Raw genomic sequence first — 61,771 nt, forward strand, 5'->3', positions numbered from 1 at the left:
ACTCATAACATATTTAGAGAATTTTGTGTTTACGTTTTGTGGGTTCTTTGGTTTTGGGTTTTCGGGGTTTAGTTTTTATCTCCATCTTTTTTACTCTTCGTTCTTTTGCCATTATAGTAAAATTATCTTTGCCCGTAGTTTTTTATCCTCTTTGAAGGGGTTTTTCCACATTAAATTTGTGTGTTCAATTTCTCAATTTATTCTGCTATTTTCTTGTTCGTTGCTTAATCGGGTTGAAATCCTAACAACTCTTTTGTAAACATTAATAATTTTGAAAACTAAGTTTAATTTTATTAATAACTTATTTTTCAGAAACGCAGCGGGAAAATATTTTATTGATAGACACTATTTTAAAAACTGAGTTTCAAGCAAAATCTTATCAAATACTAATTTATGCAGTTTTTAAAACTTAATGTCATGTAAGCAATTTGTGCAAATCAGAATGAAAAATCCCGAAAATAAAGTCTCATGCCACAGTCCATTCTCAAAGTTATTACAAAGCCAAAATATCAAAATAAAATTTAATTACTTTAATTTAAAAAGACTTCCAAGAAACTCCTCCAAATATCGTCACTGAATCCTAACCTCGGGATTATCTGTAAAATCAGAAAACTAAAAGGGTGAGCTATAAAGCTCAATATGAGATTAACATAAACACAATCACATACATATAAACATATACATTATGCAATCATAATAATCATATCAATTTCAATAGCATAATATTTCACACTTATACCATGCATGATCATGTCAATGCACATTTAGTAAAATAATGCAGATTTTATGAAAAAGGTCCTACCCACCTCCACTACACACCAAAATCGAGTTCCTCATAACTCGTCCATCCAATAAAACATCAATATTGTGGACAAGCCACCAAAATCACAAATAAACTGCCAATAACTTCCACTTTTCACATATCCTAACCCATGCGTGTGATATGGCCAAAATCACTCAAATTCATGTCAGCATGTTTAACATGCAAATCATACATGTACACATGGTACCAAAATTTCACATTTTATAATCATGCGAATATCACATATGACATGTGATTATGTATCATGAGAATGAGCTTTACATATTTTTCATACCAGTATTAATCATCAATATCACACAACATGCTTTTCACAATATATCTACGGTTTGGAAAACACTTACTTGACATAGTCCATAATGATAGGTTTATCTCTCTTTATGGATACATAATGTATCCTTATCAAACAACATAATTTGAATAATAACATTATTATCCTTATAAAACAAAGAATTAATTTAGTTTAGTGTTAAAACCCACATCTGATCGTAGTAATTCCAATGCGGAAACTCCTTCTAATGCCAACTTCCGAATTTAATTAGATCTATCTTGGATCTAAACATAAAAAAAATAATCCATCATTAAACACCCTTAATAAATCTTCGATAAACGATTATGCTTTGGCTTCTATGACAATACTTACTCTTCGTTAATCCAGTATGATTACATTCTTTGAATCATAGGAAATTACACGCTTAAAATCTATCCTTCAAACAAGAAGCACCAAGTTAGGAAGATTCCATTTGGTTATTATATAGGGATTAAGTAGTTCTGAATAAAGTAAGTTTTCCAAATACTTACGATCTCACTGATTGGGAATCGATACAGAAGAGAAGATGACTGAGATTTGGGAGCAATAGCCATAATATCTAAGATATCCAATACTAAGAAGAATTAATAGACAATAATAAATAACCTTACTATGATAAATAATAAAATCAATATAGAGAGGAAGGGAAAACGCTATTATTTTGTAGTCAACCTTCCCTCATTAAGCCCCCTTTTCACTCTAATGATCCCCTTTTTGCTCATTTTTCCTTTCTACATGCCTATTTTTTTTCAAACCTTACGTTGTGTGAAATACATTGAACTTGGACAAGGTGAATGACACATTGTCCATCTTTTATTTTCCTATTCATTTTTTTCGCCCCCTCTTTTACTCCTCCCTATTTTCTCCCTTTTTCTTTTGTTTCAGCCATCAACCACCATTTGTATTATTTTCATCCTCTACTCCACTACTCCTTTGCCTTGAACCACCATCGTCACCATCAAACATCCACCTTGTCGCCACTTTTTCCTCTATTTTCTTCATCGCCACCTTTAGCACTGCCCTACTCCACCGTGACAACCTCCTTGCACTACTAATTTCAATACTCATTTTTCTTCTCCTCCTTCTCTTTTCTCCTCTTTTTCACAAGTGTCAAAACCTCTTCTTTTTTTCACTGTCCGTCGCTGTGATCACTACTGTCCGCCACCACTGTCGTACACATAAGGAAATAATCTTTCCCCATGCATGGTAACTAGGTTGGACGGCTAGGAGTGTTCACATTAGCTAAAGTTGTCAAAAAAATTAAATAAAAATTTGGGAGTATAAGAAACTGAACATAGAACCTTTAGGAAACATATTAAACACTTAACCACTTGGCCAGTTTTCCTTATGATCATTTTAACATAAAGTATTTAAAAACATGGGTGGACCTTTGCTAAGGGTTTAAAACAAATTTGCACCAAATAGAAATTAGCGAGAGGGAAGGGATTCGAACACAGATCATTGAGTACATCTCTACCACTACTTGATCACTAGACTTGATACTTATTTATTATCAAATGAGCAAAATATCATCTAAAAAAAATTCAGGCATGACCACTCTGACTCATTAACCAAATTTGTATTAACTTAATTTTTGGGATGTGACACCACACGTATGAATGGAAGTAAGTCGATTGGGGAATTACTCCTTCAACATCTGCATAATTAATAACATGCGTAAAATAATTAACTAAATAATTACATAACATGAATATAATTTTATTTTGAAAAATTACCTTCCCCCTAGTGTATGCCTCAATTATTTGTCTGTAAAAAATGATGGTTTCATGTAATACCCCTAACCCGTATCCATCGCTAGAATAGGGTTATGAAGCATTACCATACAAATGGAACATTTAAACATAAATTTCATACATTATCATAATCATATCATAAACCAACCATTCACATACATATAGTCTTTAAATCGAGCCCTTGAGGCCTTAGAAATAACTTAGAAACAATTCGAGACTAAATTGAAAACATTTGGAAAGTCTAACAAAAATTTGACTACAGGGTCACATGGTCGTGTGACCAGGCCATATGCCTCACACGGCTGAGACACAGGCCTATTTCTCAGGCCATGTAACCCTCGAACTAGGGACACACGGCTGTGTCCCAACCCATGTCCTTACCTGTGTAACTTTCTGAGTAGGGTCACATGGTCGTGTTATACACCCATGTGCCAAGCCATGTAACTCTCAGAGTTGCCCCACATGCCCGTCTGCCAGGCAATGTGCTAGGCCATGTAACTCACTAACTTGCATACAAAGGAATCTTCAGGGGATACATGATCGTGTCACCAGGCTGTGTGTCACACATGGCTGAGTCACACTCCCATGTCTTAGGCCATGTGGACATAAAATTCACCCAAAACAAGCCATTCCTAGCACCAATTCGTACAAAATCATTTGAACCATATGTGCACACCTACAGTGCATCAAACAATGCCTAAACATGCATATATTTGCCATTCCATAAGCCCTAATTCAACTAACCAATATGCCATTCCAAGGCACCTCAAATGCTTTCATCAAAACTTACCTAAACATGCATAAATTTCTACATTTCAACCATCAACTACTAGTTCAATAAGTTTCAAAACATGCCATAACTTAACCATATTCAAGCTACCTCAAAACATACCACATAAGTCATTCCAAAACATGTATCATAAGATAGCTATAACAACATAATTTGGCAACCATCAAATGGTATCAACCAAGACAACTTATACATACCAAATCATCAATTAAACATTCAAGTAAATACTATTACAAGTCCACCTGCACATGCCATTATAATCTGGGCCAAAACATTCAAAAACTACTGATATTTGGATAGTGTAATAGATCTCTGATGAGCTTCCAAACTAGTCGAGCTTCTGATAATCTATAAAACATAGGAAAGAAACTGTGTAAGCACTTAATGCTTAGTAAGTTCATAGAAAATGAAACATAACATATCATTTCATTTACATAACAATAAGTATAAGCATAATGTAACTCAAATCACAAGCTTGGCACAAGCCTAAACATTATCATCAATACACAAGTTAGTTCATTTATACATAGTTCATTTAGATTAACCACATGATAAGCCATTTCCATAAGAAAACACATCATTTGAATTAGTCATCCTTTCCATGAATATAGCATATTTCCATTTGGAAACTTACCATTTCCTTTCCTTTTTATACCTATTGAACCATCTAGAATATCATCAGATACTCGGGAAATCTTACACGAAGTATGCTTAAACTTATAATGGTAACATTTCCTTTACATCATTGCTCACACGAGCTATGAAATGGGCCTGCTCACACGAGCTGTGGGTCGAAATGTAAGCTACATGATGCTACTCACACGAGCTGTGGAGTATCTGCAACAAATGAAGGACCTTAGCCATTGGTAGGACATTCAAGACCAGCACCTGAAACATGAAATCCCTAATAACATGTCATTTATATCCTACAAATTACTAAGGTTCAACCAGGTCTTGATAACCATCATCGCATTGATTTGGATATACATTATTCAATTTCACTATGAATACATCATAACATACATTTGAATAACAATAGCATAATAACAACCGCTCATATGAACTTACCTCGACAATTAGGGATGTAAAGATAAACGAGCTATTCTGAAGCTTTAGCTTTCCCTCGATCTAAGTTCGTGTGTGGTCTATTCTGATCTAAGTAGACAATTTCAATCCATTTAATACTTCTTTTATTCAATTCAGTCCACATTTCATAATTATGCAAAATTACTATTTTCCCCTAACATTTTAACTTTTTACAATTTAGTCCTTCAGCTCATAAATTGAAATCTAAGCATTTTAATCCCCCATTCAAGCTAATCGAATTCTTTAAGTACTTAAACCAACCAATACCAATCATCTTTTCATAAATTTAACATGAACTTTTACTATTTTTACAATTTAATTCCTATATGTAAATTTCATCAAAAATCACACTACAAAACTTGTTTATTTATCAATAATGATCCATAATCTACCATTTAACATCAAGAGTCATACAAAAATATTCTTGGCATAACCCTCAATCTTTAACAATTTACAAATTGACCCTCGGGCTACCTAAATTAAGCTAAAATGACTTCAAAAACATAAAAAAAAATTAAAAACGGGACTTAGAATCATACCATGCAAGGTAAAACTAGAAATCAAATGCTCCCTCCTTTCAAAAATGGTGAATCAGTCAAACAATGGAAAAATGGGAAAGATGATACCAGTTTCCTTAATTAATTTTGAATTTATTTACCAACCATTTAACCCTTTAAAAATAATCAAAATTACATTAATACCTTACCCATAAATGTCCACTAACCCTTTAATTGGTCTATTTACCACTCAAGTCATTTAGTTTAAGATTTCAAAGCTATTGGACCCTTTTAGCACTCCACTTTTACACTTTTTACAATTTAGTCTTTTTCAATTAATTAATTATGCAAACATTAAAATTTCTTTAACTTTAATACGACCTTACTACTATTCCATAGAATTAAAATAATAATAAAATAAAATTTAATTATCGAATTTGTGGTCCTGAAACCACTGTTCTAATTTCACTAAAAATGGGTTGTTACATTTCAAACCTCCCGATCCCCAGACAAGTATACCATCAAAAAAGAAAGCAAACTTCTTAGATAACATTTTCATAAAAAATTATTCTTATTCGATGTTTTAACTTTTTTTTACCTATTTACAGAGAAAACATATTTTTGGTGGCTCAATGATGCCAGAAATGGCATCCTATGCAGTGCCCAAGATTGCAGCAGTACCAGGCACCCACTTATCTTATGTATCGTGCTATGCTGCTCGACAAAGCTCACAGTACAATATTGCTAATATCGTTGAACCGTAACTGTACGAACGAGCAACTTGAAAATCATCCAATAGAGGCAAGTACATCAAATGGACTTTATTGTTACATATGTTCGATATGAGTATTGTAACACCCCAAACCCGGCCTAGACGTTATGACCAATTTTAGAGAAGTTACATCAACTCATTTGAAAAACTAAAATCCAGCTTAGAAATTGTGTGATATGAAATCTTAATTTAGCTAAGCTCATACAAGTTTCAGGAAATTCTCAAGTTTGAAAACACATATTTCACAGCATGATCTTTAAAACATTTCCTTGTAAAAACAATGGACACTTTTAGAAATTTCACTCTAACTTTAGTAATCATGTGATTTGAAAGTATTATTTTTTTACTAAACTCTTACATTGTTATTTAGAAAAACTCATGTGCACAACTTACTCATTTTACAGAAAAGCATTTATTTTGATACTTAATTTTACAGCGGATATATTCAGAGTTTTTAAGTTTTGAAAATCGAATTCCAATTTGTTAAATTCATATGATTTTTCTGATTTACATTTAAGATCACCCAAAAACTGATGAACAAATCAAAAAAACCAAAAACAAAACCAAATTTGAAAACCTAGTTCAAAAATCAAAAGTCCAGGTATCTTAATTAAAATAATTCAAACCATCTTATATGGAAAACCAATAAGAGCTCCCACATGCCATCTGGTCCTAAACTTGCTGGTTACCTAAGAGGATAACAAACAAAGAGTGAGCTTTATGAGCTCAATGTATGACATATCCTAAGAAACAAATCAGATATACATAAATACACAAATAAGTTTTTAGATACAGATTCAAACATATTCTTGTATACAAATTTAGATGTATTTTCATAATCAGATACAAATGTGTATTCGAATTCAGATACATATGCAGACACAGATCCTACCCCCATCTACTACTCCGTCCAACCAATCACACCAATTAGGGCTACAAGATTCCATCCATCTCATCACATCGGGTCGTGGTGGTATACCAGTCATAAAGGTGCAGCTGAGTTGCCAGACAGATATTGCGGTTTAACTGCCAAAATTGCAGTAATACAGTTAAAATATACTTATTCGATCACAAATCAAACTCACCCCTACCCACATGCATAAATAAACTAACACATATATTCCATAAATAGATGACATGCATGCTTTTCATACGTAATCATGCTTTCGGATTTATCAGAACACAAATTGTACATATATTTTTCACGTACCTTACCTATATCATATACAGACACAAATCAACAGATGTTATATTTCAAGTCTTATTTAAGCTAAACGGACCCCTAGAAGATCTAATTACGAATTTCAAAGTCAAACGAACCTAGGAGGAAGTTTTCAAAAAAAGGGCACACATGCTTGTGTGACACACACACACCTATGTGACTCACACAGGCTACCACACAACCGTGTGACCCACATGATCTACCACACGGCCTGGCACATGATTGTATGACATCGACATAATACTTTTCAACATAACGCCATTCTCTATTTTTCATGTTTTTCATTACACCTAATCATTTTTTGATCCAGACACAACAGTAGCAATTCTAGCGCCTAAAACTACACCCACAAAGCAAATTAATGACAAAAATGAGAACCAATTAAAAAGAAAACAACACTCGATTCCTACAATTTCTACCAATACAATAGGGTATTCGACCCTAACAACCCAAAACAGTCCCAAAATCGAACATTCAAATACTTACCCTTGCTAACGCAGTTCCCGAAGCACTTGAAAATGCTGGAGGGTTAACCATTCCTAACTCCTTACCTAACAGAACACATAATAAAAAACAATTGACCCGAAAGAGCAACTTAATCCCAAACCAACAAGAACACAACCTTACCAACAAGTAGAAGATCTTATCGAAAGTCTGAGGTGCACCCGGTCACCATAACGAGAATTAAAGAGTTAAGAACAAAAATTTAACAAATAATCTTAAGAGAAAAAATGGAATCGCATTTTCGTTGCTTTACAATAGCCAAAAGAGAAAGAAAACAAGAGAAGGGAATTTTTTTGGAAAGAAAGATGAAAGAGGAAAAATAAAAAATAAAAAAAGTTATGAAAACCTAAATTGACAAAATAGTGGAGACATGAAACATGAAAGGGAGAGATTTTAGGAAACAAACTTTTAAAAATTAAAACTAAACTAAAATAAAATAAAACCAATCTCAACTTATCAGATTTTCTGTTAACTTATCAATTGACTAGAGTTTAAAATAAAAATAATCCTATTTGCTCACCCAGGGATTCAAACACAGAACCAAGGGGTAAGCTAAAGCCTTACCACCAAACCAGTAGGCTCATCCTTACCAGCAGTTAAGCACAAATAGTTCTTGAACCAAATACTCAAAGATAGGAGTTCAGAACAAATTAACAAAAATTCAATGGAAGGGACTTGAACACAAGATCTTAGGCACATAAACAAAACTCTTAACCACTGAACCAGATCAATTCACTTTGATAAAATTTTCACAATCTTAAATCAAAAACTAGATGTGACCACTCTTGGCTCCACTAACTTGATTTCTACTAACTCAGTTATTGGGATGAGATAAGTACCCCCTTATCAGCTTTAGTATACACCCAAGAGGCACACATCTTCTACCACTCAATGGCACTACTCAATAAAGTTTCAAAATTTTGCTTTAACTAGGAAAAAATTTCAAACTTGTAAACTTAGCACCACCATCACTCGATAATCATCCAAGAAATTGATAGCAAAATGATGCAGCTTCAATCAATTTACTTGAACCCATGACTGCAGCACCGTCAATTAGGAGCCCGGGTTATAATGCAACATCTTCTAAGGTGATGGTGCACTCTCCACACGGCAATTAAAATGTGTAGGTCTCCGGGCTTCAGTGCTCAACTAAGGCAGTTATCAAGTCAGCCCTTAGCTCAAACATCCTAATAAATGTCATTGTTCCTATTCTTAAAGCATCCAAATATGGGAAAATATGTTTATCCGATGGTAGCTCGGACTATGGACAAATGCTCTCAAGACAAGATACTCATTGCGGCGCCCTAAACCCTATCGGAATGGTCTAACCCAAATTCGAAACATCACATTAGTCTCTTACGCGACCACACCACAAACCACCATTCACACCATAATATGATCATGCATAACTATCAATCAAACAACTAAGGTTAATCAAATGAAGCCTAATAGCATGCCTTTCTAACAAAATCATTTAATTGACATTCAAGGCCAAAATCAACATTTCACTATAACAAAAGAGAATATCCATAAAAAAAATTAGATATACATTTTCGTTTTAAGTTTCGATTAAAATCATAATTTGAAGATCCATTTAAACTGATTAATATTTCATATCGAATGCTAAAACAAGGATCTTAAAGACTAAATGGAATGAAATTCATAATATAAAAAATAACCATTTTCAAAATTAGATGTGGTTTTATGAAATTACAAATCTAAAACTCAATCATGTGAATTTTCAAAACATTTTATTGCATTTCAAACCTCTAATTACATTACATAAAACTTAAGACTAAATTACAAATCTGGAGAAACACTTCAAAATAAACAATGTGTGATGTCTTGATAACGCGATCCCCACGTCACAACGTGAGCTAGAAGAGGAACATCGTCACGGTGATGCAAAAAAGGGCATCCCATTGTTGATTCCTTTTTGCAACGTCATTCGAGCATCATTCAACGTCGACACATATTCTACAATAGCAGCCTAGAAATCCATAGTTTCATGTTTTGGTCACTACAAAACATACCACTTCGTGCATTTAAGCGTATTTCATAATTCTAACAAGTCATATTACATACATACATACATCATTTAAATTATGCTCAAATACACTATAACATCCAATATTAAATTTGAGCCTTAAAGTAGATGATCATGCTATCATACAAGTGATAACTTCTAAGTCGTTTATTATACATATGAAATTAGCCTATCATGTATTTCTAAATTTCCTATATGTTAATATTGAACCATTTGGTCATTTTAAGCATGCCACAACTTCCAGAATATAATTTAAACATTCAAAACACTTAGATATTAAGCTTCATGCAATTCTAACACTTAGGATTCAACCAAGACATGTCATGCATCAACATCATTATTCACAATCATCAAAACATCACAAACCAATGTTCAAAGTCTATAACAACAGTCCATAGAGTCCATTTTAAAATACCAAAATGAATAGTCTATTCCCATAAAATCGGACCATATTGTATTTTTCAAAAGAGTTCAAAAACCTCAACATATACTCAAACACAATGCCCTGTATAGATCACCCTTTTTACCTATTTCCCTCACCCCTAGATCGTTATTTTTCTATAAAATATTGAAACACGAATGTGACCTTTACAAAGCTCAGTGAGTGCTCAAGGATTTCACGATAAAACACAATATCCGAGGTTAAAGGAAATTATACTAAGGCAAAAAATCATGGCACTCTTAAGTATAATTCAATCAATTCACAATTAATATATTATCTACTTGTGATTTGAAAAAAACATATATGCAAACATGTCTCATTGGATAAATGGATATCCAACACACTAATGACTCAGGAGTCTAACATGTCCCACATAAGTGTAGCATAAAGCTAACACTCTCCAACACACCAACATGTCCCATTGAATGGAGACAAAGCTCAAGTTTTCCTTGCTCTCCAACATATCCCGGGGCCTTAATGCCCATAATCAAAACACATGTATAAGTACTCAAATCCTATGGCGTGCCAACTATATCCAATGATTTAAAGAGATCACAAGGCCAACATATCCACTTATCCACAATTATTTATTGTTTTATACACATTTTCATATCCCGAGGCCTCAAATGCCCCTAATTAAAACACATGTGTAAGTACTCAAAACACTATCACATTCACTTTTAATGCACATTCAAGTGCCAACACAATGCTCAATGAGCCATAATCACTACAAATATCATATGTGTTCATAAACTAACAAATCTCACATCACATTCTGACATAAACACATCTCACTTGCTATAATAGCTCATCATGTATCACATATCACATCACATATGCATTATTCACAAAATAAGATAAAACGAGTAGGAAAGCTTAAACTCAAACTTCAGATATATGTTTAGGCTAACCTATGTTCCCAATTAACTCAAGTAATAGTGCTACTAGTAGTATTCTAGTCCACTCACAGCTTAGCTTTCGCTTGATTGTCGAAAGCTTAAACAAGCTTCTCCTTGCCTTTCACCTTACTCGTAGAGGGCTCCGATGGATCCAGAATTTTGAAAACACATTAAACAAAATGTAATCTGATCACTAACAATTAGAAACACATCAAAACATCAACAAAAGTACTAATCCATCCACTCCCCTCTCAAACCAAAAATATGACGAGTTTACCAAAATAATCAATTTCCTTAATCAATTATTGTTTCTATTACTTAAATATGCTTATAAATATCTTATATATCAATTTAGAATATATCTAAATAATTTTAAATAGCTACAAACTCATATCTCAATTTTCTGGAAAAATCATCATACATAGGCATTCAAATAGAAAAAATCATCAATTCCTTTAAATCATTCAATGATCTACTAAATTGAGTTTAAAAAAGCTTTTAACCACATCAAAACAAGTTTAAAATCGTTTAGAAACAATAATTTAACGTAGAAATTCAAATTTCACCATTTTCAATCTCAATTTTGACTTAAAACTTTAAATCGATCAGAAACTCATTATAAGTGATCAAATATTGATTTGAAAAAGCAACAAGCTTGAAAACATCCTCAAGAATCAGATTCTAACCTTGATTGAAGAAAGAAATGAGTTAAATGTTGAATTCCTTGAATCCTTTGAAGAAGAATGAGAAAAATGATGAAGAAATTGAATATTTTCTTAGAAATTGAGAGAAAATTGAGTGTTTAGGAGGTGAGAAAATCTAAAATGGTTTAGTTGTTGGAGAGAATGTAACATCCTGAAATAGGACATAGTCGAAACAGTGGTTTCGGGACCACAAATCCAACATTGAAATATTTATTTTATGGTTATTATGAGGTATAGAATATGATAATATACATTTGGTAAAGTTTCATGAAGAAATTTTATGAGTAAGGTGTCCAATTGGAAAATAAGGACCAAATCGAATAAATTGTAAAACTTGGATTCTAGAAACAATTTGTATGAAATTTGTTTAGATTATTAATTAGAAGGTCTTAAAGAGCAATTTTCCCAATTTCTAAGTTTTTGGACAAAAATGGGCATGTATAGATGAAATTTTAAAGAAATGGCTTAAGGGCATTTTGGTCATTTATCTAATTAATGAAATAAAATGGGAAAATGAAGACAAAAATCAGCCATTCTTCTCCCTCATCTAGCCGAAATTCTCAAGCCCTCTATATCTAGGGTTTTCTATTTTCAAGCTCAAAAGTAACTACTCCCAAGCCCCGTTTTTAATGTTCTTTGTATTTTTGAAATCCCAGTAGCTTACTCTCTCCATTTCTACCTATATTTTGAGTTAGGGTTCATGTTTGCAAAATGACCCATGTGTGACATATTTATTCTTTGATGTTTTATGGAGGAATATGAGAGTTGGATGTGTGTTAAACATCTTTTCTTAGGTGATTTTCATGAAAAACCCCTAAAAGGACCTTTTTGCAAAAGGTGTAAAATATGTGATAGAAATGTGAAATAATAGAAAGATGTGGGTTTCCATAAGGGAAAAAACATTCGACTAGGCTTGGGTAAGGTGGAAATTGCATGCATTACATTATACGAGCCAGGGACTAAATCGTAAAAATATGAAAGGTCAGGGTTTGTCCGGGGGTGAAATTTAGACTCGAAAGGAATAATGTGAGGTATTAATGATTCATTTTTATTGTTATAGACCCCAACAAACAAATTCAGGAGGTCAATCGAGGGAAATGAAAGGTTTCGGAATAACCAAAATGCAAAACCAAGAAGAATACTAGGTAAGTTCAAATAACTTAAAGTAAACTCATAATATATCTAATTGCATATTTTATGAATGTATGAATATTGTATTTGATGATGGCATGAAAGTCTATGAAATGTGTTATTAATAATGACATTATGATAAATGTCCCGGTTGAGGTTAAAAAGGAAGTCTGATGGGTAAACCATGATTTACATGTGACTTGAGATCCTGCCTGTATTACAGAAAGGAATTAGCCCGGACGGGTAATCTGATTAGGGTATGGATTTAGCTTGGACTAGTAATTCAGATTCAAGCTCATTAAGGGTGTTTTTCGCTATAAGGGATTTAGCCTAGACTGGTAATCCCGACATCACCTTATGAGTTGATATTACGTGGGATTTAGCCTGGACTGGTAATCTCGCCATAAGATGCGAGGTTCGCGAGAGTGCGTACATGAGATGATCGCTCTTATGACTTGATGGTAAATGGATAATCCATTGAGATTTCTAGGAAACTCAACGAGATTAGCATGGGATATAAAAAATGAAAACATTGGATGATGAGCTCATCTAAGACAAATTACATGGTGCATTATTATGAGACTAACTTATTGATTGAGTGCATGTGATAGGGAAACTATTTCATGCTTGTTGGTTTTATTACCTAATATGGATGCATGCTAATTAATCAGTATGTTTACTTTCCAGTTATTCGGGCTTACTAAGCATGTAAATGCTTACCTCTCTCTTTTCCCTGTCTTACAGAGCTCGTGGACTCGCGAAGATTGGGAGACGGTTGGAGAGTCAACACACTATCATCTTGTCTAGCTTTGGTATATAGATACTCTTATTTTGTTCAATGGCATGTATAGGCCTTTTGTTAGTTTGTTATATGTGTCATTGATTAGCCAATATGAAGGCTTATAAAAGTATACATATTCATTTGTATATGGCCATGGAAATTGGCTCATTTTGGTGTAAGTTATGACCTACCAAATTGTGCATGTTATGTTCTAATGTTCTTGTGATGATTATATATAGTGTATTACAATTAGTCATATGTAGCATGACCAAATCACATGGGGTGGTTAGGCCACAATTTTGGCAATGAGTTAAGATAACGAGCCAATCTTAATTAAGTTACAAGTCATGGAAATCCTTAATATAAAGGGGACAACCTAGCATGTATAAAAATCGATGAGATGAGGTTTACATGCAATAAGGTATATTAAGGCCATTTAAGAGTATAATTAGACCATGTTAAATGTTATTGAAAACTATAAGTGGATATGGTTATTAGAGGGTGACCTAAGGCTTGAAAAATAGCCTAACAAGGTCCACACGGGTGGACACACGGGCGTGTGTCTAGGCCATGTGTCACACATGGACCACCCCATGGGCGTGTGAAATGGCTGTGTGTCCCCTGCACCTAAAAATATTAAAACAGAATGCATGGTAGTAAACACACAGGTAGAGACACGACTATGTGTCTCAACTGTGTGGAGGGCACGGCCTAGCACACGAGCGTGTGTCTTGGCTGTGTGCTCCTAAATGCATGTTAACATTACAAACAGAATGCTCGAGTTTTTGGACACAGACGACCACACGGACATGTCTAGGCCGTATGAAGGACACAGGCTAGGGACACGAGCATGTGCTTGGTCGTGTGAAAACCCTTGTAGGTTCGAAATAAAAAATAAATTCAATTAATTTCACACGGGTAGGGGACACGGGCGTGTCCGAAAGCACAGGACGTGTGTATTGCCTCTACACAAGCGTGTGAAGCTTAACTTAGAAAATTTTTCAAGGACTTCTTAGGTCTGAGAAGGTCCTCAGTTTAGTCTCAGACCTTTCTCAATGTATGTTTTAGGCCCTGTAAGCCCATACTAGGGACACTAAGATGTTGTTTGATTGGGTTCAAATTGGAACGAATTTTATAACCTGTATTTCCTGAAAATGTTCGAGTACATGTCTGGTAACGCCTCTTACTTGGTCCCGGTCTCGGGTACAGGTAAGGGGTGTTACATTTAGTGGTATCAGAGCTACGGTTTAGTTGGTTCTAGGACTACTGTAAAATGTATAGAGTTTAGCTATACATTTCATTATACGAACGTTGATAGTGTGATATCTCCTAACTGTTTAATTGTCTTTGAATATAGTAAATGTCTTCCAATCATGCACAAGATGAGTCTGAGGGAGCCGAGAGCTATGCTCCAGCTTCCGTACAACGAGCTGTTTCTACTAGTAGCAGAAGGCCTATGTCTGAAGGCGAGGAAGAGGCCAGATCCGCCTTCTTTGACATGATGGATGAATGGTTTGGGGATTATTTGAGGAATCGCCCCAACATACCACGACCTCCCCCACCCCTTAGCTGACCTAATGAGGAAGGGCCACGAGGTATGGCACCTGTAAGAGTTTGTAAAGCCCTTGTGGACAAACTTAGAAAGTATAGGGCTGAAGAATCTAGAGCTAAGATTGATGATGATACTGAACGAGTTGAGTTCTGGCTCGAGAACACTATACGAGTATTGGACGAATTATCGTGCACACCTTAGGAGTGCTTAAAGTGTACCGTGTCACTCCTAAAGGATACTACATACCTGTGACAGCCCAAAATTGACCCTAGTCGGGAAGTGGTTTCGGGACCGCTAAACCGAGTCACCAAAATGTTTAAACGTAGTATTTATTGTCTAAAATATGTGATTATGAATATGTGAAAGTTTTAAGTTTCGATTTAGTAAATTTCATGTGAATTTAGTCAATAGGACTTGTGTGACACTTTTGAAATGTGATAAGCTAATCTATAAGGATCTAATAGTGCATGTAATCAAAAAGGAGGGCTTGCATGTCAAATTTCCCTAAATCCAAGTCTAGTGGCCGGCCATGACAAAGAAATATGGGCAAAACATGTCATAGACATGTTTTGTTGGTGCATCGTGGGTGAAAAAAATAAATTAATGAGCATGGGTAATAAAGAAATGGAAAAAGAAAAAAATGGTCTCATGCATGCCCCCATTGCCGTGTATTGAAGAAAAGAAAAGAAAAAAATTTGTTCATCCATTTCATTCTCTCTTGACCAAATACTAAAGAGGAAGGAAGGAATTTTTGCTTCATGTTTGGTTTGGAAGAGGATTAGGAAGAGGTTTGGCTATACTTGCATCAAGATTAAGGTATGTTTGAGGTTGTGCCATGAGATTCATGCATGTTTTTAGTTGCTAGCTTGATGTTCTTATTAGCCCATGGTTCAAATCTTTGCTATGTCATGGGAATGATATTCGGTCAAAGTGGATGTGGTGTTAATGCCATTGCATGCTAAATATCAAGCTTGATAATGATACATGTGATGGGGGATTGAGGACTCTTAGATTTTCTTTTAGCATTTTGAATGAGATACTAAGTTCTTTGTTTAACCATGACCAAATTGAAACGTTATGGTGTTGTGGTGTATTCGCCATGGTATATCCATAAGTATGATTCATGCATGTTGCATGGTAGGTAAGATTTGGGCTTTGGATATGTGTTTATATTTGGATATAAGCAACTTGAGATTCGGCCCTTGCACCTACATGAATATATGTTTGCACATGATGTATTGGTATGATATATATGCTATTTCAAGGTGTATATTTGCTTATGATGATGTTTCGGTTATAAAGTAAATGAGAGATGTGTATTGAGCTACAATATGTAATGCGTTAGTTAGTAAAATGTATGCTGTTTTTGTGTGGTATTAAGTGTATAATTGGCCTCAACATGGACATGCATATTCGGCCACATGAGGGGAGTTGGTGTGCATGCATTCGGTTAGAGGCAAGCATATTGATGCCTATTCTTGGCTTGGAAAATTCGGCTAAGGAGAGTACTAACTAATGTGTTGAATTCGATTCGTGATTTCATACACATGTGACTCTAATGTCTAATGTATATAAGGGCTAAGTACCTTGAGCTTCACTTTGATGATTGAATGAATTGTATTGAATTGCTTGTTGTGATTAAAATTGTGCATGACCATTGTGTATTTGAGCTAAAGGATGGCCATATGACCATTTAAATTCCTTGTTATATTCGCCATAAGCTATCATAATAAGATTTTAATAAGTTAAATTTGTGTGAATTAGCTCAAGAGCTTAGAGGACCACCGTTGGATAAGGAAAGGAAAAAGTGATCGAATAGTCAGTCGAAATCGTTCGACAACACCCGAGGTAAGTCTTGAGTAATGACCCTACTTGAATTATATTGAAATCATGCTCCTTGTGTGTGGCTATTGAGCGAAATTGTAAAGGTTTGATAAATATTTTGTGTTTGAGCCTTAGTAACGAAAATGAAATATGGATGTGTCGTGATTATTGATATATGTGTACATGAGCATTTGAATGATACCCTGCTAAGTCCCAAGGCATTTATGCTAGTGATTATATCCGGCTAAGACCAAAGGCATTCGTATGAAGTTGTTATATCCGGGCTAAGACCAAGGCAATTGTGCAAGTTACCAAATCCGGGTTAAGACCAAGGCAATTGTGCTTGTGGTTAAATCTGGTTAAATCCAAAGTACGTGATTCGAAATGAGCAATCTTGCTGTAAAAAATTCAGTTTATACACTTGTGAAAATTCCGAAATGAGGTATGTTCGTATGTGCTTGAATTAGTTGATTCCTTACAAGTAAGTATTCGCCGAGTTGATAAGCGAGCTACCGCCTTTGGCTAAGTTGTTCTTTTGTGTATAAACATAAAGGTCGGTAATGTGAAGTAAGTATGATTATGAGAATGCGTATTAATAAAGTGATTCATTTGGTTATGTAAATGTAATACTTTAGTCAAAGCTGATTTCATTACTTGAGACATACTAAGCATTAAAATGCTTACCCGTTGCTTTGGCTCTCTTTTTATAGATTTTGCTCGTTAGCTATCGGATTCGGGATCATCAAGTCGAAGTCATCCACACTATCAAAGCCCCCATTTTGGTACAATTTTGGTTGAACTTTGAAATGGCATGTATAGGACTATCCTTTTGTTGTAGGTCATGTACCTTTCGGTTTTGTGTAAACTTGGATAGCCATGCGAAAATGGCTTATATATGCTTAGCATAGTACTATAATCATTTGTATGTTGATCATTATGAGGTATGGAATTGTTTTGAAACGATTAGCCATTGGAATGGTTAATCATGATCACACTTTGTGCTATGTATGCAAAAAGGGCCAATTGAATCATGGAAATCATGAAATAGGTAAAGCCTATCTTAAAGGCGAATCTTGACAAAGAAGAATGATGTGGATGTGAAAATCACTAAAAATATTAGGATTGGTATTAAATGGTGAATAAATTATGTAAATGAACCTTGATTAATCTACTTTCATATGGAAGAAACGAAACGGTCATATGAGTTATATGTTAAGAGATAATAAAGTTCTCGTGAAACAGGGCTAGAACGGTTTCTGGATCCCCTGTTCCGACTTTGGAAATTCATTGTAAATTAAACAGAGATAATTAGGAGTCATGCCATATATGTATAGATTCCTCTCTGAGTCTAGTTTCTATAGAAACAAACGGCATCAGTATTGAAGCCCTGTACAAGGATATATCCAATTCGTAACACAAGAAGGTTAGTGTAGTTGAACCCTGGAATAGGGGAGACTTTAACTAATAAACTGTACTAATTGGCTCGACCAAAAATTCTAGAAAAAATCTGTAGATGGACATATGAGTCTAGTTTCAGGGAAAAATTACGAAACTAATTTTCGAGCTTTGAAACTCAAGATATGATTTTTAAAGGCGACAAAGGACGCAATAAATCAACTTTTGTCTGGAAATTTCTAAATGGATTGTGAAAATAGTTAAGTCTGTGTGCACCTTGTGTCCGATTCCGATAACGGACTCAGCACGGGTGTTACAATTTTATTGGTATCAGAGCTACGGTTTAGTCGATTCTAGGACTACCGTAATACGTTTGGGTCTAGCTATACATGCCATTATGTGATTAATTGATAGTGTGGTGATTTCGACATTTGAATTTGTGTTTATTTATAGTAATGGATCCGATCCCAACCGAGCGATAGGCGATGATGTGGAGAGTGTGGCGCTGCTCCCGCACAAGGGACAATGGCGTGAACTCTCAACCTATTGCTAGCAATCCGAATGATGAGGCTAGGCAAGCCTTTTATAGCGTGATGAATGATTGGTTCAACCAATACATTCGAACTAATACTGTTGTTCCACAACCTCCATTCCCGACTAATACAACCCCCGCACCTACAATGCCTCCGAATCGACCAAATAAGGTCCAATAAGCCCCAGTTGATGAATCCAAAAACATAGGGCTACTGAATTTAAAGCTACGGATAGCGGCGATGCCGAGAGCAAGCTGAATTTTGGTTAGACAACACTATCCGGTACTCGATGAGCTATCTTGTACACCGATGAATGCCTAAAGTGTACTATCTCCTTGCTACGTGATTACGCCTACTATTGGTGGTGTACTCTGACTTCTGTTGTGCCCCGAGAGCAAGTAACTTGGGAGTTTTTCCAAACTGAGTTTCGGAAAAAGTATATCAGTCAGAGATTTATGGATCAAAAGCGGAAGGAATTTCTTGAACTTAAACAAGGTTCCATGTCGGTTACCGACTATGAACGAAAATTTGTGAGGCTTAGCCGGTACGTGCGAGAATGCATTTCTTCAGAAGCTGTGATGTGTAAACGCTTCAAAGATGGACCGAATGATGATATAAAGTCGTATGTTGGCATTTTGGAAATCCGAGTTTGTGGCTCTTGTCGAGCGAAAGTGCAAAGCCGAGGAGCTCAAGATGGAGAAAAGAAAAGTGAAGTGGGAGCAAGGGAGTTTCAGTAAGAGGTCTTGGGAAGCCCTTCCCACGATCATCAAAGAAATTTAGAGATGGCTTAGGCGGTCTAGAGACACTTGGGCTTTTCTAGACGAGACCGCGATCGACCCCTATGGGCACGCGAGTCACTTGATCGCCGGTGTTGGCAATGATCGTCGAGACGAGCAGTGCCAATATTGTGGCAAATGGCATTCGGGAGTTGTAGATTCCGTGACCGCCTCAGTTACAAGTGCGGATCGATCGACCACTTCATTAAAGATTGCCCGAGGTTGTCTCGAATGAATGTAGATCGAGTAGGAAATCGGGCGCTACCACAGCTCGAGGTAGACCATCTGGAAATACGGGCAATGCTAGTGGTGGTCAGAGAGGATCTAGAGATGCTACGAACAGATCCGAGGCTCGCGCTCCTGTTAGGGCTTATGCCATACGCGCACGTGAGGATGCTTCCTCGTCAGATGTTATTACCGGTACTTTCACTCTCTTTGATACTAATGTGATTGCTTTGATTGACCCTGGTTCTACTCATTCTTATGTATGCGAAACCTTAGCATCCAAAGAAGACTTTACCTATTGAGTCTCATCGAGTTCGTAATTCGGTGTCAAATCCTTGGGTCGTTTCGTGCTTGTCGACAAAGTGTGTAGGAAATGCCCCTAGTAATTCGAGGTTCCTGCTTTCCGGCGGACTTGATGCTTTTCCCGTTCGATGAATTTGATGTTATTCTTGGTTTGGATTGGTTGACCGTGCATGATGCGGTTGTGAATTGCAAAAGCAAGACTATTGATTTGAGGTGCGCAAATAACGAGATGATCCGAGTTGAGTCTACGGACTTGATGGGGTGCCACCGTAATATCATCAATGTTGGCCCGTAAATATGTAAGAAAAGGGTGCGAAGCATACCTTGCGTATGTACTTGATGATAAGGAGTTAGAAACAAAACCCGAATCTGTCTTGGTGGTTTGTGAATACCGGATGTTTTTCCCAAGAATTACGGGTTTGCCCCTGCTCGGAGGTAGAGTTTGGTATTGAGCTTATACAGGACCACACCGATTTCGATAGCTCCGTGTCGTATGGCACCAACGGAATTGAAGGAGTTGAAAGCTCGGTTGCAAGAGTTGGTGGATAGAGGTTTTGCTTGCCCGAGTTTTTCACCTTGGGGTGCACCGGTGTTGTTTGTGAAAAGAAGGACGGAACCATGAGGTTGTGCATCGACTATCGTCGACTTAATAAAGTGACAATAAAGAACAAATATCCGCTATCACAGTATCGATGATTTGTTCGATCAACTGAAGGAGCCTCGGTGTTCTCAAAAATAGATTTGAGATCGGGCTATTATCGATTCTTGAATCCGAGATTCGAAATACCCAAACCGCCTTGAAATGAGATATGGTCACTCGAGTTCTTAGTGATGCCGTTTGGGCTCACTAATGCCCTACGGTATTTATGGATTTGATGAATCGGATCTTGAGACCGTATTTGGATCGGTTCGTAGTTGTGTTCATTGACGACATCTTGGTCTATTCAAGAGATGAGACCGAACATGTGGAGCACCGAGATTAGTGTTGCAAATTTTACGGGACAAGCGACTATATGCTAAGTTCACAGAAGTGTGAGTTTTGTTAAGCGAGGTTAGCTTCTTGGGTCATGTGGTATCTGCGATCGGTATTCGAGTCGACCGAGCAAAATTTTAGCCATACTTAACCGGAAGCCTCAGAAATATTACCGAGGTTCGAGCTTTTTGGGACTTGCTTACACTACCGACGGTTTGTAAAAGGATTCTTGAAGATAGCCACACCTACGATTTAAACCGCTTGAGAAAGATGTCAAGTTCGAATGGACGGAAAAGTGTCGAAAAGTTTTGATCAATTGAAAACTCATTTGATGGAAGCTCCATATTAGTGCAACCGAATCGGCAAAGAGTTTGTCATCTATAGTGACGCCTCCTACTTGGGTTAGGTTGCGTATTGATGCAAGAAGGTCGAGTTGTGGCCTATGCGTCGAGACAATTAAAGCCACATGAGAAAATTTATCTGACCCATGATCTCGAATTGGCTGCCATCGTATTCGCCTTAAAGATATGGCGACATTACTTATTTGGTGAGAAGTGCCATGTGTATTCGGATCACAAAAGTCTCAAATATTTGATGACACAAAGAGACTTAAATCTGCGACAAAGGCATTGGCTCGAGTTGTTAAAAGATTATGAGCTTGTCATTGATTATCACCAGGGAAAGGCTAATGTGGTTGCGGGCGCCTTAAGCCGAAAATCACTGTTTGCTTTACGAGCTATGAATGTACACTTGTCTATTCTACCCGACAATGTGTTAATAGTTGAATTAAAGGCCAAACCATTATTGACTCATCAAATTCGTAAAGCTCAGAAAGTTGACGATGAGTTGGTTGCAAAACGGGCTGAGTGTGTTCCGAACAAGGAATCGGAGTTTCAAATTGATGATGACGATTATCCGAGGTTCGAAGTCGTCTGTGTGTTCCAAAGAATTGAACTTATTTCGATAATTCGAGCGAAGCCCATTGTAGCCGAATGGCAATCCACCCGGAGTACGAAGATGTACAACGATTTGAAACGTTGGTTTTGGTGGCATGGTATGAAACGAGACATCTCCGACTTTGTTTGAGATGTTTAATATGTCAACAAGTGAAAGCGGAATATCAAGTGCCTTCGAGGATTACTTCACCGATTACGATACCCGAGTGGAAATGAGATCGAGTCACAATGGACTTTGTGTCCGGACCGCCATTGTCGACAAGTAAGAAGGATGCGATTTGGGTTGTTGTTGATAGACCGACTAAGTCGGCTCACTTTATCCCGTCGTCATGATTTTTCATTAGATAAACTAGCTGAATTGTACGTTTCTCGATTGTGAGATTACACGGGGTACCGATTTTTGTTGTGTCGATAGAGATCCGAGATTCACCTCGCGATTTTGGAAGAAATTGCAAGAAGCTTTGGGTACCAAGTTGCATTTCAAACCGCCTTTCACCCCCAAACCGATGGTCAATCCGAGTGGATAATTCGGATACTTGAGGATATGTTGAGATGTTGCATCCTCGAGTTCGGTGGTTCATGGGAGCAGTACTTACCTTTGATTGAATTCGCTTACAACAATAGTTTTCAATCAAGTATTAAGATGGCACCTTACGAGGCTTTGTACGGTCGTAAATGCCGTACACCATTGTTTTGGACCGAGCTTGGTGAAAGTAAAATTTTCGAGTCGATTTGATTAAAGATGCTGAATGAGCAAAGTAAAGGTAATCCGTGAAAGTCCGAAGGCGGCCACGGATCGTCGAAATCGTGCAGCGGATTTGAAGCGAAAAGACATTGAGTATCGGTGGGAGATAAAGTGTTTCTTAAAGTTTCGCCTTGGAAAAAGATACTCGATTTGGTCAGAAAGGCAAATTGAGTCCGAGGTTCATCGGGCCATATGAGATATCCGAACGAGTCGGTCCAGTAGCGTATCGTTTGATTTTGCCCCCTGAACTTGAAAAGATTCACGACGTCTTTCATGTTTCGATGCTTCGACGCTATAGATCTGATCCGTCGCACGTAATTAGTCCATCAGAGGTTGAAATTCAAGCCGATATGAGTTATGACGAAGAACCGATTCGTATCCTAGGTCGTGAAGTGAAGGAGTTGCGAAACAGAAGGGTTCCATTAGTAAAAGTGTTATGGCTCAAACACGGGATGGAAGAAGCTACTTGGGAACCCGAGAACTCTATGAAAGAGCGTTACCCAAACCTATTTACCGGTAAGATTTTCGGGGATGAAAATTTCTTAAGTGGGGGAGAGTTGTGACAGCCCAAAATTGACCCTAGTCGGGAAGTGGTTTTGGGACCGCTAAACCGAGTCACCAAAATGTTTGAACGTAGTATTTATTGTCTAAAATATGTGATTATGAATATGTGAAAGTTTTAAGTTTCGATTTAGTAAATTTCATGTGAATTTAGTCAATAGGACTTGTGTGACACTTTGGAAATGTGATAGGCTAATCTATAAGGATCTAATAGTGCATGTAATCAAAAAGGAGGGCTTGCATGTCAATTTTCCCTAAATCCAAGTCTAGTGGCCGGCCATAACAAAGAAATATGGGCAAAACATGTCTATGACATGTTTTGTTGGTGCATCATGGGTGAAAAAAATAAATTAATGAGCATGGGTAATAAAGAAATGGAAAAAGAAAAAAATGGTCTCATGCATGCCCCCATTGCCGTGTATTGAAGAAAAGAAAAGAAAAAAATTTGTTCATCCATTTCATTCTCTCTTGACCAAATACTAAAAAGGAAGGAAGGAATTTTTGCTTCATGTTTGGTTTGGAAGAGGATTAGGAAGAGGTTTGGCTATACTTGCATCAAGATTAAGGTATGTTTGAGGTTGTGCCATGAGATTCATGCATGTTTTTAGTTGCTAGCTTGATGTTCTTATTAGCCCATGGTTCAAATCTTTGCTATGTCATGGGAATGATATTAGGCCAAAGTGGATGTGGTGTTAATGCCATTGCATGCTAAATATCAAGCTTGATAATGATACATGTGATGGGGGATTGAGGACTCTTAGATTTTCTTTTAGCATTTTTGAATGAGATACTAAGTTCTTTGTTTAACCATGACCAAATTGAAACGGTATGGTGTTGTGGTGTATTCGGCCATGGTATATCCATAAGTATGATTCATGCATGTTGCATGGTAGGTAAGATTTGGGCTTTGGATATGTGTTTATATTTGGATATAAGTAACTTGAGATTCGGCCCTTGCACCTACATGAACATATGTTTGCACATGATGTATTGGTATGATATATATGCTATTTCAAGGTGTATATTTGCTTATGATGATGTTTCAGTTATGAAGTAAATGAGAGATGTGTATTGAGCTACAATATGTAATCGTTAGTTAGTAAAATGTATGCTGTTTTGTGTGGTATTAAGTGTATAATTGGCCTCAACATGGACATGCATATTCAGCCACATGAGGGAGTTGGTGTGCATGCATTCGGTTAGAGGCAAGCATATTGATGCCTATTCTTGGCTTGGAAAATTGACTAAGGAGAGTACTAACTAATGTGTTGAATTGATTCGTGATTTCATACACATGTGACTCTAATGTCTAATGTATATAAGGGCTAAGTACCTTGAGCTTCACTTTGATGATTGAATGAATTGTATTGAATTGCTTGTTGTGATTAAAAATTGTGCATGACCATTGTGTATTTGAGCTAAAGGATGGCCATATGACCATTTAAATTCCTTGTCATATTCGGCCATAAGCTATCATAATAAGATTTTAATAAGTTAAATTTGTGTGAATTAGCTCAAGAGCTTAGAGGACCACTGTTGGATAAGGGAAAGGAAAAAGTGATCGAATAGCCGTCGAAATCGTTCGACAACACCCGAGGTAAGTCTTCGAGTAATGACCCTACTTGAATTATATTGAAATCATGCTCCTTGTGTGTGGCTATTGAGCGAAATTGTAAAGGTTTGATAAATATTTTGTGTTTGAGCCTTAATAACGAAAATGAAATATGGATGTGTCGTGATTATTGATATATGTGTACATGAGCATTTGAATGATACCGGCTAAGTCCCGAAGGCATTTATGCTAGTGATTATATCCGGCTAAGACCAAGGCATTCGTCGAGTTGTTATATCCGGCTAAGACCAAGGCAATTGTGCAAGTTACCAAATCCGGGTTAAGACCAAAGGCAATTGTGCTTGTGGTTAAATCCGGTTAAATCCGAAGGTGCGTGATTCGAAATGAGCAATCTTGCTGTAAAAAATTCAGTTTATACACGTGAAAATTCCAGCAATGAGGTATGTTCGTATGTGCTTGAATTAGTTGATTCCTTACAAGTAAGTATTCGCTCAGTTGATAAACGAGCTACCGGCCTTTGGCTAAGTTGTTCTTTTGTGTATAAACATAAGGGTCGGTAATGTGAAGTAAGTATGATTATGAGAATGCGTATTAATAAAGTGATTCATTTGGTTATGTAAATGTAATACTTTAGTCAAAGCTGATTTCATTACTTGAGTCTTACTAAGCATTAAAATGCTTACCCCGTTGCTTTGGCTCTCTGTTTTATAGATTTTGCTCGTTAGCTATCGGATTCGGGATCATCAAGTCGAATTCATCCACACTATCAAAGCCCCATTTTGGTACAATTTTGGTTGAACTTTGAAATGGCATGTATAGGACTACCCTTTTGTTGTAGGTCATGTACCTTTCGGTTTTGTGTAAACTTGGATAGCCATGCGAAAATGGCTTATATCGTTTTAGCATAGTACTATAATCGTTTGTATGTTGATCATTATGAGGTATGGAATTGTTTTGAAACGATTAGCCATTGGAATGGTTAATCATGATCACACTTTGTGCTATGTATGCAAAAAGGGGCCAATTGAATCATGGAAATCATGAAATAGGTAAAGCCTACCTTAAAGGCAGATGCTGATAGCAGCAGTGATGTGGATGTGAAAAATCACTAAAAATAGTAGAAATGGTATTAAATGGTGAATAAATTATGTAAATGAACCTTGATTAATCTACTTTCATATGGAAGAAACGAAACGGTCATATGAGTTATATGTTAAGAGATAATAAAGTTCTCGTGAAACAGGGCCAGAACGGTTTCTGGATCCCCTGTTCCGACTTTGGAAATTCATTGTAAATTAACCAGAGATAATTAGGAGTCATTCCATATATGTATAGATTCCTCTCTGAGTCTAGTTTCTATAGAAACAAACGGCATCAGTATTGAAGCCCTGTACAAGGAGATATCCAATTCGTAACGCACGAAGGTCAGTGTAGTAGAACCCTGGAATAGGGGAGACTTTAACTAATAAACTGTACTAATTGGCTTGACCAAAAATTCTAGAAAAAAATCTGTAGATGTACATATGAGTCTAGTTTTAGAGAAAAATTACAAAACTAATTTTCTAGCTTTGAAACTCAAGATATGATTTTTAAGGCGACAGTGATGCAGTAACCAGCTTGTCTGGAAATTTCTAAATGGACTGTGAAAATAGTTAAGTCTGTGTGCACCTTGTGTCCGATTCCAGTAACGGACTCGGGTACGGGGTGTTACAATACCAGTGGTGGAAGACTGTATCTTCAGTGGTGCCAAAGCAAAACATCACTTGGGAATTTTTCCAAGTGGAGTTTAAGAAGAAATACATCAGTAAAAGGTTCTTAGACTCGAAACGTAAGGAGTTCTTGGAACTCAAACAAGGAAATAAGACTGTAGCGGAATATGAAAGGGAGTTTGTAAGGCTAAGTCAGCGTGCGATTGAATGGGTTCAAACAGAGTCAGAAATGTGTAAATGCTTTGAGGAAGGTCTGAATGAGGAAATCAAGCTATTGATTGGGATTCTTAAGATACGAGAATTTGCTGCATTAGCTAATCGAGACAAGAAGGCCAAGGAACTCAATAATGAAAGGACGCAAGCTAAGAGAGAGGCTCGAGTTGTGAATAAGAGATCCAGCGGTAAGACACTCCCATTTCCCACAACAAAATGAACACTTCACTCCATCGGTGGGATATTCAGGTAGAGCAAGAGGCTCCAAACGACGTAATCAAAAGTCTTCCTCCCTTATGGTGACTAGTGTGGGGAGTGTAGATAACCAAAAGCCAAAGTGTAAAAGATACAATAAATTTCACTTTAGAGAGTGTCGAATGAAGAGTGGTGCATGCTATAAATGTGGTTCTCTTGACCACTTCCTTAGAGACTGCCCAGAACGAACCGATAAAGAGGTGGAAGTAGCCCCGAAATTGAGTGCTCCTATTCCACGAGGTAGACCTCCGAGATATCCTGGAAGTGCTAGTGGCAGTCGAGGTGTGGCCAAAGACATTGTAAAATCAGAGACTCGAGCCCCGACAAGAACGTATGCAATACGCACTCGAGAGGAAGCCTCTGCTCCTAATGTCATCACGGGTACTTTTTCTCTTTTTAACACTTGTGTTGTTGCTTTAATTGATTCGGGATCGACGCATTCATACATTTGCATGAGATTGGTGTCTAGTATGAATATATCCATTGAACCTATAGAATTTATAATCAGAGTGTCGAACCCATTTAGTTAGTCAGTCTTAGTTGACAAAGTCTGTAAGAATTGTCCTTTGACGATTTAGGGTTACTATTTTTCGGGTAACCTTATGCTATTGCCATTTGATGAGTTTGATGTAATACTTGGCATGGATTAGTTAGCCCTGCACGATGTAATTATAAATTGTGGTGGCAAGTATATTGAATTAAAGTGCCTAGATGGTAAGATTCTTCGAGTTGATTCAAGAGAGTTGGATACTCCGCCGGATGTAATCACAGCAATAGTTACTCAAAGATATATGAGAAAAGGATACGAAGTCTACCTTGCTTTTATACTGAACATTAAGGAAACAAAGTTGAAGATTGAATCCGTACCAATAGTATGTGAATATCCAGATGGGTTCCCGAAAGAATTACCTAGACTACCTCCTGATAAAGAGATAGAGTTTGGTATTGAACTAGTGCCAGGATCAGCTCCTATTTCTATTTCTCCGTACAGGATGGCACCAACCGAGTTGAAAGAGTTAAAAGCACAGTTGCAAAAACTGACGGATAAAGGTTTTGCAAGGCAGAGTTTTTCTCCTTGGGGTGCTCCCTTATTGTTTGTAAAGAAAAATGATGGTTCGATGAGGCTATGCATAGATTATCGGCAACTGAACAAGGTAACTATTAAGAATAAGTATCCTTTGCCAAGAATCGATGATTTCTTCAACCAGTTGAGGGGAGCCATTGTGTTCTCTAAGATAGACCTGAGATCCAGCTACTATCAGTTGCGAGTTAAGGAATCGGATGTACCTAAAATAGCTTTCAGAATGAGGTATGGTCACTATGAATTCCTTGTCATGCCATTTGGATTAACGAATGCACCGGTTGTATTTATAAACCTAATGGATAAGATATTTCGGCCATACCTGGACAAGTTTTTCGTCATGTTCATTGACGACATTTTGATTTATTCCAAGGATGAGATAGAGCATGCAAAGCATCTGAGAACTGTGTTGCAAACTTTATGGGAAAAACAATTGTATGCTAAGTTTAGCAAGAGTGAATTTTGGCTCCAAGAAGTAGGGTTCTTGGGTCATATTATTTCGGGTGATGGTATCTGAGTTGATCCAAGTAAGATATCTGCCATCGTTGAATGGAAACCACCTAAAAATGTAACCGAGGTTAGAAGCTTTTTAGGCTTAGCTAGTTACTACCGAAGATTTTTGAAAGGATTCTCCATAATAGCGACTCCAATGATGAGGTTGCTACAGAAAGACGTTAAAAGTTTGAATGGACAGAAAAGTGTCAGTAGAGTTTCGAGAAGTTGAAAACACTACTGACTGAAGCCCCTGTTCTAGTATTGCCCGAGTCGGGAAAAGAATTTGTGGTCTATAATGATGCATCCTTAAATGGACTAGGTTGTGTACTTATGCAAGATGGCAAGGTGATAGCCTATGCTTCACGGTAGTTGAAGCCACACGAGAAGAATTATCCGACGCACGATTTAGAGCTTGCCACCATTGTTTTTGCCTTGAAAATCTAGAGGCATTACTTATATGGTAAGACTTGTCGTATACTCACAGACCAAAAGAGTTTGAAGTATTTGTTAACTCAAAAAGATTTGAATCTAAGACAACGGAGATGGTTAGAATTAATTAAAGACTCTGAGCTGATCATTGACTACTACCCTGGAAAGGTCGCCGACACTTTAAGCAGAAAATCCTTGTTTGCACTAATGGCCATGGACACTCGATTGGCGTTGTTTGATGATGGTTCAGTCTTGGCAGAGCTAAGGGCTAGGCCGACATTTCTTTAGGAAATTTATGATGCTCAGACTAAGGATAATGTCCTGCAAGCTAAAAGAACTCAATGTGTTCAGGCATTGAATCAGACTTTCAAATTAGTCCTGATGGATGTTTAATGTTCAGAGACAGAGTTTGTGTATCGAGGGACGATGAAATTATTTAGAGAATTTTGTAAGAAGCACAAGATAGCTGTTTGTCTATTCATCCAGGAAGTACCAAGATGTACAATAATTTGAAGAAAATGTACTGGTAGGACGGCATGAAAAGAGACATCTCTGAATTTGTATCGAAATGCTTGATACGTCAGCAAGTCAAAGCTAAACATCAAGTAGCTTCTGGTTTACTACAGCCTGTGATGGTCCCTGAATGGAAGTCGGACAAAATTACTATGGACTTCGTGACAAGATTAGGATTGACCCCAAAAGAAAAGGTGCTATATGGGTTGTGGTTGATAAGTTGACAAAGTCGACTCATTTTATTCCGGGAAGGACAGATTATTCACTTGACAAGTTGGCAGATTAGTATATATCTGAAATTGTGAGATTACACGGGGTGTCGTTATCGTTTATTTCAAATAGTGACCCATGATTCTGGAAGAAGTTATAAGAAGCTTTGGGTACTAGGTTGAGTTTTAGTACAGCTTTTCACCTACAGACTGATGGTCAGTCTGAACAGATAATTTAGATTCTTGAGGATATGTTGCGATGTTGTATCCTTCAATTTCAGGGCAGTTGGGAAGAATACCTGCCATTGGTAGAGTTTCCCTACAACAACAGTTTTCAAACAAGTTTGAAGATGGCGCCTTGAGGCATTGTATGGCAGAAAGTGCCGAACTCCATTGTATTGGACAGAACTTAAGGAGAGTCAGATTCACGGATTTGATTGATAAAACATAAATTATACATATTTTTACCCCATGTTTAATGCATTTTATGGATGATTTCTCATTAGAATTGGTGAATTCGATGCTCCTAATGCTCTAATTTCATGTTTTATACTTAGGAGAGCATAAGAGAGCGAAAGGAACGAGAAACGGGCCAAAAATGGAGAAAATGGGCCAAAGTACAAAATCGACACGGCCTGGACCTCCTCACACGGGTAGACCACACGGCCGTGTCAATTTGGCAGGCTCAAAAATGGCCTGAAGTAATCGAACACGGGCATGTGCCACGGGTGTGTCTCTACCGAGCCCAAGTTGAGTCCAATTCAGAAAAGGCCAATTTTGAAGGTTTTTAGGCATTCCAAAGCCTATAAATACACCCTAGAGGAGGAAGAAAATGGGGGACGGAGAATAGGGGGTAAGGAATTACTCTAAGGAAGCCGATTGATCCATCTCAAAAGCTGTGACACCCCTAATGTGACCCTAGTCGGAGAGTGGTTTTGGGACCACGAAACCGAGTCACAAGAATAATTAGGTGTTATATTCTGTGCTTATTGTATGTGGAATTTGTATGCGTAAATATTTCGTGTCTTGATTTTTATTAATTAGGTGCAAATTTATAAGAAAGGACCCATGTGCTAGGACTTGAAAATGTGATAGGTGTATTTTTAAGTGGCCTAATAATGCATGAAGTGAAATAAATAGAGTTGCATGTCAATTATCCCATTTCCTAAGGTGGATGGCCGGCCATGACAAATTATGGGCAAGGAAAAACATGTTTCCAACATGTTTGGCTAGTGAGTTATGTAGGAAGTATTATAATAAAAATAAGCATAAAAAATGAAAAAAAAAAGAAAGATGAGCTTGGATGCCCTTGTTGCCGTGAGTAGAGGAAAAGAGAGGAGAAATTTTGTCCATCCATTTTCACTTCTTGGCCGAAAATACTAAGGAAAAAGGGGGAGGATTTTTGCTTCATGCTTGGTTTAGAGGAGATCTAGAAGGAGATTTGGCTAAATTGCATCAAGATTAAGGTATGTATGAGGTTGTGTTGGGAGTTTCATGCATGTTTTGGTTGCTAACTTGATGTGCATGTTAGCCATGGCTCAAATCTTTGTTATGCCATGGAAATGGTATTTGGCCAAAGTTGTTATGGTGATAAAGCCATTGCATGCTAAGTGTGAAGCTTGATGATGATGCATGCAATGATGGATTGTCTACTCTTGAGTAAGATTTTGAGTTTTCTTTTGTTCAACCATGGTTGAAGTTAAAAGAGGCATGATTGTCATATTCGGCCATGATGCATTCATGAGCATGATTCATGCTTCTTGCATGTTAGTTAAAATTTGTGTTTTGGATGGCTATGGACACCTTGAAATTGACCATGCTCATATATGTATATATATGTTTGCACATGATGTTTTGGTTATGAAGGAAGTGATGAATATGTTTGTTTAAAGAAGAAGATGTTGAAGAATAATTGTGAATTTGCAAGCACATTCGGCCTAGCACACATATGAGTGCTTGATGCTATATTATAAGTTTTGAGCTACAATATGCAAAGCATTAACTAGTAAAATGCATGCTGTTTTTGTGAGGTATTAAGTGCATAATTGGCCTCAACATGTACATGAATATTCGGCCTTGGGTAGCCTATTGAAGGCCTTAGCTTTTCCTTGATGCTCGAATAAATTGTATTGAATTGCTTGATGTAGTATAAAATGTGCATGACCATTGTGTATTCAAGCTAAAGGGTGGCCATATGACCATTTAAACTCCTTGTCATATTCGCCATAAGCTAGCACAATGAGGTTTTAATAAATTGAATTTGTTTGAATTAGCTCAAGAGCTTAGAGGGCCACAATTGGACAAGGGGAAGGAGAAAGTGATCGAATAGCCGTAAAAGCCGTTCGACAACATCCGAGGTAAGTCCTCAAGAAGTGACCCTACTTGAATTATGTGAAATGATGTATGGATGTGTATTGATTATTGATTATGTGTGTATGAGTATTTGAATGATACCCGGGCTAAGTCCCGAAGGCGATTATGCTAGTGATCATAATTGTGTTTGAGCCTTAGTAACGAAAATGAAATATGTATGTCCAATGATTATTGATGTATGTGCGCATGAGAAATTGAATGATATCCGGGCTAAGCCCCGAAGACGTTAATGCTGGAAATTATATCCGGGTTAAGACCCGAAGGCAATTGTGCTAGTGGCTACATCCGGGTTAAGACCCAAGGCATTCGTATGAGTCATTCTATCCGGGCTAAGACCAAAGGCATTTGTGCACGTGGTTATATCCGGTTATATTCAGAAGAATCTTGGGCTGGAGGTGAGTGTTGGTTGCTGTAATGAATTCAATTAGTACGCTCGAAAAGCCCAAAGAATAAGGTACGTTTATATGTGCATTGGAAAGTCGACATGTTTGAGCAACATTCGCTCAATCGTCTAACGAATTTCAGCTATTGAATTGATCGATACTTTGTGAAAGTATATAATGATGAAGTGTGAAGTAAGAATGACTATGTGAATGTGTATTAATGGAATGATGCATTTGGTTATGTGAATGTATTGCTTTAATTAAAGCTGATTATATTCCTTGAGACTTACTAAGCATAAAAATGCTTACCCCGTTGCTTTGGCTCTCTGTTTTATAGATTTCGCTCGATAGCAATCGGATTCGGGATCAATAAAGTCGAAGTCATCCACACTATCAACGCCTCTATTTTGGTATAAATTTTGTTTGAACTTTGAAATGGCATGTATAGGACTACCCTTGTTGGTTTAAAAATATGGTGATGTATATGTATACGGCCATGCGAAAATGGCTCGTAAAAGGAAGCATGAACTTAGACTATTTTTGGTTTGTATGTATATATATGGTGTCATGATGTGATTATGGATTGGAAATGGGAATGTTGGTCACATGATCAGCCATTGGTATGGTTAAAATGATCATATATGAACCTATGTATGGCAAGACCAGTTGGTTCATGGAGACTACAAAATAGGTAAGACCTACCTTAAAAACAGAAGCTGCCAGCTGCAGTGACGTGAATGTGAAAAATCACCAAAATTTGTAGGAATGGTATTAAATAGTTAATAAGCTATGTAAATGAACCTTGATGAGTCTATTTTCATATGGAAGAAACGAAATGGTCATAGGAGTTACAGGTTAAGAGATATGAAAGCTATTGTGAGACAGGGCCAGAACGGTTTCTGGGTCCCCTGTCGCAACTTTAAAAATTTTCTATAAATTATCCAGAAATAATTAGGAGTCATGCCTTATATGTACAGATTCCATTTTGAGTCTAGTTTCATTAGAAACAAACGACACCAGTATTAAAGCCCTGTACAGAGAGATATTCAAGTTATAGAGCGCGAAGGTCAGAGCAGTCGATCCCTGTAACATGGGCGACTTTAACTAATAAACTGTACCAATTGGCCCAACCAAAAATTATAGAAATAAATCCATGGATGGATATATGAGTCTAAATTCAGGGAAAATTTACAAAACCAGTTTCCGAGTTTTGAAACTCGAGATATGATCTTTAAGGCGACGGTGACGCAGTTTTCCAGCCTGACTGGAAATGTCAAATTGGTGGCAAAACATGTGAACTTGGCTTGTTAACCCCTCGTGTCCGACACCGGCAATGGTCTCGGGTTCGGGGTGTTACAAAAGCCGGATTCATCATCAAGACTAAAGATCTCTCTTCAATTTCCCTTCAGGAGTTTTGGGTTTTCTTTATGTTTTGTACGCTTTATTCTTCTGAGATGTTTTCTTATTTAGTTATGAACTAAAACCCCTAAATACCTAAAGGGAATGGAACCTAAGACGAATCTTGTTATTATTTTCTGAATCGTATGATAAATATTTAACTTGTTCTTAATTATGTGTTCTTAATTCTTATTTTGATATCCCAGAATACTGATTCAAGACATGCTCTTATTTAGAGGAGGAATAGACCTTGTCTAAGAGTACATTTTTCATAATTAAGCAGAGTTGATTGTGCGCCTAGCATAGGGTGACAAGATTTTGCCGGATTAGGGTGAAACCTAATAAGGGGATATATAGGTCGAGTTAATGCAGCCCTAGAGTGTTAATTAGAGAAAATTCTCGGTTATTCAATCTAGAGATTAGACGTTATTAGTCTTGAATAAGGATAATAACATAACTTAGAGATCTCTACGGAACAAGTTGAATGAATAAATCGTCTGATTCGGAGCCAGAATAACAAGTCTAGGTGGATTTTTCCTTAGGTATTATCTTAAGTTAATCGATTTTTCCCAAAAGCAATTCCTCAATTCTTTTCTTTGTGCGTTCTTAGTTTAAATATTTAGTCAATTAAAACAAGACCTCTTTATTCTTAGGCTAGATAACAAAAAGACAATCATTACTAGTACTTTTAGTTCCTTTGGGTTCGACAATCCGGTCTTACTAAAACTATACTACTGTTCGATAGGTACACTTGCCTACATTGCGATAATAGTTAGTTTAAGAACGAGTAATTATAAATATTTAAAGCTTTTCACGAAATCAAGTGATCAAGTTTTTGGCTCTGTTGCCGGGGAACTGAAATATTAGGAACACTCAATTTTTATTACTTTAGCCATTTATTTTTCTTGAAATTTAATTTTATATTATTATTACTTACTTTTTTTTCGTCTCTTGGCAGGTTTTTATAGTTTATGACTAGAAGAAACCCTCAGGGCCACTACTTTTTGACGAAGAAATCAATCGCACAGTTTGTAGAAACCAAAGAGAACAAAGTGAAACTTAAGATACACGGAGAATCAGCAAGAAGACGATACTCAACCCCCAACCGAAGAGATGGCTGAAAACCAAGGCAATCAGCTACCTCCTGCAATTGCGGTTAATCAAAATCCTGCTCCACGCACTATGTATGATTATGCTAAACCTTCTTTAACAGAACTAAATCTAGCATAGTTAGACCTCTTTGTGGCTGCAAATACTTTTGAATTAAAACCTAACACTATTCAGATGATACAGCAATTTGTTCAGTTTGATGGTTTGCAGGATAAAGATCCCAACGCTCACTTAGCAAACTTTCTGGGATTTTGCGATACATTTAAAATCAATGGCGTTTCTGATAATTCTATTTATCTTCGGTTATTCCCTTTTTCATTAAGGAACAAAGCTAAACAGTGGTTGAACTCGTTACCACGAGGGTCAACTACTACTTGGGAACAAATGGCCGAAAAATTCTTACTAAAATATTTTCCACCGGCTAAAATGGCTAAATTACGTAATGACATCTCTTTTTTTGTGTAGATGGATTTAGAAACCCTCTACGATGCATGGGAGAGATACAAGGACCTACTGAGAAGGTGCCTTCACCATGGGTTACCGCTTTGGCTCCAAGTTCAAACATTCCACAATGGTCTAAATCCTTTGACTTGGCAAATGGTTGACGCAGCTACTGGCGGAACCATCAATAATAAAACACCTGAAGATGCCTACGACTTTATTGAGGAAATATCACTGAATAACTATCAGTGGCAAGTCATGAGAACAAAGCCAATGAAAATAGCCTGTGTTTATAACGTCAATTCGGTTACCATGCTGTCAAATCAGGTAGAACTCTTGACTAAAAAGATTGATGGTTTTCTTAGTTCTTCACAGGTTCACCCAGTAATGCAGTGCGAAGCAAGTAGCGGTGGAACGAGCCATTCGAAATATCAACCTTATGGCCATAACATGGATAACGAGCAACTAAATTACATGGGTAATAATCCTCGACCTCAAAACAATCCATTCAGTAACACTTACAATGCAGGTTGGAGGAACCATCCCAATTTCTTGTGGGGAGGCCAAGGAAATCAAAGACCACAACATCCTCCGGGTTTTCAACAACCACCCTACCAACAGGAAAAGAAGCCAAACCTTGAAGAGATGCTCTCAAAGTTTATATCAGTGTCAGAAACCCGTTTTCAGAACACCAAGACAGCACTTAAAAACCAACAACCGTCGATCCAAGGGCTCGAAACTCAAATAGGCCAGCTTTCCAAACTAATCTCTGAACAACCACAAGGTAGTTTGCCAAGTAATACTGAACCCAACCTAAGGGAATAGCTCAACACGATTAATATTCAAGATGAAAAAGAATTTGTGGAGCCTGAACCAGAACCGCGACAAGAAACTGTGGTAAGCAAAGGTCAAGGTGAGGTAGATCAAAATACAAACAAATCAGTAAATGTTGAATATAAACCTCGTGTACCATACCCCAATGCAACAAGGAAAGACTGCTCAGATGAACAATTTGGTAAATTCCTTAAACTCTTAAAAAAATTACATATTAACTTACCGTTTATTGAAGCTCTATCGCAGATGCCAAACGTAATGAAATTCTTAAAAGAGCTTTTAGCAAATAAATGGAGGTTGGACGAGGCGTCGCATGTGGAGCTAAACGCAGTGTGCTCGGCTATTCTGAAAAATAAGCTACTGAACAAACTAAAAGATCTATGGAGTTTTACGATTCCTTGCTTAATTGGCAGTTTAGATGTTAATAATGCATTAGCTGATTTAGGGGCTAGTATCAACGTCATGCCTTTTAAAATGTTCAAGCAACTAGGTCTCGGGAAACCCAAACAGACTAGGATGAACATTCAATTAGCAGATAAAACTATAAGATTTCAAAATTGATAAATTTATATTTCTCGTTGACTTCATTATTTTAGACATATTGGAGGATAACAATACTCCTTTAATCCTAGGAAGGCCCTTTTTAGCAACTGCTAAAATAATTATTGATGTTGGCACATGTGAACTCACGCTTCGCATAGGAGATGAAACACTCACCCTTCAAGCTCGCAATTCTGACAACACATTGGAAATTGAAGGTGACCGTCTAAACCATTCTATTAAAACTGACCACATGATACAACCCACTTTGCAAGAGATAAGTCTGAAGGAAGTACATGAGCCACTCTCGAACAATAGTAGAGGTTCTATTCATGAAGAATGAAGGCTGCAAGTAGAGGAGCTAGATGAATGACAAACACATAAATCGAGAACACACGATAAACTGAAACTATGCCAAAACGAGCCTGATACCTCTCAAAATCAGCTTAAGGTTGGTGATAAGGTCTTATTAGATGCCGCAGATCCCCACATTGTCACTACCACACCAAATGAGGAAATCCCTCTTACTCAATATTTTTCCATTCGGTACGGTAGAGGTGAGTCATCCCAAGTCTGGCACTTTTAAGGTAAACAACACCCGATTAAAACCTTATTTTGATGAGATTGATAGCAGGAATGAGGAGTATAAACTCCTCAAACCACCATGACCATTCATTGGAGAGGTAAGTCGAGCTTAGACTATAAATAAGCGCTTCTCGGGAGGCAACCCAAGCACTAACAATATTAATTTCTTTAAATTTTGGTTTTTAACTCCTAACTTACTTATGGAAATCTTGAATACAGGTGTTTCCAAAAAGACATGGCCAAGCACACGGGCGTGCTTATGTTTGTGAGAAAATAGGGCAAGGATTCCTCCAACACAGGCTTCGATAAAACACCACAACCGTCCGACATGGCCGTGGTCGAGCCTGCCAAAACAACTCGGGCGTGCGACACGCCTGTGTGGAAGAACCGTCGACGAACCTGTTAAAATAGCACGGGCGTGTCACACGCTTGTGTCTAACACCCATCGTCTAACCTGTTAAATTGACATGGGCATGGGGCTTGCACACACGGGCATGGGAGAAGTGAACGAAGCTAGAAACAATCGTGCGACACGACCGTATGAACCCACACGCCCGAGGTGCACGGGCGTGTACTAAATTTCAGACATGACCAAATTTGAAATTCGCGAATCACACGGACTGAAATTGGGTTACACGGGCATGTGCCCTGGCCGTGTGGCCCAAAATCTATAAATACCCTGCAGTATTCACTTTCTTCCCTATTCAAAAACCCTAACCCTAGCCACTGCAACTCCACACGGCCTCCTTGCCACACCCGTGTGCAGTCTCCAACTTCATTTTTAACGCTCAATCCCTCTCCCTTAGCATTTGTTTACTCCTTTCACTTCTATTTTACTTATTACTAATGCTTATTGTTAGCATAATCTTCATTGCTTTTGAACTATTTGTCATTTTGCTCATTATTTTATCATTTAATTTGCATTCTTAGATTAGTTATCATACATTTTGTGTTAAGTCAAGTTATTAGGAACACCTCATACCCACAAAATTACTATGTTTATTCTCATGCTATTACCATGCCAATGTATTTTGCATTCCTAAGTTAGTTATCATACATTCCGTGTTAAATTGAGATTAGGAAAACCTCATACCCATTACATTTCTATTCCCATTCTCATTGTTATTGTGGTTAAGTTTGCTTCATATTAATAGTATTGGCTGAAATAATTAGTTCCAAATTCATGCCTTTTATTTTTTCGAATTCGTTTACCTATTATTATTATTCTTTATATTACAGGCTCACAATGTCGTCTTCAAGAGGAAAGAAAACCGCCGTACCTGCTTCTAAGAAGAGGAAGGGAGCATCCTCTTCCGCGGGTCCAACCGTGGAAATTCGTCACCCTCTTCTACAGTTCCCCGAGGGCCCCAGGAAGAACTTTTCTAGATACTTTGGGCCTAACCTTTAATTGCGAGCCGCTGCATCGACTGGGTTGCCATAGAACAAGTTCAGATGGCTGATGCGATTTGGGCCCTTTTAACCACCGACCCTTGAGAGCTGGTCTTTGGGATCATCCAACCAACATACCTCAAGCTCACGATGGAACTATGCTCAGCGTTCCATCTCCAAATTGTAATGACAAACTACGATGATCCTGGTACGGTTCAATTTCGCCTAGGCGGATTAATCCGCCAGCTAAGTGTCCCAGAGTTTGGTGCTACACTAGGCTTATATACGGAGGAGCTCAAGGAGGAGAATGAACTACATGCTCTCAGTCGCCACATACATTTCTCTCCCTCGAAATGCTGGCACACTTTGGCCCCTGGCACGGCCTCCTACAATCCTAGCCGCTCCAAGGCATCAGTTCTCCCACCATCCCTGAGGTACTTACACGCTATTTTAGCTCACACGATTACAGAGAGGCGAGAGAGCACTGGCGTCGTCAACACCCACGACGTCTACTTCTTATGGTGCATGTCGCAAGGACATGTCATCGAGCTTGCCTATTTCATCGTTCTTGCGATTCAGCACAAGACGGAGTGGCTTCGGAAGGGGGTTATCTCCATTGGCCCCTATGTGACTCGACTGGGGCGACACTTCGGGCTCCTCAACACCGCGACCCAAGAATCATCCCTCACCCTCATCATCCAGATGTCTCCACAAGGCATCTCGAGCATGCTTAGTATGAGGATGATCGAGAGGCGCCGAGGAACCTACCCTCCTCAGTATCGTCTCGCCCAATCTACAGAGGAGGAGGCCTACGAGGACATTTCTGATGATGTCCCCCCACAGCACAAGGACCCACCGACTTAGCCACCACCACCCTCTCGTCTAGTTTATGTGGCGGCTTCGTATGCTGACATCACTGAGTGTCTCACCCGATTCGAGCAGTAGTGTTTTCAATGATTTGACAACATTGATGCTACTCTACAGCAGATTTGTCAGCACTTTCACATCTCATCGCCAGTCCCATCTCGCGAGCAGTAGTGTTTTATTTTTATTAGATTTTATAAATTTTATTTTTAATTATTAATTTCGATTATTTCTTTTTGAGTAATTATTCTCCCTAATATCCTCTAAAAAGTTCCTGATTTTATCACAGTTATATAGAGCTCTTAAGCTCATCGTCACATAAGAACTTAAACTCCACCGGGAAAGGTTCTCCATGGCTACCATGTCCTGATCGACCACGACCATAGCTACCACTAGATATAATATTCTTTTGGCGCAGGACTTATGGACTAATAAACCTCTACGACCGCCGAAGTATCCTCCTCCACTCCCGAACTGATTACTCTCCAAAACTCTAGTTTGAGGAATTCATCATACAAGAAGTTTCACTTCTCTCCCTATCTTATTTTTACACTTTAATATCTATCTTTGTACATTGAGGGCAATGTACATCTTAAGTGTGGGGGGTATTTATTTCATTATCAGAAAAATCCCTAAATGATTGCCTTGTTCTCTTGAAAAGCTTTCATATCATATTTTGGATAAATTTTAATTGATTTATGATTTTGATTGATATATCTTGAATTAAAACATAGGCATTTATTCATTGATTGTTTAAACTTTAAGACATTAGAGAATCAAGCATGATGAGTTGATTTTTAAGAATTTAAAATTATAGGTTGTTTCCACAAGTCTCGATATTACTTTGAATTGGAATTCACGAGTCTAAACATCAAAAAGCCATAATTTTTGTGAGATTTTTGAGCCTTTTGAGCATCTATTAATTCTTTCATGCTCACTTTTATTATTGCTTTGAGTGCGTCAGTATTGAACTATTATTCTAGAACTTGCTTGATTATGCATGTCGAGACCACACCATTTGATTTGATATGTCAAAATGATTAAGGCACTTCGGATTAACTCACTCGTGCCATGAAAAGCCTACCTCTACGATTAACCCCTAGTAAACCCCCTTGAGCCTAACAAGTCATTCCTTGTATTAACCTCAAAATTAACCTTTAACCCATTATTGTTGAAATCCCCTAAATTAACTTGATTCCTATTTTTTTCGAGATTTGAGTTGAAGAAATTGCTTAGCTATGTCTTGTTTAAATATTTAACTTGTTCTTAAAAAAAAGTAAAAAAAAACTATGTATACATATCTATAATTTCATATTCTAAAAAGAAGCTCTGTTGTACGCAAGTGAAGATTAACTCTTTTTTCTAGTTAGGTAATTTTTCAATTCAATCTCGATTCTAACCCTTTCTTTTAGCTTGTAACCACACCCCCTAACCAAGCTTCATTACAACCCTCTAAAGACCTTTTGATTGATGTATCATCTTAAATTATAGTGGTGGAGATTTGATTTTCATGCAAGCCTATGGTAATGACTTTTCATTATTGACTATTAAGTGCTTCATTTATTGTCCTTAAACACCTCGAGTGATTTGAGTGAATCTTTAGTGAGGATGTAAAACTTTGTGATATTCTGAATCAAAGGTAATTACTTAGATGAGGGGAGACACCTATGTTTGCATGATTAAAATGCTCAACTTGGAATGTTTGAAACTTTTATGTTCTTTTAGTTGAAATCTCAATGTATTATTACTTATGGATTAATGTGAGATATTATCGATAGAAATTATAAGTTGAGAAGAATTTATTTTGATTATGAGTTGAGAATTTTGCTTGAGGACAAACAAATGCTTAAGTGTGGGGGTATTTGATAAACCATAAATTATACATATTTTTACCCCATGTTTAATGCATTTTATGGATGATTTCTCATTAGAATTGGTGAATCCGATGCTCCTAATGCTCTAATTTCATGTTTTATACTTAGGAGACCATAATAGAGCGAAAGGAATAAGAAACAGCCCAAAAACGGAGAAAATGGTCCAAAGTATGAAATTGACACGGCCTGGACCTCCTCACACGGGCAGACCACACAGTCGTGTCAATTTGGCAGGATCAAACATGGCCTGAAGTAATCGAACACGGGCGTGTCCCTGCCGTGCCCAAGTTGAGTCCAATTTGAAAAAGGCAAATTTTGAGGGTTTTTAGGCATTCCAAAACCTATAAATACACCCTAGAGGAGGAAGAAAATAGGGGACGGAGAATAGAGGGTAAGGAATTATTCCAAGGAAGACAATTAATCTATCTCAGAAGCCAGATTCATCATTAAGACTGAAGATCTCTCCTCAATTTCCATTCAGGAGTTTTGGGTTTTCTTTATGTTTTGTACTCTTTATTCTTCTGAGATGTTTTCTTATTTAGTTATGAACTAAAACCCCTAAATACCTAAGGGGAATGAAACCTAAGACGAATCTTGTTATTATTTTCTGAATCATATGATAAATATTTCACTTGTTCTTAATTCTTGTTTTGATATCCCATCATACTGATTCAAGACATGCTCTTATTGAGAGGAGGAATAGACCCTGTCTAAGAGTACATTTGTCATAATTGAGCGGAGTTGATTGCGCGCCTAGACATAGGGTGACAAGATTTTGCCGAATTAGGGTGAAACCTAATAAGGGGATCCATAGATCCAGTTAATGCAACCCTAGGGTGTTAATTAGAGAAAAGTCTCAATTATTCAATCTAGGGATTAGACGTTATTAGTCCTAAATAGGGATAATAACATAACTTAGGGATCTCTACAGGACAATTTAAATGAATAAATCATCCGATTCGGAGCCAGAATAACAAGTAAAGTCTAGTTGGATTTTTCCTTAGGTATTGTCTTAAGTCAATCGATTTTTCCCAAAAGAAATTCCCCAATTCTTTCCTCTGTGCATTCTTAGTTTAGATAATTAGTCAATTAAAACAAAACATATTTATTCTTCGACTAGATAATAAAAAGATAGTCATTACTAGTTCTTTTAGTTCCTTTGGGTTCGACAATCCTGTCTTGCTAAAACTACACTACTGTTCGATAGGTACACTTGCCTACATCGTGATAATAGTTAGTTTAAAAATGAGTAATTATAAATATTTAAAACCTATAACGAAATCAAGCGATCATTGATCTAATCAAGGAAGCTGAAGAAAAGGTTAAAGTGATATGTTATTGTTTAAAAGCGACATTGGATAGACAAAAGTCATATGCTGATCTGAAAAGAAAAGAGATTGAGTTCCAAGTTGGAGATAAAGTATTCTTGAAAGTATCTCCATGGAAAAAAGTACTAAGATTTTTCCGGAAAGGCAAACTGAGTCCGCGGTTTATCGGACCATACGAGATCACTAAAAGAGTTGGACCATTAGCTTGTCGCTTGGCATTGCCACCAGAACTGGAAAAGATTCATGATGTATTTCATGTATCTATGTTAAGACGATATCGATCAGACCCCTCTCATGTGATTTCATAGACTGAGATTGAAATTAGACCGGTTATGACTTATGGTGAGAAATCGGTCGAGATTTTGGCTCGTGAGGTTAAACAGTTGAGAAATAAAGATGTGGCTTTGGTAAAAGTTTTATGGCATCGAAATTGTAACACCCTTCGCCCATATCCGACACCAGGACAGGGTTCGAGGTGTTACCGGACTTAAGTGAATACTTCCATACTAAAATCGGCCATGAAAATTCATCTGAATTTAAAAATTTTCATTGCACATACATTTTTTCCCTTAAACAGGCTTACGAGGCCCAAACCATACATTCGGGGTGGTCCGGGACTAAACCAAGAATTCAACAAAAACTTGGAAAATTTCATGCTTTAAGGCTCCACACGCCTGTGTGGGTATAGGGCACACGCCCATGTGGAATTAATTTCAAACTCACACCTACAGGGGTTCTCACACGGCCAGACACACGCCCGTGTCATTGGCCCATGTGCAAAAACCTGGGTATTCTGTTTCTAACGTCAGCATCCCCAAAATGTCATAAGGCCATGGCATACACCGGTGTGCCTACCCGTGTGGACAAATGCAAGGCTATTTTCCAAGTCATTTTGTCACCCTCACAACATATGCATACACACTTATACAATAGCATACAACAAAGCATACATGGGCACTTAAACATCCATAAACATGTTATGATCATGTCAATTTCTCATGCAATAGATATCATAGATTTTACTCACATCTTTACCACATTCATGCCATAATCATTTTAAACACATCACATAAGACCATAGCACATGCATGCATATATAAATAGGTTTACAACCTCAATAGATAATGTAAGCCGATAAGTTTGGCTAAAAAAAATATCACACACTCAAATATTTAAACTCTTATAAATGCCATAGACTCAAAGTACTTGAAATCACTTACACCAATGGCGACAGCTTGACAGTGTGATAATATCTCTGACGAACTCCAACCCGAGCTAACCTGAAAACACTAGAGAACATGGAAAAAGAAGGGAGGGTAAGCTTTACGCTTAGTAAGTTCATATGAAAACAATAAGCAACTCATTAACATGTTTTTATCAATGTTCCCAACATATTCTCAAGTTCATGATAAGCTGTCTTCTTGTACAACAATCAATAAAATATTTATATCTGGAGCTACGAAACTCCAAATTAAGTTCTAATAATTTTTCTTGAAACTAGACTCATGTACCTTTCTACCATAAAATTTCCAAAATTTTTGGTTTAGCCAAAGAGTACAGTTTATTCCTCAAAACTACCCCTGATTTACTGCCTGATAGTCTGACCCTTATGTACTAAAGTTTAATTTTCTCATAGCACAGGACTTGAATAATGTTCTCATCTATTTCTTTTGAAAATAGACTCATTAAATATTCTAAACATATAAATTATAACTCATAAATATTTTTTTACAATTTATAATGATTTTCTCAAATTGGAATATTGGATTTTGAAGTCATTCTGACTCTGTCTCACAATAATTTAAATATTTCATAATATGAAACTCTTTTGCTTACACCGTTTCCTCTATGTGAAACTAGCTTCAATAATATTTAATTTCATATTTCATTCAGCCTCTAACTTATTTTCCACTATTTTTAGTGTATTTTCAAAGTTACACCACTGCAGTAGCCTAAATTGTTCGGGCTAATTTACTCATTCACAATTATAGTTCACAAAATTAATACAACATCATTTCATTTATCATGGTAAGAATGCATAGCTATGCATCATAAGAATGGACCCATAATCTCAATGTCATTCAGTATCAAAGACTTATTCCAAATCATGCCATTTTTATAGTATTCACCAAATACTATATATATCATAGATTATCACATATCAAGGCATTACTCATAAGTTTAGTGTACATACCTATACCAACTCGTAATAAAGTATATAATCATACCTTCTTTAACATACTCTCCTTAGAGCTTTCATCACATCATCCATTACATTACCCGTTGAACACTCGGGATGCTAAAAAATGTTCAGAATTACCTTACACCAAATAGAATACCAAAGCCATGTCCCATACATAGTCTTACATGGATCCACATATCGTTGCGATATCTCGGATATGGTCTTATACAAGGTCTCATGTCAGTGTCGATGTCATGTCCCGGACATGGTCTTATACTAGAACACATATCATCACATTTTCATTTAATCATCATGGTCTTATACTAGCACACATATCATCACATTTTCATTGAATCATCACAAGTCAATTCCAATTAAGGCATAAATCTATATTTCGTACAATATCAAGTATTAAGCACATGATAATGAAGTTGATAAATTACTTTCATAACAACTTACTCGTTTCAAAGAAACATCATATTCCATCAATCTTCCAATATATTAAATCATATAATATATGCAATATTAATAAGGAATGTAATTCAAACATAACTTTGCATTATTATTATCATACGAACTTACCTCGACACCAAATTGGTAGAAGAGGCCTAAACATCAATTTCTCGTTTTTCCTCGTTCTAAGCCTGAATCTTGTTTTTCATCATCTACATCACATTTAACTTATTAAAACAATATACTAATCAAATTAGTCCAATGACACATTTTTGGCAAAGTTTCTGATTTTTCCCCTATACTTTGCCATAATTACCAAATTGCCCCTAGGCTCGTAAAATGATTTTTATTCAATTTCTTTACTCCTTCAGCCTAGATGAACCATTTTCATAACTATAGAAACTCATAATTTCAACTATTTCACACATTTATCACTTATTTTACAAACTTTACAAAATAGTCCATTTAAGTGATTTCATGCAAATTTCTTTCATGAAAGTTGTTTATAACACTACCAAGACTCATATTCTTACATAAAAACTCAGCAAACAATAAATATGCTTTCATGGAAAAACCCTACACTCTTAATCATTTTGTAAGATAGTCCCCTCTTTTGAAAGCTTATGCTTTAGGGGTTCCAAAAATGTAAAAATTATCAAGAAAAAACATTAAAAACACTTACTTACTAGGGAAATATGTTGCTGAAATTTTTCAGCTCTCAACCCCCCTGTTGTTGCCATTTTCGGTGAAAGAGAAGAAAAAAATGAAAGAAAATGACAACTTTTTCTTTATTCTATTTTATTACCAAAAAGTCACTTTAAATCCCATAAAATATGGCTTTTTGACCACTCTTGTCTCCCTTGGCCGGCCACGTCTATTAAAAAGGGTATAATTTCCCTTTAAAGGCCCTCAATTTTAGCTATCTAGTTATTAGACTCATTTAGGTACTAAAATACAACTTTTACCTTTTACGCGATTTAGTCCCTTTTCGAAATTAAGCCCTCAAACTCTAAACTTAATTCACCAAAATTTTCATGTACTTAAATAATCATGCCATAACTCATAAAATAACATCAACATAATTTTCTCCGGCCTCAGAATAGTGGTTTCGAAACCACTATTCTGACTAGACCCAAAATCGGGCTGTTACAGACATGGTGTAGAAGAGGCTACACGGGAGCTGGAAGAAACCATGAGAGGCCAATGTCTACACCTATTTACTGGTAAGACTTTCGAGGACGAAAGTTCCTAAGGGGGGAGAAATGTAAACCGAAATACGGCCTAGTCAGAATAGTGGTTTCGAGACCACAAATCCGACATTGAAATATTTATTTTATGGTTATTATGAGGTATAAAATATGATAATATGCATGTGTTAAAGTTTCATGAAGAAATTTTATAAGTAAGGTGTCCAATTGGAAAATAAGGACCAAATCAAATAAATTGTAAAACTTGGATTCTAGAAGCAATTTGTATGAAATTGCTTTAGATTATTAATTAGAAGGTGAGCAATTTTTCCAATTTCTAAGTTTCAGGACAAAAATGGGCATGTATAGATGAAATTTTAAAGAAAGGGCTTAAGGGCATTTTGGTCATTTGGCTAATTAATGAAATAAAATGGGAAAATGAAGGCAAAAATCAGCCATTGTTCTCCCTCATCCAGCCAAAATTCTCAAGCCCTCTATAGCTAGGGTTTTTAACATTTTCAATCTCAAAAGTAAGTGCTCCCAAGCGCCGTTTTTAATGTTCTTTGTATTTTTGAAATCCCGGTAGCTTACTCTCTCCATTTCTACCTATATTTTGAGTTAGGGATCATGATTTCAAAATGACCCATGTGTGACATATTTATTCTTTGATGTTTTATGTAGGAATATGAGAGTTGGATGTGTGTTAAACATCTTTTCTTAGGTGATTTTCATGTAAAACCCCTAAAGGACCTTTTTGCAAAAGGTGTAAAATATGTGGTTGAAATGTGAAATAATGGAAATTTGTGGACTTCCATAAGGGGGAAAAACATTCGGCTAGGCTTGGGTAAGGTGGAAATTGCATGCATTACATTATACGAGCCTAGGGACTAAATCGTAAAAATGTGAAAGGTTAAGGTTTGTCAGGGGGTGAAATTTAGACTCGAAAGGAATAATGTGAGGTATTAATGATTCATTTTTATTGTTATAAACCCCGAGGAATAAATTCCAGAGGTCGATCGAGGGAAACGAAAGGTTTCAAAATAACTAAAACGCGAAACCGAGACGAATACAGGGTATGTTCGAATAACTTAAAGTAAACTCATAATATATCTAATTGCAAGTTTTATGAATGTATGAATATTTTCTTTGATGATGGCATGAAAGTCCATGAAATGTGTTATTAATAATGACATTATGATAAATGTCCCGGTTGAGGTTAAAAAAGAAGTCCGATGGGTAAACCGTGATTTATGTGACAGCCCTAATTTGACCCTAGTTGGAAAGTGGTTTTGGAACCACAAAACCGAGTCACAAAAATAATTAGATGTTATATTCTGTGCTTATTATATGTGAAAGTGCATGCGTGAAAATTTCATGCTTTGATTTTGTCATTTGTGAATGAAATTATTAAATAGGACTTATGTGAAAATTTTTAAAAATGTGATAGGTTAATTTTGTAGTGGCCAAATAATTTATGGTGTATATAGATGGATTTGCATGTCAAATTTCCCACTTTAGTTTTAGTGGCCGGCCATAATGATGTTAATAAGCAAAATATGCATTATATATTAATAGTATAATAGTAATGGCTTAAATTATGAAATAAAAAAAATTAATTAAAATAAAAAAAGATGAACAAAAGAAAAACAAAATATTTTTGGTTCATCTTCTTCCTTAGCTTAGTCGAATTTTGAAGAAGAAAAGGGGAGATAGCATTCGGTCACTTTTGAGTTGGAATTAAGCTCAAGAGCATAGAGAACCAAGGTTGGACATGGGAAAAGAGAAAGTAGTTGAACAGCCAAGCCGAGACTGTTCAAAAATATTCAAGGTCAGTTTAAGTAGTTAAATATATAATATTCGATAATGACATGACTGATTATGAGAATTAAGTATTACTTGTCATATATGTATATGGCCGAATGGCAATTGTAATGTAAGTAAAATGTGATATGCTTTCATGATCAAATGATAGTGTTAGATGAATATGAGTAAGATGTTACATGTAAACTATCAAATATTAGATGTGAGTGATGAAATGAGATAAAAGTGATTAAAATGTAGGATGATATATTCGAATAATGCTTGTACCCAATTCGGTGTGATTGTGTTATATGAAACTTGTTGATTTGAATATCGCACAGTATTATTCGGGCCTTTGAGCCTAGCAGGCTATAATGCTGGTGAGATACTATTCGAGCCTTTGAGCCTATATAATGCCGGTGAAATGATATCAGGCTTCGAGCCTAACAGGCGAAATACCGGTGAATGAACTCGGGTTTAAAACCTGGCAGGCTAAATGCCGATGATTTGATAAAAGTCTAAGACTAAGATACCTCGTGTTTAGAATGACAAATGAATACATTCAATATGTTAAGTTGGCCAGGTACGTATTATGTATTTATACGTGAGTTTGATTGGAATTGAATCATAAGTGTATAATGTGATATCTAAGTGAATAAATGTTATAGTTATATCTATGATCATGATACATTTTGTTAAAATGTGAAAGTATGTGAAAGCATTTGACTTATTTATGATATATGCATTTAGTTTAAGTGAAATAATAATGCTAAATGTACATTATGCTCATGTGTATATTCGGCCAAATGACAATATACCTAGAAAATGGCCTCTTGAGAAATTGAATAATTAATGTATGATTGAGTTTATTTGTTTGCACTGCTTAAAACTTACTAAGCTTATGAAAGCTTACTCCGTTTATTACGTTTCTCTGTTTTATAGATTGTTGATTCCAGTTACCTACTCGGGAAGGGGATCGTCAGCAACTCGTCACACTATCTACATTTTGGTACTACTATATTTTGGAGCTAGTATAGCATGTATAGAATAGACTTAAATGAATGATATTTTGAGATGTCTTTGTATATAAGCCATGTGAATATGGCAACTTTTGAATGTCGATATAAGTTTGAATTTCTATCTTTGATTGTGTTTGGCTATGCATATAATTTGAAATGAACTTATGTAAATGTGAATGTACAAATGATGAGTTTTGGATTAGTAACTCTTCATAACCCACTCCGTCGACGGATACGGGTTATAGAGGTGTTACAATTTACATGTGACTTGAGATCCTGAATGTGTTGTAGAAAGGATTTAGCCTAGACGGGTAATTCGTTGATCTCAAATATTGAAAGGATCTAGCCCGGACGGGTGTTCCTGAGTGATCAAGCCTCCCGAAGAATATGTGTGCATTGTGGATTTAGCCCGGATGGGTAATCTGATTAGGGTCTGAATTTAGCCTGGACTGGTAATTCAGATTCAAGCTCATTAAGGGTGTTTGTCGCTATAAGGGATTTAGCCTGGACTGGTAATCCTGACATCACCTTTTGAGTTGATATTACGGGGGATTTAGCCTGTATTGGTAATCTTGCCTTAAGATGCGAGGTTCGCGGGAGTGCGTACATGAGATGATCGCTTTTATGACTTGACGGTAAATGGGTAATCTATCGAGATTTCTAGGAAACTAAACGGGATTAACATGGGATATAAAAATGAAAACATTGGATGATGAGCTCATCTAAGACAAATTACATGGTGCATTATTATGAGACTAACTTATTGATTGAGTGCATGTGATAGGGAAACTATTTCATGCTTGTTGGTTTTATTGCCTAATATGGATGCATGCTAATTAATCAGTATGTTTACTTTCTAGTTATTTAGGCTTACTAAGCATGTAAATGCTTACCCCTCTCTTTTCCCTGTCTTACAGAGCTCGTGGACTTGCGAAGATTGGGAGACGGTTGGAGAGTCAACACACTATCATCTTGTGTAGCTTTGGTATATAGATACTCTTATTTTGTTCAATGGCATGTATAAGCCTTTTGTTATTTTGTTATATGTGTCATTGATTAGCCAATATGAAGGCTTATAAAAGTATACATATTCACTTGTATATGGCCATGGAAATTGGCTTATGTTGGTGTAGGTTATGACCTACCAAATTGTGCATGTTATGTTCCAATGTTCTTGTGATGATTATATATAGTGTATTACAATTAGTGATATGTAGCATGAACAAATCACATGGGGTGGTTAGGCCACAATTTTGGCACTGAGTTAAGATAACGAGCCAATCTTAATTGAGTTACAAGTCATGGAAATCCTTAATATAAAAGGGGACAACCTAGCATGTATAAAAACCGATGAGATGAGGTTTACATACAATGAGGTATATTAAGGCCATTTAAGAGAATAATTAGACCATGTTAAATGTTATTGAAAACTATAAGTGGATATGGTTATTAGAGGGTGACCTAAGGCTTGGAAAATAGCCTAACAAGGTCCACACGGGTGGACACACGGGCGTGTGTCTAGGCCATGTGTCACACACGGACCGCCCTATGGGCGTGTGAAATGGTCGTGTGTCCCCTGCACCTAAAAATATTAAGTCAGAATGCATGATAGTAAACACACAAGTAGAGACACAGTCGTGTGTCTCAATTGTGTGGAGGGCACGGCCTAGCACACAGGTGTGTGTCTTAGCCGTGTGCCCCTAAATACATACTGATGTCATCAACAGAATGCTCGAGTTTTTGGACACGGACGACTACACAAGCGTGTCTAGATCGTGTGAAGGACACGGGCCAGGGACACGGGCGTGTGCTCGGCTATGTGAAAACCCTTTTAGGCTCGAAATAGAAAATAAATTCAATTAATTTCACACGGGTAGAGGACACGGGCGTGTGAGGCTTAACTTAGAAAATTTTTCAAGGACTTTCTCAGGTCCTCGGTTTAGTCTCAGACCTTTCTCAATGTATGTTTTGGGCCCCGTAGGCCCATATTAGGTACACAAAGATGTTGTTTGATTGGGTTCAAATTGGAACGAATTTTATAACTCGTATTTCCCGAAAATATTCGAGTACATGTCTGGTAAAGCCTCGTACTTGGTCCCAGCCTTGGGTACAGGTAAAAGGTGTTATAGAGAAAGTGTGTGATTTGTGTTTGGAAAAAATTTCAAATGGGAAGGATGAAAGAGGGGAGAAACGTGGAAGGGGGGTTTATAGTTGAATAGGAAAGAAAAACTTATTTTTAAAACTTGGATTAATTACTTTTGGGCAACTCTCAAGTTTGACCCTTTTACAAATTAGTCGCCTTTCAATTAAAAACCCTTTTTCCTTAATCCTTTTTAAACCCTATTTTATTTTTTTTAAAACCGTTTTAAAGCAATTGATTTTCAAACTCTTAATTCAAATTTCCCTAACCTAATTTTAGGCCACTATTATTTTTATATTATTTTATCCTTATTATTCACTTTGAACGTAATTCCGAGACCCAAATATGCTACCCGAACCAATAACCCGAAATTACTAGACTGAATTTTCGGATGTGACACTCACCCTGTCTGTAATAAATTATCGTATTAGTTAAATATGCCAATCAAAAAAATAATGACGTGTAAATTTATAAAATACTCATGAATAGAAAGTAAAAATTTTTTACCGGCACATTAATGATAATGGTTGTATGTTCGATTGCTCTAATCAATAGACTTATTTCGATATCTACACAAACAAAATTGAATAATCATACCATTTTAAAACATAAATGCATCCACATAATAATATTTACCACAACACATTTTCATGAATAATAATTTTATTTTTGTTTATTTAAATGAAACATCCACATAATAAAAATATTAACCACCAACTAACAAAAACAATTAAAATAAATTACCTTAACACGTATTTTTGCATTTGAAATTTAATTATATTTATTAAAAATATATAAATATAAGCATAACTAATCTAATAAAACAAAATTACAAACATAAAAAAAACCTCCAACACAAATTGTAATAGCTCGGTTTTAGTACGGTAAAAATGGCGGTTTTGGAATCTCATTTATGATGTTTGAGTCAATAAATGTTACTATTTAATGTTTACGAGATTATTATAAAGGTTAATTAAAGTTTGGCCCCTTAATTTTGTCAATTGGGCAGTTAATTATGGTAAAATGACAAAATTGTAAAAGTTGCAAAAGTTCATCACTATGAATTTTTAAATAGTTAAAGGACCAATTGAGAAATTGGACCATTAGTAAATGGCTAAATGGTGGTGAATATTAGTTGGAATCCACCAAATTTGTTAAATTATGCTTAAGGTTAATTAATAAACATTAATTAAGTTAATTAAAATTAATTATAAACTAAAAAAACTATAAAAGTAAAAATAAAAGAAACAAAAGTCATCTTTTATCCATCTTCTTCTACCTCGTGAAAAAAATAGGGTTTGCAAAGCTCAAACTTTCGGCCATTTATAGGTGAGTTCAATTTAGTCATTTTCTTGTAACTTTTATGTTTTTGAGATCGTGGGAGTTCGATTTAGCTAGCTCATTCACCAATTTATAAAATTGTTAAAATTTCTAAAATTTTCCATTGATGAATTCTTAAAGAAATTGATATTAAATTGTTAGATTTAAGTTTTGATATGAAAAAGGGACTAGATTGTAAATTTCAATTGCTAGTTTTTTAACAAAAGGACTAAAGTGTGTAAATTTTGAAATTGATGAGAAATTTTTGTAATTATTTATATAGAGTGTTATAGTAAGATGTAATTGAGATCAGTTTTGACATTGAAGCTCAAATTTGAAACTTATGAAAAATTTGATTTTAGGGACTAAATTGAATAAAATGCAAAATTTTAGGGGCATTCAAATAATGAATTGAATAGATACATGCATATAATAGGATGATATACGATGTTTGGAATTGATAAATTAATTGAATTATTATATTGATCGAGAATTAAACCAAATCGAAGATAATCAGGGAAATGGCAAAACTGTTAGTCCTTAGAGAGTTGTTCGTTTATTGTTTTGCCAAGTGAGTTCATGCAGAAATTTCTATGTTAATTCGTGCTATATTTTTATTGTATCATTTTTTCTATTACTTTGAAGTGATGTGAATATAATGACTTTTGACATTAAAAAGATTAAATTGTAAAGTATGAAATACATGACAATTACGAATAGGTAGAGGTACCGGATGGATATGAAGTGCTTATATAATTGGTATAATATGTATATACTATTACAGGGGTTGAAATGATATGGTCACCATAACCTAAGGCTTGTGTGAGCCATTTCATAACCTAAGGCTTGTATAAGCCATTTCATAAACAAAAACTTGTCTGGGCAAAAATGTTAGCTTATGTGAGCAAATTCATAATATCAATTTGTGTAAGCAATCCTGATCATTGTCAGCTTGTGTGAGCACCATAGCCCCATGTATCCGATTATTGGTTTACTAAGGTTCTCTCAGATGAAGAAATGGTGTCCTAATGAAAATGAAAGTGTTAAAACGATTTGAATATGAAATGAATTACATTTGTTTATAATTGATTATGAACTGGATGGTATAATATGCTATACTAAATGGTTGAATATGTATATGTGATTGGTATTATAAGTCTTTGTTATGCTAAAGAACTAACCTAGTTTTTGAATTATTTATATGCATATGATAGCTTAAGGATGCCAAAGAATGCCATATAGTTTATTAATGTATTTGAATGTTTAAATTGTTTTAATACTAAGGTAAGTTAAGTGATTTTTCTTATAGACTTACTAAGCATATCAACATTTGATATGCTTACTCTGTTTCCTCCTTTTTTCCTAGTAGGTTGTTGACCTATTAGTATGGATATGTGTGACTTATCAATATAGAATATCATAATGATAGATATCCTTCTTAACATATGGATATACATATCTTTTCACGGAAACCCTTGAAACTTATTCGCTCTTAATCCAGAACATATCGACACCAAATCTTAGTCTTACTTATTACAGAACTAAAAGAATTTACTCGTATCTTACAATAGAGATAGACATTCAAATTCCTATCTTACCAAACATCTCTAACAATTTACGCCACATAGGCCTAACAGAACACACCACACAAGCAATCATATAGAGTACGCCACCAAGGCGTTCCATTCAAAATTTGTCACAAAGGCATTCCTTTCAGAGCACGCCACAAAGGCATTTCTTAGTTATCATGTTTACGATGTGGATTTTCCTAAAATCACATTGCATGAGGTTTTCCCATCATCGTCCAAGAACACATAGATAACTCCATTAGGAAATCACAATTCATTAGTTCCTTTTCAGAGGGTGCCATCGCCATGGACTTTTCCTTCAAAGTTTGATATCAAATTTTGTGTTTTCTGTCCTGATGGACTTCATCAAATACCATCGTGGTGACCAAACAAAGACTCATTTTACAAACTCTTTATGCACTAACATAATCTAAGCCCAACACTTTAATTCCCCAATATACACCCTAAAGAACACAAATCTCATAGCATACATTCCAAATTTACGTATCTAGCCAAACTTCAACATTACAGTACTCATACAACACCCATCACATAGTTGAATTTATCACATTCCGTACAAATTATACAAACTATCCTTAGCAAACATTTATTACAAACTATCATTAGCAAACATTTATACACTCATAGATATTCTCAAGTAATCATTCATTTAGTCCCATACATATCCTATTCATACTATACTTTTCCTACAGATATGCTTTGGTATGAACAGTATATGTAACACGCTAAACCCAACCTAGAAGCTATGGCCGAATCTGGTATACTGCATCAAAGCGTCATTCAAAAATTGAGTTGTCGGTAAAATTTTATTTCTAAAAGAAAAACCTTTTGTACGGGGTTAGCAAATCATCTCTTCACATACGTTTGTTCAAAATATTTGCCTTTGGGATATTAATTCAACTTAAATCGCGGAAGCTCTTTTGAAAACTTTATTGTTTAAAGCTCGTGTTCTTTAGAAAATCGTGAATAGTTTTAAAACTCAAGTTTTCCTAGACTAGAAGTTTAATATAAGAAATCAAAAGCCCATTAAAAGTTAAAAACCCCCAAATGGCCTTATTACATAACTAAAACCCAAATATGAAAGCTTAAATAAATTGAGTTATTAACAACCAATCTGCGGACGTGTGGCCACCACTGAGTCCCTCGTGGCTCCAAATCGTCTGAGGCTGGAGATTACCTGCACAGTCAAAATAAGGGTAAGTTTTCAAAAACTCGGTGTGTAATCCCCTATCGGTCAACAGTAATAGTGCATACAGTAACGGTCTGGGCCTGAGCCCTATTCATTAACAGTAAAGTCTGGGCCTAAGCCCTATGCAGTAACAGTGTGGGCCTATGCCCAAAACAGGATAATCACAATACAGGTATGCAACCCAACCCAATCCATCCTGCTCACCACCCGTACCAACCAACTCACTGTGTGGGGATTAAATAGACCCACCAGCCAGCTCACTAATATCACAGCGTAGCTACTAATAGTAATGCAGCAAAGCTGCTAATAGCGGTAAACGTGGCGTAGCCGCTAATATCAGAATATGTGGCAAAGCCACCAGAATAGTACTTCCTCCAAATCAGAATCCCAACCCCAATACAGTATATCATGTCATAATATTTCGTGTATGCAAGGTTTCATACTCAGATACGGTCATGCATATATCATACACTCATCAATTAACCTACCTCTAAGGTATAACAGTCATTTCCACCCATTAGGGGTAGAATAGTAATTTTTACTCCTCAGGGGTATTTTGGTCATTTTACCCTCTAGGGTCTCGGTACAGATAATCGACCTCTCAGAAGGTCCACAGTTGCCTCTAGCGGCTTAAGTAACCTAAACAGACCTAACGATGTAAATAGGCCTAAGACCTATTATTCGGCCCAAGTGGGCCCACACGCTCGTGTGGCCTATTTAGCCCAAATTTAACTTCAGCTAAGTGAACTACATAACCCAGTACAAAATTTATCACTTCATCAGTAGATTTAATCATGCGGGCCTCTGAGCTGTTGGGCCCTCCTACTGCTTTTTAAACGAAGCCCTTAACAGCCTATCCCATGCACATGACATGATAAGCCCAACTACTTCCCACCTATCAGTTAGATTTACACAAGCAGGCCCACGGGGCCCATTTGGCCCATCGAGGCCCAGTACACGAGAACAATTGTGGCGGCCTCTATAGTCTATAGCACATGATTTGTGGGCTCGGTTTACCCCACGAGCAGTCATACACTCGTGAGGCCTTACATGCCGAAGTTTCGACTTTTCGGCTTTTGCCGATGTCCAAAAAGAAGGGCGTGAATACACACATGTTTATCACGATCACCAACTTTGGCACATCCTGTATTGAGTCTTAATCACTTCCCCCCTCACCAACTCATCTGGTTCGCTCTATTTACAGCCAGCTTCTCACCAATGCTCATGTTAGCTTCTCGATGTGGGATTACTTTCAACCATTAGGCAAATTCCTTATTTTTCTTTTTTTTTATGACCACTTCAACCACAAAGTTCCAATCCAATCCACCTCCTACACAGCTCAAACAGCAAAATAAATACTCCATTGCTCATCCCAAGACTTGAACCTTAGACCTCACAGTTACACAACACGCCACCTTGCCACTCCACCAAAGGCTCTTTTTGTGTCACAAAATATCCTCAATTAATTATAAGGTCTATAGGCCAAAGTCCAAGTTCCTTTAAAAGAAAAACAAAAATAAATTGCAAGAGCCAAGACTTGAACCCAGGCTCTCTTGCAACCTTAATGACGCCACAACCACTGGACCACATGCTTCCTTGTGTCATTTACTTAACACAATAATTTAAAAGGCCATCATCTAAGCATCCAGGGTTTTATTTACTTAAAACCAAAATTTCTGCTAAAGCCCAGGTTTGAACCCAAGATTTCTCAGACACTTCGCAGAGCACTTAATCACTGAAGAAGATACACAGTTGTGTCATTTCCTTTCACAATTAACTACTTATATACAGCCTCCCTACAGACCCATACTTAAGGCCCAATACTTCTAGGCCCAAATTTGGGGAGTTACAACTCTACCCCCTTTAAGAAATTTCGGCCTCGAAATTTACCTGTTCAGAATAAGTGAGGGTATTGCTTCTGAATCGCTTTCTCAGGCTCCCACGTGGCTTTCTCTGAACTGTGATTACGCCAGAACAATTTGTCCAGTGGAACAGATTTTTTTCTTAACACCTTAACATCATGATCCAATATCTGCATCAATTCCTCATCGATAGTCAAATCAGGTCCAACCTCGATTTCCTCAACTGATACAATGTGCGAGGGATCAGAACGGTATCGCCTCAGCATTGAAACATGAAACACGTCATGAATCCTATCCAACTCTAGAGGCAACTCAAGTTGATAAGCAACTGATTCGGTAAAGTCCAATAAACCTAAGGCTATGCTTGCCTTTTCGCCCAAACCTAAAAATTTTCTTTCATGGTGAGACCTTGAGAAAGACATAATCCCCCATAGAGTACTCAATCTCTTTATGCTTCAAGTCTGCATAAGACTTCTACCTATCAAATGCTTCCTTTAACCGGTCTCGAATCAGTTTCACCTTATCTTCTATTTCAAAAATTAATTCTGGCCCCAGAACTTGCCGCGCACCTAGATCAGTCCAACAAGTAGGAGTACGAACCTACGACCATACAACGCCTCGAATGGTGCCATTCAAATACTAGACTGGTAGCTGTTGTTATAAGAAAACTCTGCCAACAGAAGATAACAGTTGCCTTTGAAATCAATTACACAACCTCTTAACATGTCTTGCAGTATCTGAATCACCCTCTCTGACTGCCCATCCGTCTGAGGGTGGAACGCAGTACTGAAATCCAGCCTTGTACCCAAAGCTTCGTGTAACTTTTTCCAGAACCGAGATGTGAATCTAGGATCTTTGTCAGATATGATAGAAACCGGTACACCATGCATCTCACAATTTAAGCTACATACAACTTGGCCAATTTCTGTAATGAATAATCCGTGTAGACCGGTATAAAATGGGTAGATTTAGTCAATCGGTCCACAATTACCCATATCAACTCCTTCTTAGTCGGCGTCAAGGGTAGCCCACTCACAAAATCCATGGTTACCCTCTCCCACTTTCAGAGTGGAATTTTAACTGGTTGTAGTAACCCAGAAGGTAATTGATGCTCAGCCTTAACTTGCTGGCATGTCAAGTACTTATTCACATACTCGGTAACTTCGCATTTCAACCCTGGCCACTAGTACAGCTCACAAAGATCTCAATATAACTTGTTTCTTCCAGGATGCATAGCATATGGACTACTATGTACCTCTTGCAGTATAGACTGCCTCAGATCAGAATCCCTCAGTATACATACTTTTCTACAAAAGCATAATACTCCTTTCTTATTTAGCCCAAAATCCGTGGTCTCACCATTCTCAACTTGTCAAAAATGAGAAGCTAGCGAATCATCTAGCAACTGTTTCTCCTTAATTTGATCAATCCAAGTCTGTCTCACTTATAGCTCAGCTAACAAGCTACCATCATCGAACAGGCTGAGATGAGCAAACATTGCTCTCAAATCAGATACAACCCTACGACTCAGTGCATTAGCTACCACATTAGCTTTACCAGAGTGATACTCAATTGAACAATCATAGTCCTTAAGTAACTCTATCCACCTTCGTCGCTTAAGCTTCAACTCCTTTTAAGTAAGAAAATATTTGAGGCTTTTATGATCTGTGTAAATAATCGTCTTTTCACCGCATAAGTAATGTCTCCAAATCTTCAGTGAAAACACCACCGCAGCTAATTCGAAGTCATGAGTGGGGTAATTTGTCTCGTGAGGCTTGAGCTGATAAGACGCATAAGCAACCACCTTACCCTCTTGCATCAACACACAACCCAAGCTAATGGGCCTGGGTTCCTTCCTGAACTCTAGTTGAATCAAAACAGGGGCCTTGTTTAAAACATCCTTCAGTTTCTCAAAACTCTCTTGTTGCTTATCAGTCCAATTAAACGGTACCCCTCTACACAGTAACTTAGTCAAAGGTGCAGTAATTAATGAAAATCCTTCAACAAAACGTCTGTAATACCCAGCCAGACCCTAAAAGCTTCGAATCTCAGATACCGTCTTTGGTGGTTTCCAATCCACTATAGCTTCAATTTTTCAAGGATCCACCCTAATTCCCTCTGCCGACACTACATGTCCTAGAAATGTCACTTCTCGTAGCCAGAATTCACACTTGCTGAACTTTGTATAAAGCTATTTTTCCCTCAGAACTTGCAAAACAATACGAAGATGTGCATCATGCTTCTCCTTGGTTCTTGAATACACCAAGATGTCATCTATAAACACAACTATGAACCGATCCAAATAAGACTAGAATACTCAGTTCATTAAATCCATGAAAGCCACTGGAGCATTCATCAACCCAAATGGCATCACCAGGAGCTCGTAATGACCATAACAAGTTCTAAACACAGTCTTATACACGTCAGCCTCCTTAACCTTTAGCTGATGATACCCAGACCGAAGATCCATCTTAGAGAAAATCGTAGCTCCTTGCAGCTGATCAAATAGATCATCTATCCACGTTAAAAGGAACGTATTCTTGATAGTCAGCTTGTTCAATTGACGATAATCAATGCACATGCGCATGGATCCATCCTTCTTCTTCACAAACAACACCGGTGCTCCCCACGGAGACATACTCAGTCGAATGAATCCTCGATTCAATAGCTCTTGGATTTGAGCCTTTAGCTCCACCAGCTCTTTCGGTGCCATCCTATAAGGGGCAATGGACACTGGAGCTGTTCCAGATAGGAGTTCAATACCGAATTCAACCTCACAATCTAGAGGCAATCTCAAAAGCTCTTCAGGAAATACATCCAAAAACTCTTTGATAGTTCTGACATCTCCCACAGAAGGACCTTTAGAATAAAAAATACTAACATATGCTAGGAACGCCTCGCAACCTTTGCGAACCAGCTTCTCAACCCTTAACACAGAAATCACATTAGACAAATAATATCTTTGCTCCCCCATCACCATCACCTCCTCATCCTCTGTAGACTTCAACACCATACGCTTAGCAGAACAATCCAATTTCGCACGGTGTTTCACTAGCCAATCCATGCCCAATATAATATCAAATTCCCCAAACAGCAGTTCCACCAAATCTGTCGAAAAGACCACCTCTTGGACTTCTTGATCGCGTGAATTCGTGATAGGTTTTAAAGATTTATAATTACTCGTTCTTGAACTAACTATTATTGCGATGTAGGCAAGTGTACCTATCGAACAGTAGTATATTTTTAGCAAGACCGGATTGTCGAACCCAAAGGAACTAAAAGTACTAGTAATGACTGTCTTTTTATTATTTTTGTTTTAATTAACTAATTATCAAAACTAAGAACTTACAAAGAAAAGAATTGGGGAATTGCTTTTGGGGAAAATCAATTGACTTAAGACAATACCTAAGGAAAAATCCACCTAGACTTTACTTGTTATTCTGGCTCCGAATCGGATGATTTATTCATTCAACTTGTTCCATAGAGATCCCTAAGTTATGTTATTATCTCTATTCAAGACTAATAACGTCTAATCCCTAGATTGAATAACCGAGACTTTTTTTTAGCTAACACTCTAGTGTTGCATTAACTCGATCTATGGATCCCCTTATTAGGTTTTACCCTAATCCGACAAAATCTTGTCATCTTATGTCTAGGCGCGCAATCAACTCCGCTTAATTATGACAAATGTACTCTTAGACATGGTCTATTCCTCCTCTGAATAAGAGCTTGTCTTGAATGTAACACCCCGTACCTGAGACCGCTGCCGGAGTCAGACACGAGGGGTTAACGGCTTAAACCATTCATTTTCACAGTCCATTTTAAAAATTTT

General features: G+C 36.8%; 1 protein-coding gene and 1 non-coding gene across 2 annotated transcripts; both read right to left on the reverse strand.

Annotated features, from left to right (window-relative positions):
• Nucleotides 1-35,775: 35,775 nt before the first annotated feature.
• On the reverse strand, nt 35,776-35,882 carry LOC128289887 (small nucleolar RNA R71). Its single transcript, XR_008279529.1, has one exon. It is a non-coding gene; the product is annotated as a small nucleolar RNA R71 (small nucleolar RNA).
• Nucleotides 35,883-57,971: 22,089 nt separating this feature from the next.
• LOC108466237 (uncharacterized) lies at nt 57,972-58,361 on the reverse strand. The gene has a single exon (XM_017766578.1). The coding sequence runs from the start codon at nt 58,359-58,361 to the stop codon at nt 57,972-57,974; it is 390 nt and encodes a 129-aa protein (XP_017622067.1).
• Nucleotides 58,362-61,771: the final 3,410 nt, after the last annotated feature.

The sequence above is a fragment of the Gossypium arboreum genome, chromosome 2, assembly GCF_025698485.1.
Source record: "Gossypium arboreum isolate Shixiya-1 chromosome 2, ASM2569848v2, whole genome shotgun sequence".
Classification (NCBI taxonomy): Eukaryota; Viridiplantae; Streptophyta; class Magnoliopsida; order Malvales; family Malvaceae; genus Gossypium; species Gossypium arboreum.

What these genes read in the sequence shown, in the direction of transcription:
- LOC108466237 (XM_017766578.1), bottom strand. Translation starts at nt 58,361, where the DNA reads ATGTCTTTCTCAAGGTCTCACCATGAAAGAAAATTTTTAGGTTTGGGC.